This window comes from Trachurus japonicus, chromosome 11 (genome assembly GCF_045865225.1).
Source record: "Trachurus japonicus isolate A0001 chromosome 11, Traja_1.0".
Classification (NCBI taxonomy): domain Eukaryota; kingdom Metazoa; phylum Chordata; class Actinopteri; order Carangiformes; family Carangidae; genus Trachurus; species Trachurus japonicus.
The window spans coordinates 32725411-32797499 of NC_140917.1; the positions used below are offsets into that span (position 1 = coordinate 32725411).

Sequence of the window (72089 nt, forward strand, 5' to 3'; positions counted from 1 at the left end):
TTTAAGAGTTCCTGCTGCCAAGAGTCTAACAACTTCATATCAGCGACAGGGTCTTTAAAAGGCCAGTAGGTGGCAGACTCATTTACTACAAGCCGACAGAAACATGTACTGCAGTTTATGGCGTGTAGTTCAGCAAATGGCCAGAAGAGATCACAGTCTTCAAACTTTTTCAGTGTGCCTGCAGCAGCAGACAAAAGATTCATGACTTGCATGTTGAGAAGAGAACAGAAGGCTGCCACTTCAAATATACCAATGCAGTGACCTGACAATGACCACAAGTCAGTCCATTTATCGTTACACATGTGAATTTGCATACAGACAGTCCGGAATGACTGCATTTATGAAAGAAAATTGTGTCTGCAAATTTGCATTGCCTGTCGAATACTTCCTCTTCTAAAAAAAAAAGAAAAAAAGGCACCTATCAAAAATAAGATTTTGCAGAAAAGATGACAAGTTGTTTCCTTTTGTATTGCAAAAAGTCAACAAAAACATAATCACAATCTTATATCAAATCCTTTATTTGAAACTGCAGTGTAAAATGTAAAAAAAAAAAAAAAAGAGAACATCTCTCACTATCATGAGTGCAGCATCTGTCACATTTCAGTCAAAATCTCCATAACCATAACTCCATAACCCAAATAAATTGGGTTAGTATAAACTGTATTTCATACTACACATTTGAGCATATTCCTTTGCTGCAGTCAAATGCAAATAAATTGGACTCAACAGAATTTCCAGAGCTGCATTTACACCCTGGGACAACTGACCAGTCAAATTACAGCAGTAGAGAGAGAGCGATATGGTAATGCAGCGTTTCTCAAACTTTTTTCAGTCAGGGCACCTTTCAAAAGTGAATAAAATCTCAGGGCACCCCTGTGTAAAATGTAATTCAAAATAACACTGCATAGCCTAAATGTAAATGTCCTGTTTATTTAGATGAGACAGTATTATTTAACAGAGCATAATACAAACTGTAAATGCAGGGTGCATAGGTGCCTCTGTAGCCTACATATGCACACACACGCACACGCACACAATAATCCGCAATGTGAGAGGAAGAGAGAAAGGTCTACATGCGCGCAGCGCGCAAGCACGCGCTCAAATGAATCCACCGGCGTCTCCGCTCCGTTCTGACTCTCTCAATCAGAGAGTTTCTACCGTGTCACTGCAGAGTGTTTTTATACATCAAACGCACCGGAGTCGGAACAGAGCGGACACAGATCCACTGGAGAGAGGAGGGGGTGTGACTCGTGATGTGTGCCTGTCTGTACGACGCATTTTTTTCATAGCGTCCTGTGTCCGGTGGACACGGCCCCTGCTGCTCTGAGCGCCCGTGACCAACGACTGTGTCCACGGAGCGGTCTCTCTCTCTCTCTCCCTCCCTTTCCCTCTCTCTCTCTGAACGCTGCTGAAACGAGCCGCCTCACGTCCGAGCCGCTTGATAAGTGCGGCGCTGTTCCAAAAGTTGATTATTTCAACTCTGAGCGCTCTGAGCGCCGCGACAAAAAAAGAGAAGCCCCGACCCGAGAGCTTTTTTTCCGCCGAGGGCGGGTTAAAAGGGCGTCCGGTGGACACGGCCCCTTTGCATAGGCCTATATGTAAAAAGAATGTATTCTATGAAATGTCAGAAGTTTTTTTCACGGCACCCCTGACGCAGTCAGACGGCACCCCAGGGTGCCGCGGCACCCACTTTGAGAAAGGCTGTGGTAATGTATACCATCTAACTGAATACAGATTGATGGAAATATACTCTTTTTTTAGGACATATTTTCTAAATGGTTCTTTCTGTATTGTAACGTGTAGGCCTATGTGCAAGGGTTTTATTTGTCACAGGTAAGCATTTGTGTGAACTGAGAAAAAAAGAAATCTGCCAAAAAAGATCACTGAAATAGTCATACTGTATATCATCCTATTACTATATCATAATATTTTTCAGTATATCATCATAATATAAAATAGAATAACATGAGAAGATGATAGAACCACAACAAGACTATTATCTCATATACTTCTTCAAATATATCACAAATTAAATCATTGAAGATCACTTGAACAGGTCATTTCAATAAAGCCTGATTGCACTGCTTGCCCTGCCTGTTAATCATACAGTATAACCACTCTTTCCTCTTTTCTACTTGTGACACAAGAGACCACACCACAATCTGTGCCCAACCTTAACCAACAAATGGTTTTGCTTCATGCATGTCATTGAGCGAGCTCACGTGGTCACGTGGTACCTGCGGTTTGTGTGTGTTCAGATTTTTTTCTGGTGGGGGAGCAAACCACTCTGATAGGGAACTGCGCATGCGTCAGAGTATTTAATCTTCCCACCGAGTTAATGTGCAACACCTTTTGACAGAAAAGTGCTGAGAAAAAGTTTAAAATTGAGTATTTAACCGGGCTTTGGGCGTTTTGTGTACAATTGGGGCTCTGCTTGTTTGCGTTGTCCTTTCCGCCTGCGTCAGAAAGTAACTTTTTATGACTTTATTCGGGTCAGAAGGTGGATACTGAAGCTAGTTCCGCCTTGGTCTCTCCCGGTGATGGACAGCAGCGACAAGTGTCAAAAGTAATCAGGGGTCAACGAGACACGGTGGAAACACGTCTCCTTCCTTTTGGATACACTCACTCACAAGTTCAGCGGTTAAAATCAAAGGTAAGTGGCCTGTGTTCGCCTCACTACGTCGGCTTGTTTGACCAGGAGACGACCAGAGTGAGCTAACGTTAATTAACCGTAGCTAACGAAGCTAATGCTACAGTACGGGGACAGTTAGCCACCTGTTGCTGACTCTACTTTAGCTAGCAACAGCCAAGGATTAGCCTTATGCCAGCACTGTTTATAATGCGTGTCTATGTTTAGCTCACGAACCTGCTTTTGGTTGGGCAAATTAGACAGGAAGAGAGAAAACACAGTGTAACATACGGCACTGTTGATAGTATGTTACAGTATAACGTTACCTGACTTCACACTGTCACCTCAGTTGTCTTTATGTAGGCTACCTACCTGTTGTTGGCTGCTCAGAGTCCATTTAACGTATTGTTAGTAAAAGGACGATGCCAGAGAATAGAAAATGCCCTTTATCAAAATCATTTTTGTTACCTCACTGTTTATTTTTAATATACAAAAGTTTGGGACCCTCTGGTCAAAAAGTCTGTTGATTTGAACAGTTCAGCAAGTGGAAAATTAAATTATCTCCAAAATGCATACAGTTACAGATGGCAAAGTCCCTTTACATTTTAAACAATATATATTTTTTATATTTTAATTTTCATCTTTTACATTTTCAAACTGACAGAAAAGGAAAAGGGTTTAGCCACCCTGCATAGTTAGTACCTAGTAGCACCCTCCCCCTTTGGAAACTATCACAGCGTGTAAATAGTAAATAGATTGTCTGATACCTTGGCCAAAGTTATCTGAGAGCTCAAGTCTCTTGGGATTCCCATTCTTTTGCAGGCGTCTGCTTTGTTTCCCTTTTTCACTCTGAAACTGTAAAAAACAATAATAATACACTGATATTGCTTCCTCTTCAACTTTAACCTTAACCAGAGTTTCCCAAACCTTTGCATGCCAGATGCCACTGTTGTATATTGATATATAAAATAAAATATATCGTTTAATTCCTCAACTCATTACTACATTTGCCTATGAGGCATTACTGAGCCCTGAGACCTTTACATGGCAACTGTAGCGTTACATTACAGTGACTCAAGGGAGTCTTCAGGTGGAAATTATTTGAAGCAACTTTACTCTCCGTGAAACATTCCTCTGCATTCCATGAACAGGCCCGTCTACTTGTTCTAACAGGCATCCTGAGCTTTTAGTGCGGCCTGAAAAGCAGTTAATACGCCCTATAGGGCAGCACAGACTGTTGGAAGAGCCAGGAAAACAAAAGGAGCTGCAGCTTATTGTATTTGTTCTAGATAGGCATTGTAAACCAGGTCATTCAAGTTATTGTGCTCTGTCTACAGATAATTGTGGATTGTTGCATCTTCACAAGGATTTCCCCTCTTGTACCCAGCTGAAGGGATGGTGGCGGATTTTGGCCCGATCTGAATAACTTCAAAGGTGTGTAGCAACGTGGAATGAGCTTGAGGGAGTGACGATGCTGGGGCATGTTGCAGGGGACTGGCATTGATTTGTCTTGCAGCATTAAAATAGTATATAATTATCTTGTTTGGAATTTAATTAACTCTTTATCAGACAGGTAATTTGTAGCAGAAGAGGTCAATTTCATTTGTCAGTTTTGAATATGTTTGAATAGACTTAAGCCGTTCCATTTCTTGATACTAATCTTCAACAATTTTCATGCAACACTGGCTCTTACATGTTTTGGTTTTACTCTTCAGATATTGTTTCATCTCTTCAAGATTGCTTCAGCAGTTTCTTCACTTAATTCAGCATTGTTTCAACAAATTATTCAGCTCATTCAGCTTCCAGCTTTCAGCATTCACCCGTATTTCCTCCAGGAAATGCATTCTCTAGTTATCTAATCTTGTTTGGAATTTAATTAACTCTTTATCAGACAGGTAATTTGTAGCAGAAGAGGTCAATTTGCGTGACAGTTATGAGTATAGCGCAAGAGCTTTAGTCTTTGGTGAAACAGGTATGTGAATCTGGATGCAAGTTGAATAGTTATAAAACTGCTTTTTGTAGCCTCTGTAGTTCAATCTTTAAAGTCAATATTCATTTTGGGAAAAAAAATAGTTTGAAGTAATGAACTTCTGTGATTGTTAGAATAGGAAAGGAAAACAGACACATGTTCAGTTGAAGTTGTCTGGGTGTTGTGTGTCTTAATCAGATGTGTGTGTGTGTGTAGCGTTTACAGCAAACTGTTGACAGTGGCTCATTGAGATCTGTGTAGCTCACTCCCAAACAAACTCCAGCCTGCCTCTTTATTTAGGGATTGCTAAGTCTGCAGAATGAAACTTGGCACAATGGCTGATTGTACTCCTCTCAGCTTGGCCGAGCTTTGGTCTCTTTATCCGATGAACTGGGAGTTCTTAATGAGCTAATTGGGACCTTACACTGAACACACAGGAATTGTGTATGGACCATCATGCAGTGCATAGTACGCAGCTGATTTGGTTTTGAAACACCGACTTTAAAAAAGAGTGAGAATCTGGAGCAGCTTTGCCATTATTATTTATAATGCCGCAACTTAGAAGTTGTTTTTGCTTTGCTGTGGCAGCATAGAAACTTTTTGGATAAAACTGAGTTGATCTGTTAATCCATAAAAATGAGCATTAACAAGTTTGGTTCACAGTTTGTTTTGCAAAAATAACTACAAACGGTCTTGGGTTGATTTTATATTTCTGTGAAAGAATACTTAATTTGCAGCCTGTGGTTGCACTCGGTTGCTGTTTTCTATGAGATTCATTTTCTATGTGTTTTTTTATTTCGATGACAAGCAACATGTCTGGCAGTAAGCTTATCCAATTAGCAAGACACAAGCCGACAGTGCTGCAATCTTTTCTGTGGCTTCCCAGAGTGAGCTTTGATTTATGACAGTCAATTGCAGCTCAGTTGCCAAGGCTCACTAACAAGGAATTTGATGTTCAAGAATTGGTTAAAATAACATGCGCTCAGTCATCTTCTAAAGTCTTGATCAAAATTTTATGGTGGAAAGTGTGAAGAGAGTTTGTTAAAGTGAATTAAAACCATTTAATAAATTAAGGTTTGTTTTAAAACGGTTACTAATGTTTTGGAACCACAGAATTATAGCTGAAACATGGAGGTTGAAGCCATTCAGTGAAATATTAATGCAAAACTGTCTGATCTGATTTTGATTGGCTCAGTTGTTAAGTGGTAAAGTAATGTTCCAATGTAATTGTATTAGTATCTTTGTACATCTTTGTACTCCTTTTCAGGCATGTATTATGATTTATTTTCAGTATTATGATTATTATAAGTATTTAGGTATCTTTTTTTTAAAGTAAATTTTTGTTTTGTTTTGTTCACTCTTCAATGTATTGATGTTTTCTTTGGACTTGTACGTTTCCTTGTCCTGTTTGATAATGTTTTCCTCCCCATATCATCTTTTTCTTTACATGTATGAAAAACAACAACTAATAACTAGCATTTAACATATCACAATGACATGACATTTTAAGAATGTATTCACACTGAAATGTCATTGTGGTAGGTTAAATGTACAAGCTCACAGCAGCATGAATACAAAGACACTGTCCCACATAGTTCACACATTAGTCAAGGTATTGCAGCCTTATTGTGTAGACGGGGCTGAAGCCTCACCTACATAGGAAACAGAAAGGTGTACGCTCGCTGTCTTGTGAAAGTGACGAGCTACAGCTGCTGGATCCTGTTACTAAACCTGAAAATCCAGCTGCCATTTTGCTGACTGCTCCCAAAGTTGTCGTCTCTCTAATGCCTAGAAACCCAAAAACTGGACATAAAGTAAACTCCAGGCTGTTGACCTCTCTAACCTTTGGTTACTCTGTAAGATAACTGCAGGAGCGGTTTGTACACGTTTATGTGGAGACGGCCGGACTCAGCTGCTCTGTCTTGTGTGTGTGTACTGTACTCACGAAGCGCTGCACATCGACTCACCTCTGTGTTTGCTCTGCTGCCAACCTGCACCACATAATTGTGGCCCTTCAGAGCTGCAGCCTGGTGCACTGGGAGGTTATTTGAGAGTAGAATTGGGTTGCAGCAGTGCTGAACTTTATCTAGTGAATTATTTGTGAGTTTAAGTGTGTATCAACTTCTCTCTGTCATGGGCAGGTTGGACACAGTGAATAATGGATGGATAAAGCTTTTTCTTCAAGTTAAGGGACAAAATCAGTTGGAGCTTTTACAGATTGAACAAATGTTTAGTGAGTATTTAAGTAAGTTTTTATTATTGTTATTTATTTATTTTGCATAAACATATCATTTAAAATAATGTAAACAATTATTATGATTGGGGTGTGCAAGAAGAAGATAAATCAAAAACCAGATTTGTTACAAATAAAGGGGGAAAAAGGAACAATTAAATGATAGTGAGTGATTATACAGTGGATATAAGAAGGAAAAATACACAAGTTGGTGGAAAGATTTAAATACATTTTGTCACTGTTTAATTTTCCAAAACTTAGTAGGCACTCGTCTGAATGAGTGCTGTTTCTTGTTGATGTTACATTGATGAACTGAAGCTGTAGTAAATGCAGCAGTAACATGCACAGCGGAGAGGTGGACATTAGTGTGTCAGTAGATCATTTGAAGTTGTGAACAGTCCAGACATGTTATCCTGCCTGCAGCTGTTTCCCCTGTGCTCTGTGTACATTATATACCAAGACTTGTCAAACCAGTTGGGACTAAAACTAAGCTGACCAGGCAGAGGGTTGGCCACTGTCCAAACAAAATAGAAATGAGTAAATTTTTTTTAAATGTATTTTATTTATTTATTTTGCACAAACAGTATCATTTAAAATAGTATGAACAATTATTATGATTGGGATGTGTGAAGGGGGGGTCTGAAACCCATACCCACCCCTGAAGAACATAATCAAAAACCAAATTTGTTACAAATAAAGACAAGAAAATAAGGAACAATTAAATGATAACGGAAAATAAGTATAAAAAACAATCAACTGAGTGTGACTATAAGAAGGAAAGGAAAAATACATACATGAATGAATAAGGCAAAAACGATGATGACACAGCATGCAATAATGAAAATAACAAGGCAATAAATGAACAACATGACTATAGATGTCTTATTGTGCTTGATGATATGGTTTGACTGACGAGGTACTTTTTGAGATCCTTTTTAAATAATTTCTTTTCAGATCAGGTAGCTGATTCCAGAGAGTAAATACAAGGCTAACAAATGATTTGCATATGAGGGGTTCAAGGCACAGGTGGTTTTCATGTGAGCTAATGGACTAGTTTGAGTCGGATAACAACTTTTCATTAGTGGCGATTACTGACAAAGTCCTAAGTCGTCCCATTGGCACTAGGACTGAGGCAGTTTGCGAGGACGGTGTTTGGATGTTCCAACACCATTGAAGCTCAGTAAGTTGAGCTCAGGGAGTAAGCCTGTAGGCCTTTTATTCAGTATTGATGAGGTCACAGAGAACCTGTCGGCCTTTATAAAAGCAGCATGAGAGGATGGTCAGCTCCGTCTGATCCCAAGGTCACATATTTGCCTCGCTCCTCCTGTTTACTCTGCAGCGTACACACTTTGTGCTGTTTAGTCACACAGGTTGGGTTTGACCGGTGTTGCCAAGGTGCTTTTGACATTCCAAAGTGCAGCCTGATATCACCGTGTGGTCCCTCCCCCCTGTCAGCGTCAGGACATAACCGCGCCTACCCACTCTGACCAATCACAGACAGGGTTATCATTTGAATAGCTATGAAGCTGTGTGTGCATGGAGAGACGACACAGATTGTGCGAGCGCCGTCTTGAAACATTGTGGCCAGTTAAAAGTTGACAGCTTCCTCTCTGATCTTTCTTTCCCTCTTTCAGGTATCTTGACTTGTATTCACTAGTACTCTCTGTTGTTTGAAATTAAAAGCCCCTTACAGACAACTGGCAGCAGAAACACTTGCAGTCATGACCTTTAACTATGGTGACTGACTGTGATTTACTGTGATATGCAGAGTGCCTTCAGTCAGGCTTCATAAACTAGTTTATATCTCAGTTGTTGGTACATTGTGTAGCTCCATACTCGGGGGGCTGTTTCATAAATGTAGCTCAGACAGGTAGAGCTTACTGTGCAAAGCCTGTCTTGAATTAAACTAACAAAATGAACCAAGGTTTAACTGCTTAAAAGAGTAAATGAGGTCAGACAGTCGAGCCTGGTTTAAGAAGTGCATGTCCATGACTTTAAAACATGGACCTGAGACATCAAGCACACAGTTAAATTGCCACAATAACTTAATTGACTGTTATCTTAGAGCTCCTTTTTGTAAACGGACAACAAGACTATCTTGAAGTGTATCGCCCAGGTGAGCTTTGTGTAGTCACTGATAATCAATGAAGCTTTGGGCAGAAATTGTCATGATGGACTTAAAGATTTCAGATGGATTAGACAAGAGACACTAAAGCAATTTGCACCAAAACATTGTGGAGGGATGGAGCCACAGTTTGTGGCAGATCTCCACCATTTACCCCCCCCCCCCCGCGCCATGCAATTGCAACATTATTGGGGTATGTCGTGTTAAACTTATGGGCTACAATAATAATCATCAATGTTTTTTATTAATAAGCCCAGCGCCAGTGGACTGACACACTAACTCGAGCGCGATGTCCGACACGGGAATCAAACCCGCTAATTTAAAAAACACACCAGCAACAGCGACCACTGATCTGTACTGAGACTGTTGTTTTTCTGTTACGTTACGATCGCGCACCCCCCGGCCGTCGAAGCTTCGATTTTGATCGATTTTATGTCCGTGAAGCTTCGATTATCAAATTATGATAATCGGGACAGCCCTAAAAAACACACTGCTTGAATGTCTCACTGTATCACAGCTAGTCAACTGCATGTTTCATTGTTTTATAGCTCATGTAATGCTTTTGTCTCATCTTGGAGCATCACATCAGTTCAAACTGCACGTAGCACCTCCATATTTCCTTCTTGTCCATTGACTCTGTGATTTAAACCAAGGTGCTGAATTCTTGTGTCGAGTGTGCATTTCATTTTTTTTTTTTTTTTACTGTTGTGTAAAATCATCTGTTTTTATTTCCACTTCCTCTTTGTCTGAATAACACAAGTCTCTTTGCCTTTTAGTGCAGCAGGATTCAGAGTGTTTTTAGTCTGTGTGAGCTAATGCACTGTTTAGTCTTAGTTAACACAACAGAGCCTTTGTTCAGTTTCTGCCTGTCCACCATTAGCTGCAGAGAACATCCAATCTGCTAAAGTGCCTGGGAGTCATTCATTGATTTACTCAGTAATAATGGTAAACCAGACTCTGAAGCCAGTGGAATAACTTCCTGGCTGGTTCCTGTAAAGTTAAAGTGCAAAATCAGCTTCTTTGGGATTCTCCAATAATTCAATGAAGTCAAATATTTTTGAAAAGTCTTTTAATTAAACAGACTCATTTTGTAATGACGTGATCTGTTGTGTTGTGCTGTATTGTTGATATTCTACTACAGTAAATGTATAACTTTCATAATAATTCATTTATGTTCTGGTCTTTTTCAGGAGCTGCCGACTACTGAGTTTTGGACATTGTGATGGAAAATCCTGGTAATAACTCTCTCTTCTATCAATCCTGCAATTTAATATGTATTCAAAACAATTCAAATCATGACTTATGCTGACTATAGTGAGACTGTTGCTATCTCAACTGTAGTATCATGATGACAGAAAGCGGTGAGTCAATAGGCAAAGTGCTGTGTTATGAAGCTGTCCATTGAGGGGTTGGCCCTGTGACGCACTGTGCTGCTGCTGCTGCTTCTGCTTCTGCTGCTGCCATCTGATTGGCTCTCACCCAGAGGACACACCTGTAGGTGAGCGGAGCTGCCGGTTTCGCTCACTGTGCCACACATGGCCTCGTCCGTTTCACCGCTGACCTCGATCACTTGACAGCCTCAGCGTATCACCTACACGCTCACGTTGCTCAGAGGATCTTTGTTCCCAGGGCTTAGCTATAGTTGTAGCTGCTGCTGTTGTTGTGCGTTTGTCATATCTGTGGGGGAAATACCAGCGATGGCTGTGCAGGCTGAATGCATTTGTGAGTAAACCTGTTTTCTCCCGTGTTAACAAGAAGATTTATATTTGATTTGAATTTACATTTTGAGCTTCGTCTTTCAAATGTAGTCCGCTTTGTTGATTGATAATATGTGGAAATGCGAGACACGATTGAAACCAAATCATCAGTTATTGCTGTAGTGGATGAGAAGCTGGAGCAGGACACGGCCCCATGAGAACTTTATGGCAGGAACAGATTAAGGAAGCCTGATCTCCTCATCCCTGCCTGGCCCAGTGTCCAAGCTGTAAAAATAAACCCTACTTCCTCTTCAGCTCGCGTTTAAAAAGATGAATGAAAGTCTGCCTGAAATGTTTCACATGTCCTTTTATTATGTATATCCATATTCATATCTATCCATATCCATGACTCATTAGTTAACATTGTCTTTTTAACAATATTAAAAAGACAAATAAATCTTGACAAGAGCTGTGACATTGTTTACGTAGAGAAGGTGGTAAACTTTTCAAGTAAAAGGTGTATATGTTGAATTGAAAGGACCAAGCCAAGCAACATGTTGGCTCATGTTGTGTTGTTATTGTATGTTTTCATGATGACATTATACTGTATAGTGGTATCTTTCTGAGTCATCGACTTCATGATCTCAGGTTTTTTTGGCCTTTGTCTCCATCTGGTGCTTCTCTGTGGAAAGAGTGACACAGGTTTCAGTGCAACAGTGACTCATTAGTTAAACGTTGTTATCAGTTGTTGCTTCTTTATTTAGCAGTGATTTGAAGGACTGTTGGACTAGCAGGCAGGCTCGTGGTCCTGTGTTCCTCACATTCCTGTGTCAGGGCTGTGGATGGACTGTGCTGTAGCGGTAATTGGACTGTAGAGGGAGTTATGTGGTTAGTTTGGTCTGGTCTCTTTACGCCCTTCTTATTTCCACCCTTTTTAACAACTTCTTTCTTTGACCCTTTTGACTAATTGACTAACGTTTTGAGTTTCAGCCTCATAAAACTTCATACAGTATATTGTGGCTATACATGCTATTTTTGACTACATTTTAATGGAAAATCATTAATTTTATCTCCTCCTGTTCCCTCATCCATCATGAACATGCCACTACAATGTCCCGTCCTGTCCTTTAACTTTCTATAAATTAAATTGTCTGACAAACCATGGAAACATCCTCTCTCTCCGGCTTTCCAATTTATCTCTAACATGGAAGTAGGAGCTTATCTGACTCCCACATACTGATTACATGTAATCAAATCACACGCTGCTCTGATAGAACTGTCCAGACACAGACTGGCTGCCTCCGTTCTGTTCAGCATGGACATGGATGTTTCTGAGATTAAGAGTTGTGATCATGTGCCTGCTGGGCTGTGTCTGACTCTTCAACATCAGATATAGTCTTGTGTCTTTTCAGTGTGGTATTAAAGGATTTAAAAAGGTACAGTAAAACTAAATATAGAGGCAAATTAGGTTGTATTAAAAGCATATTTGCTTGTTGCATTAGTTTTTATATTTATTTAGTTTTTCAGATTGCTTTTTTCAGTTTAGTTTAGTGAGTTGTTCAACAAGTGATGAAGCAGTTTTAGATTAGTTTTTATTTTTGAGGAATAGACTAGTTTTATTTAGTTTTTTATTTCGTCTTAGTTTTTCAGGTTTTAGGAGCACTCGTGTCTGTTCCTGCTGTAAAACAGAGCAGCTCATATCTGACACAAGTGTGATGAGTTTGCAGGTGAATTTGACAGTTTAAAAGGACAAGCCCTGAGTCACAGGACACCTCACCGTGTCACTTCCTCTTCTCTGGCGCTCAGCTCCACCTTGGCCCAGCTCACCTTGCACTTCTCCAGTTACCTCACCCAGCAGGGCCCGCCCCCTCACCCTTCAGGGAGTGCTGTTTTGTCGGTCTGTGACCCCCCCCCCCTGCATCACAAATCCCTCAAGGCCTGATGGCTGGACCGGCCAAACCTCAAAGCTCTCCTACTGTGAACTTTGCCCCTGAAAAATCTGCCCTCAGGAATGCAAGGCATCTAAGACTGCAGGATTACCTTATTGGCGTACCTTATTTATGAAGTCAGTGCTCCAAGAAGGGAGGGACCTAAGGAGTGAGCGAGCGCTCGTGTTTTAAAGTGAGCAAAGAAGGGAGGAAGGAAGGGAGGGAGGGAGAGAGAGCAAGCAACACGGGCTGGAGGGAAGGGGGGAGGGCAAAACTATCGACACGAGAGAGACTAAGCGACGCAAGTGAGCAGTCAAGACGGTCTTGGGTTACAGGAGCTCCATGTCTGGGTGGAGGACAGCGAAGTGGCTTTAGTTTTTGCTCTCCCGCCGCGGGCCTCGGGAGAGGCAGGGCCCGGCAGGCCAGCGGGGACAGGAGCCGTAGCATGGGACACAACGCCAGCAGTGAGACAGTGACCCGGCAACCAGCTCAACACAACACGGGTGAGTCTGGAGGGGCCACAGGCTCAGCTCTGAAACGCTCCCCCACAACTCAGGAGTTGGGACTGAGTTTTAAGTCGTGAGAAACAACACGTTTTTGTGAGCGTGTCTGGCTTTGTGTGCAGCGGCAAGGTGTTTTTAAAGCAGGGAGAAACTGGAGTGCGGCAGGCACAGGCAGGTGGAGAAGAATGCGTGCAGATGGAATGCGGTGATTGTGAAATATACAAAACCACACAGGCTCCTCTGTCTGCACACGGCCATCCATCTCCCTGAGGAAGCCTCTCTGAGCGGCTCAATGGGAGGAAACATCTGACGGTACGAGGCACCGACTGGCACCACCGGCCCTCCATAATGTGGATCAGTGTTTCAGCTGAAGTGACTTGGCCTCTCGACTCGAGTCTTGTTGTGTTCAACAGATGCACAGTGAAGCATGAAGCCCCTGACTTTGAGCTAATAACAGTTCAAACAGTGAAAACCTGTTCTCGCTGGACCCTGTTTCAAGATGTATTTGCACAACGTCTATTCTTGTTAATAATACAGCTGTCAGCTGCTGGAATCCAGCATCGGTGCAAAGCAGGCCACTGACTTTAAAGGACAGTTCCGGGCAAATTCAACCTGGTTATAGTTTCCTAATATTTTAGGTCTAAAAGAAGGATTCTGAACGTTGTCTTTTTAATGTCTCCTGTTTTACAGTAGTTCTGTCTGTCCCCGCATCGCCACGGCAGCGAATGTGAGCAGACCGATCTTACGCTAAGCTGTTTGATCCCTCAAAACCGCATTTTTTTCCACAGACAACATCAGATGGCTTCAACACACACCAAGGGATTTGTTTACCTCAAAAAAGCAGAGAATGGAGCTGTAATACAAAGTCTTGCATGAACTCGCGCAAGTGTCATGTTGACGAGTGACGAGTATGTTTACAGGTCGTCTGAAGCTCCCGTTTGTTTCATTATCTCAGAGCCACAACGTCTTCATATCAGTAAGACTAACTCTGGATATTGTTCATTCCAAAAAGAAAAAAGTGGTTTTGTGGGATCTAAACAGCATAAGATCGCTCCGCTCCCATTCTTCGCTGCTGTGGTGATCCGGGGACAGACTAAACTACTGCAAAACAGGAGACATTAAAAAGAAAATCTTCAGAATCCTAAAATATTAGGAAACTACAGCTCCAGGTTGAATTTGCTTGGAATTGTCCTTTAACATGGTCACGTCCTGCTGTTTGTTCAACACAGACAATGACCTGCTCGCTCCCTCATTTGTTGGACCAATATTTGCTTTGTGTTTTACTGGAGGGTCGTAATGTGGGGACATCCTCTCTGAGAGCATCATGTATTTTTGCCCCTCCATGAGCTATTTTGCGTGGCGGGTGTCGGCGTGTCATGTGATTGGCATGAGTCATATGGACGGCTATAACCAGAGGGGTGCAGCACCAGCTGGTCAGCGCAGCTCCCGTGCTTTATTAGCTCTTTGAATTTGAGCAGCTGAACATTTATAGAAGTCAGTTTATAAAAGCAGGTCTATAGCCGGTGTCAGTATTAAGTCTGAGTCTTTCAGCTCATCAGTGAGGGAGCGACGTCTTCTCCATTCTCCATTCTCCTTCTTCTCAGATCGTCGTGTTTCACAAAGTCACCACATCACACACAGCCAGGCCACATCAGTGTTTGCTCACTCCTCTGCCACCCCCTCCCCTCCCAATTTGACACTCCACTGGTGCCTGGGTTATGTGTTGGGAATAGCTGCGAGGGCCAGAGTTAACTGACCTGTGAGCTCCCACATGTCAGCATAGGAGTTCACACAGTCATCCAGCAGTCTGTTTTACTTCACACAGTGGACAGAGAAACGTTTTAATGAACACAGTTTGAAGGTCATTCTAGGTTGAATACCTCTTAGATGTGTTTGGCAGTGGTTAAGCTACTATTAACTATTAATGCCAGTAATGATCTTAATGTATTTTTTCTTAAAAGACTAAATGTTAAAGAAGTCATCTAAATAGTTACAGATTAAAATGGATAAATTATTATGCCTCAACTCATTTTAACAGATATGACAAACGTAGACAGCAGTGGTCAACATGAGTAAAGGAAAACGAAGCTCAATGGCTCAGAGGCTGTTTGTTATGATTTCTCTGTTGAGAGTATTTTTGTCTGCTCCCAGATAAATGAAACAAAGTGTGAAGACAAAGTGCCACTTTTAAAGGTCAAAGCTGAAGAGAACACATCTTTCTATCATGTCATACATAACGCAACTGTGTGACCTCACAATAGTTTGTAAAAGTTGTAATTAATCCACTGGCTGGTCCATTCGTTGTGCTCTAGTCTAGTTGATCACAGTGGTTGTGAGGTTGCACAGGGTTGAGATGATCACAGTCAGCAGTTGCTCTCTGACAGATGAAATATTTTCAGTATGAATGTGGAGGTTAGTCATTCCCAAAGAAAATTTTCAGCAGCTGTTTTGACAGTTTGATTTCTTCAGTTACCTTTCAAGTAAAAAAAAAATAATAATAATAGTGCCAAATATTACGTGGTTTCACTTTCTTAATTGTGATAATTTCTTGTTTTTTTCCTCTCCCTCTCAAAAACAGACCAGTCTGTGAGTAGCCCCGCCCCTCTGCACGCTGGGAACCAAAACATGGTCATGCACAGGGGAGGGGATTGTTGTCTGCTCTTCCCCTCAGAGAAAGCAGTCAGCGTAGCCACAAGTCACTGTAAACCACTCCTGTGAGTTAATGTTCGCCCTTTCAGTCCACCTGGATATTGAAAAATGTCTCAAAGTCTCATCCGGAGGAGGCACACAGACAGTCTGGACCAGAGCTGTTGGCAAACCAGAGAAACTAGAAACCTGTGTGATTAGCTGTCCAACTAATCTGGCATTCTCTTCTTAACACTGGCCTTTAGCTTAGGGATTGAACATGGGGAACACTAAAGAAGAAACATGGATCACTGACTCCCTAATTATTATTTTCCCAAATTCGAGCTTAAATCAAAGTAGGATGTGAATTGAAACTTGAAGAAAAAGGCGAAAGAAGCAGTGGTGACAGTGGACTGGTTGGATGAGTGAACTCAGCCTGTATTCCATGTGACGTATGGAAAACTGCTGGTATTGTCTCTGCTGCATGTGGTCCAAGTGATGTTGTCCACATGCTACATTTGTCTCAGCCGTATGGAAATTGCGTGGCAGCCATAGAGCGGTTCACATGGACACAACCAACGGAGCTCTGCACTGTCAGCTTCTATCGTCGTGACTGATCACATTCTAGCAGATGATTAATAGTCATGTATTCATCTTTAGCACATCCATTCATTACACACATTTCTTTCTTCCTTTTTTTGCGTTGACAGTATGGATTATGGGAATGGGCGAATTTGCAAAAATATTGAAATATCCTATTAATGTTGGCTACATTTATCTGTGACCTTGAAAAACTCATCCTTAGGCCTGAGGTTTTATAGCGATTAGAAAAGGTAACAATCCACACTCGGTCTCTCAGGGGAACACGTGCGACAAACCTGCAGAATCCAAAAGCAAACCCTGCTCTGTCACCTGGGATCAGTGTGTTGTGGTGTTAAGGAAACCAGGGATCTGGTGTTCTCACCTCCTCCTGCACCTTTCCTCATGTCTCATCTCCTAAGGCATTTTGTATTAACTGTTTACCTTGATTTTTTCTCATTCCTACATTTTATATCAGCCTGTTTTACAACCCATCTACCACAATGCCGACTTGGTCTGACCATGAGCAGTGTAGAAATGTAACACTGGTTTCAGGCTGCAATTATGCGATGTAGACTGTGGTATGAAATGTGATATAATATACAGTATATTTTAAAGGAGGAAATGTAGTTCTACCTCAGTAGAGACAGCTTATGTTTCCACTAAAACCAACTCAGTCAATAATGACGACTCGGGACCAGTCACTCCTGATTAAAGCTTGTCTTTCAACCCTCAGACTCAGTAGAAGTTCAAATATAATTGGATCGCTGCCGATCAACTGTATGCATGTGGGAGCATGTTTCTGCTTTAATATAATCCTAAAATTGACAGAGTTGTTTTTCAATATAGTGCCAAATCATAGCACACATTGAGTCTGAGTCAGTTTACAGAGATGGAGAAATCCAATACATCCCATAAGCAGAATTTGGCAACAGTGGAGAGAAGAGACTTGAACCAGACTGAAGGCTGGGAAGCTGTCTGCCTTAACCGGATGGGCTGAGACATGAGAAAAGGGGGGACGGGGAGGAAGTGGCTTATCTGAGGCCTTCCTTGTTATGAGTTTTATTAAAGAGGAACGTTTCAAACCAAATCTTCAACATGACTGCCTCTGGAAGTCAAACTGGGAGCTGGTTCTACAGAGGAGGAGCCTGATAGCTGAAGACTCCACCTCCTGCTATACACTTGGAAACACAAGAACCACAGGTAGATGCATAGAGAAGGTATAATATGAGGTCTTTAAGATAGGATGGAGTTTGAGTTGTTATTCTGGACTTTACATGGAGCCAAAGCAGAGAAGCCAAGACTGGGGAGATGTGAGCTCAGGTCTTGTCAGTACTTGTGTGACAGAGGTTTGAATCGGCTGGAGGCTTTCCACTGAGCCAACTGATAAAGTGGAATTTCAGCAGACGTGCCCAGAGATAACAGATGTCTGGACTAGTTCTTGCTGCATCTTTTTGATATGGGATGCTTCCTATTCACATAATATTGCACGGGTTCAAAGACGAGAGTTTCACAGACTTGTATTACTGTATGTGTAAAGTAATGGACGTGACCTGATCAAAACTGGGTGCTTTCACACAGACACAGTTCTGGTTCAATGGCTCTGGCTGTGGTTCTGGTTCTGGTTCTGGAGGCTCAGAACTTTGTTGCTTTCTGATGAAAGTTTAAGTGGAACCAAAGTGGGAGTATGTTACTCTGCCTTACTCAACATTTTTGCTTTTTTGCTGTCTCTGTAATCATTCTTCAGTTTTTTGGTCTGGTATTGGAGTGAACCCAGCCTCGGCCATCTCTTCCCAGAGTTCAAAGATAAGAATGACTTTGCTTCATTAAGGCCCAAAGGGAAATTCATACAACTTGTTCTTTCTTGTTCTGCTTTCTAGCTTTTCTTGAAATTCTGTCGATGCCCGAATCTCCACCAAACACTTTCCTCAGCAGACCAAGACAAATTATTTTTCTCCAGGTTGTCAGTCTGGCGGCCTTCTCCTTCTTCCTGCTAATCCTCAAAGGCCAGGATATGACACGCCCACTGATTATGTCATGGTTCCCAGGAAAGAACCAACTACTTTTTGGTCCTTGAGAACCAACTTTTCAGGTTCCTAACCTGTTGTTTTTTTCGGTCTGAACCTGCCGGCCGGTTCAAAATTGCCTTGGGGAACCAGAACCAGCACAGAGCCCTGCCGGTGTGAAACCCCTAACTGAGCTCAAGTTACCTTAGATTAGAGCTCAAGGCCAAGTATGAACATTATGACGCAGTGGATTTCAATCATGGAAGTTCACACTACCACTTCTGGTTCTAATTGCTCCTATGAGCTGACCTGTGTTGTGATTGTGAAACGGTATTTAAGCCCACCTCCCGTCTCCCTGCACTTCGATCACGTTTGCTGCCATGTTGCACAATGTTGTGTAACTGCTGGCGCGTAACTCATTTCCCAAGATGTTTTCACATATAGTCATTGCTGTCTTTGACTCACAGTTTCTATTATAGCTGTTGCTTATGTTTTTTTGTCAGCTCAATCTCTTTCTGATACATCACTTGAATAATGTGAATAGATGGGAAATGTAACAAATGGAGAAGTAGTTATGAGCCTATACCTATCACTACCACGCCAAAGATCACATTTAATTCACACCCCCTTGTAAATTACACCAGAAGAGACTGTGCCCATATTTTATTGTCTGGCTCTCATGTGACAGTTGAGACAGCTGAGCAGATAGTAAGGCAGGAATTTGGACCAGCCTTGTGTAGAGGTTAGGGCTGTCACTTTTTATTCGACATTCGAATATTCGACATATTTCATATATACATATATTTCATACATATATTCGTTCGAATATTCGTTCGAATGTGGGGGGAAAGTCCGTATTCGAGCAGTAATGACCTGCTCGATATGCAGGCTGCAGCAAAGATACTCTATTTGCCGTCTTTGGCTGCAGTGCCCGGTGCCTGCATAGCGCCGCGGAACGTCCACCGGACGCGGAAGGGCCGCGAACAGCCGAGAAGCGGAGCCAGTTTACTTTCTGTGCCCATATTAACCACTGGTGTGGTGTCGCGGCGTGCACCTCCGCGGCCGGCTCGCGCCGTGCAGCGTCTGGTCTATTTTGTGTGAGAGCCGCGAGCAATCGTGTCAAGCTGGGCAGGAAGTCAAACATGAAACAACGAGAGTATCCGGTCAATTTTCAAAATAAAACACCGCGACTGTGTGTGCTGCGGCTGCGGGGGTAATATTCGAATATATCCGAACGAATTACGGGTCATTCAATAGTCGTTCGAACCTCATTTTTCTAAAAACTGACAGCCCTAGTAGAGGTTGGTCCTTTAATTACAGCAGATGAATAAAGCAGAAGCCTAGACATAAGCAGCCTGATGAGGAATCAGATGTTCTGACTTTTGGAAACAAAAAAGTTGGATTATTTGACGTTTCAGTGTAGTAATGGTGTCAAAGTGTAAAAACAGGTTCATAGACTTTAGTGTTGGATTAGTCAGAGAGGCTGGCTAAGAACTGTGATAAGCTGAGGGGATATGTGGGGTTGTCAATACAATGTAGCAGAGACTTATCAGTAACTTTCACATGAACACAATGAGCTGTACTGTACAGTTAAAACAAGATGTCTGCCCCCTTAGTGTTCAGCCACAGCTTTGTAAACATGTTTGTGCTTGACAAAACAAAGTCTCAAATGTGTAAAGGTAATATTTAGCCAAAGCAAGAATGTCTCGGTGTTGCTTTTATACTGAGTTGGGTTTCGGTGTCCAAACGACACAGCTCTGTTGGTGGTATCAAACTCTGAAAACACAATCTGTAATATTCAGAAATCAGAAATCATGGTCATGGCTGATGTTGTTTCTTCCACGTAACTTTCCTGCAGATGATGAGGTCGACAGCACGACAGGCGGCGGTGAAGACGGGAACTCTGGTGGCGGAACGCCTCCAACCAAACGCAAGGGCAAGTTCGCCAAGATGGGAAGAATCTTCAAGCCCTGGAAATGGAGAAAGAAGAAGCCAAGCGAGAAGTTCACTGAAACATCAATAGGTATGCAGCGTACAAAGTCCTTATATTTCCTACTTATGTGTGAATTTACTCTGTGCTTCATTTACTCATACATTTTTCCTCTTCTTTTAGCTTTGGAAAGAAAAATCTCTGTAAGAAAAAGTCGCCAAGAGCTGATTGCCAGAGGCGTTCTGAGGGACATCCCAGAGAACGGTGAGCTCCATTTTTAAACAATATTGTATGGATGAATTGGCTTCTTTTTGAGAAAACAACCAAAATAAAATTGTGCTTGTGTCTGCTTGTGTCTTCATGGACAGAGAGCAACGATGTGAACCACTCTAAAGCCCCACCGATAAAAAATGGGCACCCCGTGCCAATGGATGTGGACAGGGTGTCAGAAGCTGGGATGCGAGTGTCCCGGGGGGAGTCGGACATGAAGGTGAATCCCCTCAGGCTGCCCCCGGGCGACGAGCGCCGGAACAGAGCGCCATCCGACGCCTCCAGGAGTAACCGGGCACCTCTGGATGTGGACTCTCACGCACGGCTTCCCGTGGATGTGGACAAGCGAGGCCGTCTGCCCTCAGATATGGATAAGAGAGGCTCTCTGCCCCGAGGGCCCGCTCAAGACGATAGATACCGCAGAGAGGAGAGGAGAGAAGGAAAAGAGGACAGGGAAGACAGAGGAAGGAAAGACAGGGAGGAAGTGGAGAGAAGGGACCGGCGAGACGACAGGGAGGGAGGAGGTGAGCGAAGGGAGGACAGAGAAAACAGAGATAGACGGGACTGGAGAGATGACCGAGAGAAGAGAGATGACCGAGAGAAGAGAGATGACCGAGAGCGGAGAGATGAGAGGACAGACAGGAGAGATCGAGACGAGAGGGAACGGAGGGATCGGGATGAGAGGGAGCGGAGGGATCGGGACGAGAGGGAGCGGAGGGATCGAGACGAGAGGGAAAGGAGGGATCGGGACGAGAGGGAGCGGAGGGATCGAGACGAGAGGGAAAGGAGGGATCGGGACGAGAGGGAGCGTAAAGATCGTGAGGAGACAGAAAGGAGGGATCGAGACGACAGAGAAAGGAGGGACCCCAGAGACAGGAGAGACGATAGGGATCGGCGCCCCGAGAGGGACAGGAGAGACGACCGAGACGAAAGGGATGACAGAGACAGGCGGGATGACAGGGAGAGGAGAGAGGACAGGGACAGATGGGATGACCGGGCCAAGAGAAACGAACGGGAGAAGAGGGAGGACAAAGACAGGAGGGAGAAGCCTGATGACCCACGGTATGCCGTGCCGCCGGCCGGCGAGGTGAACCTACGTCCTACTCTACAGAAGAGCTCCTCCGAGGAGTCCAAGAAGACCCGGCCCGCCTCCGAGGCCGGGAGGAGCACCCTGCCCAGATACAGCCCAGCTGCTGACTTCAGGGAGCGCTCAGGTAAGCCTTCATTTTACTGCTAGTGGTTTCACTGGACGAGAGAAACAAATCAGACTATGGCACATCGTTGTCCAGCTCCTGTAGAAGTAGAAACCAATAGAATTCCTCCGGCTCTGGTATTTGTTTGTCACGCAAAAAAGTCTGTGTTGCTTTTGAAATTCAAGTTTATGAACCGTTTAAAAGCCTATACATGAGAAATCTGAAGTTATGTTCAACAAAAACACTTGAACATAGAGGCCTCATCAGTCTGTGAGATCAAACTGTTAAGAGGAGAGCAGAACTATAAGTTCAAATTTCCCACCAGCTCTGGCCCCAACCTTTAAATTCACCTTTTTGATCTCTTTTTTTCCGACCAGCTGAAAGTAATTTTTCTATCATACTCTTGAACTGGTGTATTATTTTGAGAAGGGACTTTTGACAACAGTGTATTGCCTGTGTTTCGGTGAAGCGTGATGCGCCAGTGTTTCTCAGTGAGGATCTAGTCTACTTAATGGGTATTTGTAGCTCATACAACCCCACTTCAGAAAAGATGAACTATCCCTTTAAGCAAGGTGTGTTATGTGGAGTGTTTAATTTTAAACATTCCCTCTGTGACAGTGACATAAAAAGATCTGGCAACATATCTTGGGTCATGTCAGGCTCCTCTAACTCAGTAACCCCTCCATCACAGCTCAGTAAGATAATGTAAAGCCCATTATTTAAGGTGAAATTATTCTTTATTTGTGCAGCTATCACTCCCCCTCCAGCAGGGTTTGATCTGATCCGTTATCTGTAGGTAGCGAAGCCGTTCCCAGACTTCCTATTGTCTCCATGTATCACACAGTGACTGTTACTCTAGTTTTTTTTTTTTTTTTATTAAACCCATGTCCTGGTGTTGTCATGTTTGGCTCAACCATCTCAGTGTAATGATGCTGTGACAATCTGACAGTCAATCAAATGTGCAGTCACGTAGCTGAACTACACGCTAAGCCTGTCTGACTGTGGCAGCAGCTTTGATGTTTGAAGTGATAGTAAAGTGTGGTAATGTTGAGATGATGAGCAGTGATTGGACCAAGTTGGAGTCGGTCAGTAAAATGTACCCAACACAGGAGATGAGACATTGTTACTAACTTTAAATCAAACTCTGACATATGATTTTTTTTTTTTGTCTGTTTTGTTGAGTGCTCCTTCCTGGGCCACTTTCCCCTTACATACTTATTCATATGAAAGATATCAACCAAACATCAACTGCTGTCCTTTACCTTCAGTTATCTCTCTTCATGCATTGGATTAGTCACCACAAGATCAAACATTCAAGTCCTGCTTTTTGGCAGAGTTTACATTAGCAGGTTGGCATGAGCCAACACACATCAGATGTCATGCCTCGTAGATTCTGCGCTTTTTTTTTTTAAGCCAGTGATGAAACACCAACACGTGAGGAGACCCAGATCTCTTAACAGTGCTGTGAAGGCACGTCGGGTAAATGATTGAACTCTTGTCTCGGGTGATGAAGCTGAAACGGTAAACATCAGGCTTTGACACGCGGGTTCAGGTGAACATGAAGAAATAAAAATCACCGAGTTCTTTTGATTTTGATCTTCCTTCATGTCTGCCGTGTGTGATCCTGGTCTGATTCATGTTACCCATCATCCTCCAGCTGTAGAGTCTTGCTGAGAGTTGCTTTGGGTGAGCTGTTGAAGCTCTGCCTGCTTTCCAAACACCGCAGCCTTGTCTTCAGTGTTGTACAGTGTGTCGAGCCTCTTGTGTTTAAGTAGAACCTTTGTTGTTGTGACCTGTCCTTTAATGTCTGTGTTTGTGTGTGTTTGTGTGTGTGTGCTCCCCTCTGTAGTGTCTGCTGTTGTCCGCCCCATCCCTGACCCTCAACCAGCTCCAGACTCCCAGCAGGATCCTCCACCGCTCAGACAGGCTCTGCTTCCCCCCAAATTCCTCACCGAGTCCACCAGGAGCCCGACCCCCTCCCCTTCCTCCTCCTCTTCCTCCTCGTCCTCATCCTCGTCCTCCGCTCCCATGGCCATCGCCAAACCGCCAAGGACCGTCTCCCTGCTAATCGAGGACCCGCCTCGACCCTCTTCCTCAGTAGACTCTGACCTGCCCCCCCCTGTCCCTCCCCACGCCAAGCAGCCTCCCGTCCCTCCGCCCAAACCCAGCAACCGCAACAGCAACCCCGCACTGCTCGGTGAGTCTGTCAGCGTCTGCTTCTGCACTTTTTTTTATTGCACACATAAAATTAGCCTCTCTCTATAAACAGCTGCTTTGGTCTTTGTGTGTCTGTCTTTGTGCTGTGAATCAAACAAGCTGTAGAATTTTAACAGGGACGGGGAAACTGGACTGAAGCTGTGAGAAACAATGGTCTCAAATTGCAAGTTAAACACTTGGCGAAAACAAATTCAGGACTAAAACAAAAATGCTGTTGTGTTTTTTCACAAGCTGTGAAATATATTGGATCTTCAGATTTATACACAGTTTTATGCAAGGCTGCTAGCTTTAAAGGGATAGTTCAACATTTTGGCAAATTTGCCTATTGCCATAATCCCTATAGTCCTAGAAGTAGGTGCATTACCTTTATAGTCAGTGCAAGTTGTTTTTAGATTGGCGGGGCAGAGACGCGAGCTGCTCAGCTAACGCAACAGAGGTGCATGGTACTTCTGCTCATCAAACTCATCATATACACAATCCAACACCTCCAAAAACGCTCTCATGAACAAGTTGTGACCTGCACATTCACCACGCTATGAGATAATAATGTAACATTGTGAAATGGAGTTCGAGGAATGCATAGCCGGAACCACATTTCAGACATGGCTGCTGGGCGGAGCGATTTTGAAATTTTGAAAAGTGAAATTTGTAATTCTGAGTATTTTCTTCATATATACGTTATTATTTCATAGTGTGGCGAATGTGCATGTCATAACTTCTTCACAAGCACATTTTGGCGTTGTTGGATTGTGCATTTGATGAGTTTTGAGGGAAAGGCGAAAGTACCGATCCGCGAGCAGCTCACGTCTCTGACCCGTCGATCTCAAAACAGCTTGCACTGACAATTAAAGGTAAATGAACCTACCCCTATAGGGATTATGGCAATAGGCAAATTTGCCAAAATGTTGAACTATCCCTTTAACTTTCAAACAGTGTATAGGTTCAGTGTTTCGTGACACAGAGGACACCGATGTGAATGCTCAGTATTTGCTGCACAGTTCTGATTATTTGCAGAGGGCAGAGTGTGATTTTTCTGCTGCGTTCAGTTAAGATGTTAAAATGGGAAAATCTGCCAGCACCTCTTGTTTGTAAGAGATCATTTTGAACACATGAACTGGTGTTTTGACTGAACGTAGCAGTGGATGATCACTCTGTTACTGTTTGAAAACAGTTTGTTAGCTGATTGTCCAGCTGAACTCAGTGGTTGATACTGTGTGAAACTAAAGATTTACAGCTCAACAAAGAGTGTTTACTTTGCCATTGGGAGTAACACATCAACAGACTTGGGTTGAGCTGGTGCATAACATTCGTTCCATTTAAGGTCTTATTTCTGATCATGGATTTTATTTTATTTTATCCAGCCTGGAATATTCTTTGTAGATCAAAGGCTCTTTTCATTCAAGCAAAACTACTGACGCGAGGCGTCGGTTCAGGTTGGGATTTACATGGTATGTTGGGTGTGCGACATCACACCTCTTCTTTTTTTTTTTTTTTTTTTTTTTAACAGACCTGTTGTGTGTGTCTGTGGATAAAAACGTGAGGAAGTGGAGCAGGATATTCTTTGAAAGTACTTCAATGTGCCAAAGCAGAGAAGTGTTACCCCATCTGTGTTTTGGTGAAAAAAAGACATTGATTTGTAGCTTTCATTCATGTTATTTGATGGTCACCCTCTCCCTGCAAAGATTTTCTTTCAGATGTTCCATTGCACTACTTTTTCACAGAGTAGGAGTTTAAAGACTGATCATGAAAAATGAAACATTCATATAAAAGTACTATCTGTAAATACGGTTCTGCTGGAGTTTATTTTCTAGTGGTCTAAAACTTGTCAGTGTGCTGTTGAAGTTATATTTGTATTTCGAATATTAAAAAAAATCACATCCACAGCACATTTTCAGGGCTATTAGGTGTTTACCTTGAGCTTTTTCCTCCCTAATCTAAGCGTGAGGTGAGTGAGTGGGTGAGTCTGCAGCTCGTTGCTGTGTAGGTGTTTTCCAACATGTTGCTGATCCGTACAGCCACCAGTCTCTGGGGGAGGGGGACGTGCACCAGCTTGTCTTAACAGCATTTATGCAATACCAGCACTTCTCTGGAGGGCGGATAGAAACCCAGTTGACTTTTAGTATTCCATATCCTTTGTCCCAGCACGCCACAGCTGCTCTTGTTTACAGCCCATCCCATTTCTGTCTGAGGCAGTGACACATTCCACTACCATTTGTTTGGTGAAGTTTCTACACACGTTTTCTTTTTCTTTCTTTTCTTTAGTATTTTTGGGGGGCTTTTTTGCCTTTTAATATATAGGAGAGTCGAGAGAGAGACAGGAAATGGGAGGCAGAGAGGAGGGGAATGACACGCAGGATAGGACCACTCGGTGCGGGATTCGAACCGGGGTCGTCTGCAGTGAGGACTATAGCCGCAACACATGGGGCGGCTGCTCTACCAACTGAGCTAAACAAAAAAAGATGAGAGTGAATGTAACTTGGTGAGGACTGATGGGAAGATTATGGGATACAACTAAAAGGGAAGAATCACATAAGTTCATCTTCAGAGGTATAACAGGGGCTTTCTCCTTAAACCTGAAAAACTAAGACTAAATTAAACTGTTTGTTGAGCTCACTGTATTTACTACCTGAGTTTATATCAACAATGTACTGTGTACTAAGTGGAGAGCGTGATACTTTTGACTACCGATGTTAGTCAGCTGAGGATATATTGACACAGTAATTGTTTATAAATTTGAATACAATCTCATTTGTGTGTACTTAAGCAGATGTCAGTCATTTGAATGTGTCAAAATGAACTTGTCAGTGCTCTCTGGTGGGGAAACTCTGTAAAAGTTTCCAGCATACAAGTTCCAGCCTTGCTGCAACAGGCTAATAGAATTCATCCAAATAGTTGAAGTGGTTTTGCTATGACACTTTTATCATCTTGAATGAGGAGTACTGTAAGAAAACCACTGTATCATACCACATTTGTAACTCTGTGTTATCAGAAGAATTCACTTTATTTTTCTTTTTTTTATTTTATCTTACGCTGAGTTATTTCTCAGTCATCCTCGGACTCAGCCAAGACAAATATTATCCACAACCTTTTTCTGTATTCACCCTCAGCTTGGAATGTAAACCCAGCCCCGTCCCTGACATCTCCACTCATTTTTGCCAGCTTCCTCGTTGAACAGGGGCTCTAAAGCCAGGCAGCCTTGTTACTGGAGCAGCTGGAGACGGCAGAGCGAGCTGGGCCTCTACCTCTCTCTGCCCGTGTACCTCCAGCACCGGGCTGGAGGGACCTACCCAGGTACCCACTGGGCCACTACATGTCAATCTATAAGAGCCTGCAGCCCGGTGGTTTATAGATCCACCAGCTTCAAAGCATCCGGATGAAAATCTCACCTTCATTTTTTAACACAAGTACTTCATCGCATGTGTATCACAGCCGTTGGAAATGTGTTTACCTCAACTAACTTGCTTTAAAAACTGCAAGGAACAGTGCATGGAGACTGGATATGTCTGCATTGAATGTGTTTGTTGATCCCAGTGGCTGTTCATTTCAGACTGTTGACATGTGTGTGTCGCCCCGTGCTGACTCAACTGTAACAAGACCATCCATTTCTCCTCCCAACTAAAACAGTTATTGTTTTTGTGCTTGTTTTTGTTAATGAAACTAACTCCACCCGTCCACAGAGGGAATGTACAGTAGGGCTGTCAATCTGATATGAATGTCTAATGCTTCTTATGTAAATAATCCAAATATATTCAAATTGTTGATGTTTTTTTGTTTGTTTTGTTTTAGCTCATTATATACACCTATACCAGCTTATTATTACATCCCACGTCCACTAAAGTAGTGGTTCTCTAACCTTTTTACATCAAGGACCCCAAGGACACAAATTAGACCACAGACCCCCCATTGGACAAAATTTTGGAAAAAAAAACAGAAATACGCAAATTTGTTCTGAGACTGAATGGCATTACTTCTTTTAGTCAATGTACGTTCAAATTACTGCCCGTGGCATGAATTTTTGGAAAGATTTCTGGAAAAAGAGAACCACTGCACTAAAGCGCATCCCATCCTTATCTGTTATGTAACATTTGCAACACACTTGAGTTTTACCAATTCAATATAAAACTTCAAGAAGGGAAATTTGCAACGATCAGTGCTGATCGCTCTCCATGGATCGGCATGCAAGTGGTCTGTGGATCGATCGATAAAAATTTAGAAACGAATGTGCGCGTAGTGTGGGAACACATAGGCCACCGCCCCAGCCGAATAAAGGGGCAATTAAAAGATTCCACTTGTAAATGTGAAGCTGCAGCTCTACGTCGCGCACAACAACAAAGTTCTTTGTTTTACTACCCCGAATGTCCCGATGCACAAATTGTCATTGCAGAAGGCACACGTTGGAACATCAGTGTTCGATGTTCTAATTTTTTAAATAATTAGAGTTCTGTTTGAATAGTGAAGTTGGTTCTGACAGCCCTACTGTACAGCTTCACCTTGTTACTGCAGGTTCTCTATGACCAAGTGTTGATTCTTGTTGTTGGCTGCTCTATGCACAGCGGAGCTTTCGCAGTCCGGCAGTGGTGTCATCGTGGTCCCGGCGCCGGCTAAGCGCTCTCCACCGACCCCACCGAAGAGGATGACCCCCGTCACCAAGCGCTTCTCTGTGGATCCCTCCCCTCCCACTCAGATCCCAGAGCCTGATCCCGCCGAGCCGGCCGCCGCTGCCGGTGACAGCAGCGAGGACAGAACCAACGCAGCGCCTCCTCAGACCTTCAGCGACCCTTTGCCTCCGCCGCCGTCCCACATACCTCCGTCCCCTCCCAGGGTTCATTCACTCCAGCCGCCCAGCAACGCCACCTCTGGTCCCGTGCCCGCCGCGCAGGCGGATCCCCCCAGCCCGACCACCGAGCCTCCCAGCCAGCCTCCGGCCATCCCCCTGCACATCCTCATCCAGAGAGCGCTGGCCAGCCCCGGTCCGGCTCAGCCCAACCCAGACGGCTCCCAGAGAGCCCACTCTCTGCTCTTCGAGTCTCCCCCAGATTTCCTGGTGGAGGCCGGGGGCAACTCACGCAATTCTCTCCCCATCCACATCGAACCTCTGAGGCTGTAAGTGTTCATACACTGTACATTATAGTTTAACTTTGTCTTTTATGGTCCAACTCTAGAGATTCTTATGTAATTTGGTTAACTCTCAGTAGTTATACGCGGTTTTTCATTTTTGGCAGACTCACAGGATATATACATAAAAATGCTAACTATAGTACTTTAATTTATGTAGCTCCTTTTTAAAAGACACACAAAGACATAAACTCATCAGGGCACAGTGTGGCCCCTAACAAAATAGAAAAAGAAAAAAAGAAAATGTACCGGTTGCACATGAATAAGTAGATGAAAAATGACTTGCACCATCTGAAATTTTAGGGGCAAAATGCCCCCATGTAGGAACAGTCTGGAGCCCTGCCCATAAAATCACAGGCAGCACAGGCCAATACAAAGAGCTGTTGACAGGACACACCCAGTTTTAGTAGACTGACACACATATAGGGTAAAGTTTCTGCAGGAAGTGAGATCGATCATAAATCTATAAAACTTCCTATCTAAATGATAATGAATGTCATTAGTTCTTTCTCAATCAAGGACTCACTGCTTCCATTCTCTCAGACTCACTGTCTGTGATGGTGAACTGAATATTAGGAAGTTTTGAGCTGTTTTTCTGAAAAAGGTTTACATGTTAATCAAGAGATTTAATTACAGATTCATCATTAACTCATTGAGTGCCGCGCTCCTTTCCAAAGTTTTAGTCAAGTGTACCGGCAAATTAGACCATATTTGACTTTTTATTTTAGAGCCATAGTGTATTCTATATTATTGCCACCAACACATACTGTAGCTCATTTGAAAGGTTTAACTTTATCCTTCAAATGGCCACAAACCGTTTGTTTCTACGTGCCTCCGTTCCTGAGAAAAGTCAAGCTAAACATGGCTGGGTTTCACCAAAATCCCTCCTTTTTTTCTAGAAAAGGAGATAGAGCGTCTTTTATGAAAGCTGCGCTGTTTGTGTCTGTCGCTCTTCAGACACTCGCATTTCTGGATCAAAGGGCTCGTATAAGATAAATATACACAACAATTGTTGTTCTATTCACAAAACCACCATCGGGGGCGGGGGGGGCGCCACTAAACAGCAATAACACAGACGCACCGTGCCGTGTCACAGCCTCTCGCCGCGGAACGTGAGGCTCTGCCGGCCACAGCGGCTCGCGAACACCGGTCCCGCCGGTGGTCGCGGTCCGTCTGTGGTACGGGTCGGTGGTGCCGGTCTGCTTTGACCCAGAGACCATCAGATTTTACCGCGGGAGGACTTTGGGGAGGACACGGTGTTGCTCCAGATGAAGACCGGGCGGGACAGTGGGCTGAGAGCTTCCTGGTTCAGCTCCCAGCTGCTGCAGCCTCGCGGGTGAGAGCGGAGCAGCAGCGGAGCAGCTGCTGCATCCACATGCAGAACTCCGTTTGCAGAAGCTGAGTTATGATAAAAACTTCCAGATCATGAGCTGTCATGTGACTTTGATCGTCATCTATTTCAGTTCTCCTCGTCGTAGAGTCCCCAAATTTACATATAATGTGTATTAAAGTGTCTATTTTCATAATTTAAAAAAAAAGCAAAAAACGAAAAATTTCGTTTTTGGCACTCAACGCATGGGAACGAAAAACGAGAAATTACGTGGTTGGCACTCAATGAGTTAATAAAAGTTTTCATAATAGAAACATCTTCCAAAGATGGAGCCCTTCACTTAAAAGTATTGATGCCGTGTTATTGTAGAAAAAACATGGTGTTCTTTCAGAAAACTGTAAGCACCTGAGGGTCAGGCCAGAGACACAAGTTTGTTTTCCCTCTCGGTGTACAGGCACACAGCGGTCCGTGTTGTGTAAAGCAGCAGTGGGATTGAAGCACAGAGGTGGAATGTGAATCCATAGTAAACAGAAGATCATTTTCTACTTAAGCTGCTGTGGTTTCAGCGGAGGGACTGTCCCTGACAGCAGATTGAAAAGGTTCAAAGGATTACTGTTCGATATGTGGGCTGAAAGCTGCTGAGATGCGGCTCCATGGGCGATAATTTATAAGAGACTGTGGATCAACATGTGATTTTCTTCAGTGAAGGTTTTCACCAGAGCAGCTTTAAAGCCAGAGGGGACGGGGACCAGTTGTACGCTCAGCTGATTCTGCAGAAGAGGCTTGAGACGAGCAACCGATCCTCTGTCTGATCTCATGGACTTTATAAGAGATGGAGTCTGTTGGAAGACTAATCAGAAAAGCAGAAGCTACATTAGTACATAAACCACAGTAGAACTATTCTCCCTCACCAGACCTCTCTCTGGCTGGGCACACTCTCATTCTGAGATTAGAGGAAAGAAACGCCACGGCTGTTTGGATTTCTTTCAACCAATCACAATCGTTGTGGGTGGCGCCACAGCAACGGTGCGCTCGCAAAATATTGCCAGGGGGAAACAGGTTTGGTGTAACACTTCCACCAAAAAATCGCCCAAAGGCAGAAAAATGGCTACATCACAGCAAAACATTGGTAAAGGAAGTTTGTTGAGTCTACAATACGACTTGTACAAACATGGGTTGGTTATTTTTTCAACTCGGAGATTGAAATATCCCCGGCAACAGGAAGGCGGGACTTCCATCGGGTGGCTGGGTCCAGCTCAGACTACACTATAACAGACTAGAATAGTCTGCACTCCAACTACTCTAACACATACAGTGCAGTGTGCTGGAAACATGAAATAGAACTGTGAGGTGTTTTACTTGAATCACAATACTAGATGGCTGGAGTACCAATGTGAAAAAACAAACAAAACCTCAGTGCTTTCAGCAGCAGAGCAGTCAGACTCAGACTCTGTGAAGAGATCACTAAGATAACAGTTCACAAACAATTCTGCTTTATTTCCCCAGAAGCAATAGGGCTCAAATGGCCAAATCCTTGGCTGTGTTCCAGGTTACAGGAGCAGGGAGTGGTTACAAGAAACAAATTAGTTTGTTCTTAACCCGCGATGCGACAGAAAGACAGAATCTGAGCTCACAGCCGCTGTGTTTTGTTTTCAGGCCGGAGGACGACGACTTTGACATGGAGGAGGAGATGAGGAAGCTGCAGCCTCTGAGGCCTTCCCGTCAGCCTCAGTTTGAGCCCCGCAGCAGGAGGGGGCTGGTGGAAGACCCCCGGGTCAGCGTCATCCCTGAGGCCGGGGGCCCCGGGGACAGCGAGGAGGAGTCTGACTCGGACGGCCCCATCCTGTACAGAGACGATGACGATGACGACGACGATGAGGAAGGCCCTCCGAGTAAGTTTTAGCTATAGCTGAGTTAAACTCTCATAAGAACAAGGTTTTTTTTAATACTTCATTGCAGGACTGCACAAATCATTGATTCACATTTCCATTACACATATTTCTTTTTAGAAATTCGAGCAATCCCACAAAATGTGTGTATTTTATAGTGAAATACAACAGAAAAAGAAAAAATGTTCATAATAACATAGGGGGAAAAAGATAAATAAATAGATAAAAACAGCAAAATAGAGAAATAAATGCAAAATAGACAGAAATATATTATACATATTAATATATAATTATTCTAACCGCTTCAAAAGTCTACAAAAAGAAAAAAACTCTTGAGAACTGCAGTCGTCAGTATTATTTAATTGTTCTCCAAATATATGGAGAATACCAGAATGTCTCAAAAGATGGAACAGGTGGATTGTATATTCAATCCACCTGTTCCATCTTTTGAGACATTCTGGTTCTTGATTTGTGATTCTGTATGTTGTTCTTTCCATTTCTAGAATATTATTTACAGTTAGTTTCCAGTTTCCAGTCCAAGAACAAGGTTCAAGAAAGTTGTAGTAAAAATGTGCATTCAGTCTGATTTCTCCTGCGTGGTCATGGTGGTTTCTGGTTTCCTTTTAAGCTTAACAAAAGTTTGAACTAGGGAGTTTCAGCTCTTTTGAAAACTGAATAAGTGAGTTAAAAATGCCAAACATGTCCCTGCCCCCAAAGAACCACTGCTGCTCTTTGTGGTCATGAAAGCCAGTGAAGTAAGTTTGGGTTTTGGGACTTTTGGGACTGAGGATTTGGGCTCTGGGAGTTTGTGATGGCCACATTTTGATGTATTTTCAGAGACAGATACTAAAAAGTTGCTTCCCTTCAGATAGTTCAGAGCTGCAGTTCTTAAAGAGCATCAAAAGGCCAAGATGAAAACGTTCAAACCCTCTACATCTGTAAGCATTTAAACTGACAACACAGACACACATGGTGATGTGATGTGATTAGAAAGCACCTCCTCCCCCCTCTGAGTATAGAACTGGTCAAGTTGCTCCAATTCTACTTTTCTCTTAAACACTGAAAACTTTAAATGACATTCTCTAATTGAAACATTCACATCCTTCATTTTAAATCAGATAAGACAATAAAACTAAACTAACACACTCAATTTAGTGATAAGTTGTGGTTAATGCCCCAGTCTAAATATGATTCTAAGTTGTTTTAGTGTTGTGGTTCCTAATGTTCCTGGTTCCATACTGTAATGTGGAGTTGTGAGTGGAGGACTCGTCCTTGAAAAGTAAATTACTTGTGTAAAAGTTATCCACAATGGACGACGGCTGTATTTGTGGAACCAGTCCTCTCATAATAAACTTAAAACCCAGCACTGACTGTTCCGAATGGTAACATCTGCTGGAGCAGCTGAATGGATAAAAGTTAACTTTTCAAAGTGTGGGCGGCCAGGTGGAGGCTGTACACTGCACATTAAGCTTTGTTTTCATAATGACTCCCAGTATAAAACACTGCTGTGTGGTGTTTACCACACTTCTTGATCTATGTGTGTTTAATATACAGCACAGCTTGCTGGTCATTACAGTAACTTCTTCAGCACCACGGACAGCTAAAGTTATCAGCTGCTGTGGGAAGAGACGCACTCGGAGGAAACTTGTGAGCCCTGATCATCTGCGGTCAGTATGCATAAACATATCTGCTCTGTGTGTGTGGAGCAGGTGGGCTGGCCAGCCGCGTGAAGCGCAAGGACACGTTGGCCCTGAAGCTGGAGAGACAGGAGAGGGAGGCTCAGGACAACCACGACAGCGTGAGCTGGCAAAACAGAGAGCAGTGGGAAGCACTGAGGAACAAGATCGGCACCACACTGACACGGTAACACACTCATCATATCCACAATCATGATCCATAGACCGACGTGGCCAGTTGCCGCTCAGTTTGACAGATCACGTCCGTTACTTAAGTTTAAATTGACAGAGTTTTGAGAGGCTCTCCCTCTTGCTGCTGCGATCTGTGATACTTAACGGCCGTTAAAATGGTTAATGAGCGCTGTGGTCCATCCCCAGGCGGCTGAGTCAGAGGCCGTCAGCAGAGGAGCTGGAGCAGAGGAACATTCTTCAAGGTGAGTGAGACTCTCCCTCCATCTCCCTCACTGCTGCTCTCAGGTGTTTATCTGACTCTGCATCCAATCCCTCAGCAGCAGAGCACAACATTTCATCTTTCTCATCCTTTAAGGAGTCTGCATCTGTGTGTGTGTGTGTGTGTTTCCCATCTTGCCTGAGGCAAACTGAACTAAACGGAAGCAGTTTGTATATTATAAGTGTTAGGGTGTAAGGGTTAGGTTATTTAGATATAGGGTCAGATTTGAAGAATGGTTATTTAAACTGTGTATGCACCAAACCCCCCTAGAAAGAAGTGGTACCTCTGCAGGCAGTACACTACCAGTGTTTCAGAATCAAACCCGCTAATTTTAAGAACACACCGGTAACAGCGCCCACTGATCTGTACTGAGACTGTTGTTATTCTTTCACGTGAGTTAAATGTCAGCTGTGTGGAAAACCACGCTGAAAAAAACCACGTTGAAAAAAGAGAGCAAGACGACGCGGCCGTAGCCGCCGTGATATGACGACCCCGCTGATGCTGGGGAGGAACTACGAAGGACTCGGTTGTGATGGAAAAGCACCTTAACTGAGTGCAGTAGAGTCAAGTCGAGCCGAGTGTAGTTGCAAAGTAATAGTATCTGGTATATTATTATTGTGCGTCTGCCCCAAACTGAAGCAGTGGCGGCAATAATTTAGCAGCAGAAACTCTGACTACTCATCACACCTGACATTCATACAGAGGAAGGTCATGTGGTATAATGGATGTAAAGTGTAAAGCAAGAGACTGAATCAAATATCCATCTGATATTTTCAGTCTACTGCCCTGACTGTTTAAATAACGGTCAAATACACATTGCAATCTCATTTTAATGACTCTAATGTGCCCAGATTTATTATTCTTTTTTATTTATTATGTATTTGATGTGTCTTCTTGTTGCATCACTTCCTTCAAGAGGCACAAGACGAAGAGAAAAGAAGCATTGTACCAGACTGAGCTGCAGCTTCTCTCCATCTGTGTCCAGTTGGACACAAACACTAGCGCTGCTACAGTAGATATCAGTGCTGACCCACACCGTCACTCCCTGACATTGGTGACACATACATTCACCAGTCACTGGCACAACGAGCGCTGTGTGTTAACAGACCAGTGCCAGGACGGCCGCATGCAACCATGCCACTAATGTCAGCCTGTGAACTTCAGCAAATCATTTGGTAACCATGGTAACAGTTAACAGCACACCACACGAGCGCCGCGTTTCTCTAATCAGCCAGAACTGCAGCGTGTTGTGTTTGTTCCATCACCACAGCTTAGCAGAGCAGTGCATAAATAACTGGATCAGACATTAATAATGGATAGAAATATGTTTACATCTGGTCTCATGTCTGGACAACACGCTGCTGCTGCTGCTGCTGCTGGAGCTGTGGGATGGTTGTGTCTGAACTGATGGTGGCCAGCTTCAGTCTGTCCCACACTCCACACCTGAATGTCAGGGTTGTGTAGCTCTGAGCCAACACAGTCATCCTTGCGGAAACGAAAAAAAAAACACGAAAAAAGGAGCCTGGAGCACACGAGTCACTGGTGATGCGAGTAGTTCACTTAGTGCAAAGCAACAAGACCAACGTTTCGACGTACAACGTCTTCATCAGGGTCAAATGGTTCTGGTGCGGTACACGAGGCATTTAAATATCCTCCCGACTGTGATTGGTTGAGGAGGGTGGGAGTGCCAGCACCTATCAAGTCATCCTTGCCTCACACTGTTGTTGTGATTAGTGCACACAAGCCCCAATCACAGATATCATCAGACTAACATGTTTACATGCACTTCAGTTGTCCAGTTATAGTTGGATTGAGGCCATAATTAGTTTTTTTTCAACTATTATTGTAACGTACTGACAGACTCATTTAAGATTCCTTGTTACGTTCCTGAGAACGGCTCCTCTAAACAATGTTACTGTCTGCACTGCACTTATCACACAAACAGGAATCGAACCCATCAAGTCTGAGCGCTTCTCGAGAAAATCAAGACAGATGTTTGTAGTTGTGAAAGTGAATTTGACCCTATTGTGACTAAAAGGCAACGGTATCCACACAACACATGAGCATCTGGAGCGTGCTCCCTGCAGACAGAGTGTAGTGGGTCCCAGGACCGGGTCTGAACATATAATAGCCCTCAGAATCTGTCAGCACGTTTTGATCCAGGATTCATTCCTCCACCCCGTGTCTGGCCTGTCCTCAAATGACCGGTCCCAGACGACGCTGTGCGCTCGCGCCACAACAATGCGCCGCCTTGTGCGCAGCGAGGCGGCGACTACAGATTCCCGTTACGGCGGCGTGCCGACAGCAGCTCCGATGAAACCCAAGTGACTGGCCTCAGTGTTTCCCTCTCGCTCATGGAATGTGTTTCCCTCCCGCAGCCAAGAACGAAGCGGACCGCCGATTAGAGCGATGCGAGATCAAACGGAGGCTCACCAGAAAGGTCAGGACGCAACACAGAAACCGTATCGTACATTTTATAAGTAATGTCTGGGTTGTCACAGTCGCTTTTATGAGCACCTGGCTTTAACCCCCCCCCCCCTTGTCCACTGTGTCTCCAGCTGTCCCAGAGACCCACGGTGGCCGAGCTCCAGGCCAGGAAGATCCTGCGCTTCCACGAATACGTGGAGTGTACGCACGCCCACGACTACGACCGCCGAGCAGATAAACCCTGGACCAAGCTCACTCCTGCTGACAAGGTGAGACTCCACACATCCTCACACACACACACACACACACACAGAGTCAACACCTCTCCTTATACTAACAGGGCTCCAGTAGCTCAGAGCTTCTTAGCGAGAGCCGACCTAAGCCCTGTGCGTTTTTTAAACAGCAGCGTCTTTCACCTGGTTCAACTCTGAGGATTTGCATTCCAAGCAGATTCAGTATCAAGGTAGAACCCAGGAATGTGAGAGGGAGGCTGCTCAACGGCTGGCTTGTTGTTTTACCACAAAGATTCAACCTGGTCCAGTGAAAATATGTCACAACAGAGATGATGGTTGTTCAACTTAAAGGTCCAGTGTGTAAAAATTGGTGAGGTTTATAGGCAAAATCTGAATATACTACCCATGAATATATTTGTATAAGATACAATTTTGTTGGTTTTCATAGCCTTATAATTATTATTCTTTTATATCTACATATAACAAGGGTCTTGCTTTAGAGAGTGTCGCCATCTTGCGCCGCCATGTTTGTACGGCAAGCCGAATGGAAAATCCAGCCAACCAGAGAGCATGTTTAGTGAGTTTCACGTTCATAAATAAACCAACGAAGAGCGCTGGATGTCACAGTTTTACCCCCATTTTACACACTGGACCTTTAAAAGTGACATGACAATCTGCTGTAAAAAAAAAACAAAAAAAAAACAGTCTCTGTGAGTTGGTCTGTTATACCACCAGGGAAAAATCATCTAAATATACACAGCTTTGATCACACACTTCCTTTGTGACTTGCTATAAACGGATAAAGCCCCCCCCCACCTCACTGAAGAGCTGTGTCTTTCATGTCTCCTCTCAGGCTGCCATCCGCAAGGAGCTCAATGAATTCAAGAGTTCGGAGATGGAGGTCCACGAGGAGAGCAGGATCTACACCCGGTCAGTCCTAAACAGCACCGCATCAATAATTCCCCCCAGCTGTTTTTCTAAGTGTAGTCAGCAGACTCGTCCATATCTCATCACTTGTGTTTTTCCCTTTTCAAGATTTTTGCTGTTATGTTTGTTGTCGTAATAGCAGCAGCAGCACTGAATAACCTCTCCTCCTCCTCCTCCTCCTTCTGTCCTCCAGGTTCCATCGGCCTTAGCTGGCTGCGCTGCACCGTGAAGCACTTAACATCAGGAGTATCCCCACTACAAACTGAACGCGTGGCCCACATGGTTATATACTGTATATTTTTTTCCCCCCTCCCCCTCTTACTGCCTGTTAACGTGCTTCAGCTGGAGACAGCCCTCCGTCGCTGAGAAACTGGAACCAAAGCCACAATCAGTGGAAGCACGGCTGGCTCTCAAAACACGCTCCACTTCTTAGACTGTGGAATTCAGGACGAGGGGGAGTTTTGTTTGGCACTGCCTGCCATCACTAAAGAGCGAGGAATCCCTCCTCCCTCCATCCCTCCCTCCCTCCTACTGCTGGAGACTCAGAATGAGTTTGATTGAACTCAAAGGGGTGACTGGGTGTCCCTCAGAGGAAACCGCTCCACTACGCCTTTACCTGCCTTCGCGCAGCTCCCGGCTTCCTGGCAGGAGCAGGAAGTCCCTGCACATTAAGAGATAATTGTAGCACTGATGTTGTTACCACTGAGCGAATCCGGAGTCTGTTTAAACACTGTTTATACTGTACGTGCATGCTTGGTACTTACACCCGTCTACCACCAGCCTTACTCCTCACTCGGTCGAACACTTTGTGATTTGAAAAGTAGGCAAAATGTGAAAGAGGTTGGCGCGGAAGCCAACGTGTATTTAAACCTCAGCCGAATCAACAGTGGAGCTCTGTGTGTAGACACTCAGAGCACTGATTCCAACCTAATATTCTAATACCTGTGCATTTTTACTGTATTTTTTTTTTTTTTTTTTTTTGATCTTTTGAAATGATTCTCATGGAGCACATATCACTAAATTATCTACTAATAAGGCACCTTATGTTCCTTAATCGGGTGTATAGAAAACTCAAAGGTTTTGAGCCTCAAATTCTTTGTTTATAAATGAATTATTGAGGCAGGAAAATGTACATATTTTTATTTTCCTGGCTATTTTATGGTACTTTATATATGCAGGTCAGTAGATGGCTGCAACTGTATAGATCATATGTAGATTTGATTAACTTTATATTGTATATCTACAGTAATGCTGACATGTTTTAATTGTAAAGTATTTCTCAGATAGTAATGGTACAAAATATCTTTTTTTTTTTTTGATACAGAGATCTTTTTGCAACCACACTGTATAAATGAACAATCCACTCAGAAATTACAATAATCTGTGATTTTCATTTCAACCTTGTGTGATTATTCCAGTGTCTGTCTCTTTAATTATCTTAACTCTTACATCTATAGGTTGACAGTGGTTATGGATGAGTGATACTACTATATGGACCCTGACAATGACCACATGAGGGCAGTGTAATATAGATTTCACAAAGCAGCCACCACCACCAGCAGCAGCAGCAGCAGCTTGGTGCTCAAAAGCCAGAAATGTGGTTTTAAAAAGTCCTGATTACAATCTGGTCCCTCCTCACACAGTCCTGGACCTGTGTGGTTTACTGTCCTTAATTGAAGAGTAATTTGCTTCAGATAAGTGCGACTGACATCTCTCTGAACAAACCCAGTGTCTGTCCCCTCAGCCTCCCCTGTGATGCTAATTAGCAACATATCGACACGGAGCCGTCCAATGGGGGACACAGCTGTCCTCCGCTTATCCTTCAGATGGCGACTGAATGTCAAATGATTATTAAAGCAGAGTGATGAGAGGGGGTTTTCATTAGGCATCATCTCATCCTGCTGGACAACACAGCAACTTCTCAGCTACAAGAATGATCAATTACTAGTGAATGGTGTGGTACACATGAGAGGAATATTAAAGCTGTAACACTAACACACCAACTCTGAGGACGGCACACAACAAGGATCCTCAGTGGCAGGAACATCAAGGAGTCCTGCAGCAGATGGTCTGGCACCCACCGGGTCCTGATGTCCACATCATGGAGTCAGACTGGGACCACATGAAGACACGGAGGACGCTGAGACGCACCGCATGCTGACTTGTTTTCTCTTCTTTTGTTTTACTTGGTATTAACAGAAGAATACAGTCATGTAGATGGATTTATTAGTGGCTTATCCGGCTGTCAGGCTCATGCTGTTTCTAAAATATCTTCCATTTTGCACGTACTGTTCCAGTGACATGAGAAACTGACATCAAACATCTTCATCCTTTTGTCTGTCTATCTCTTTGTTAACTCAACACATCAGTGACAAAAAGTGAATCACACACAGGCAAAAACATCACTTGAGATAAGGCTGAGACAGAGAAGTTGATATCTCACCAATGATCTTGAGCTTTTAGTAGAGAGCTGTCTGTTTTTGTTAGGATCTCACCGCAGATGAACATGGGATTTAAAGTTTCTGTCAACACTCCCTCTTTGTAGTTTCAACAAAAGGAATGATAAACTACAGAGACTAGTTTTGGAAGAACAGCCTTGGTTTGACACTTAGTTGTAACTTGAGATAAAGGAATGAAGGTCTGCGAATTGTGTGTGTTTTAAAGCCCCCCTCCGATGAAGATCATGTGTTTCATGTTGTTCACATGTTCCTGTGGGATCTTTCTGATGTTAGAGGACATACTGTATGAGCAGAAAGGTAAGTGTGAAATTGCATTTCTGCCTTCAAACTTACACTACTCACAAAAAGTTAGGGATGTTTAGCTTTTGGATTAAATTCCAGAATGCACCTAAAATGCACTATAACCTTTACAGGTGAACTTAATTTAACCTTCTCTAAACTTTTGAATGCACATGTCCAATTGTTCAATGTTTCACTCCTTATTGAATAACATGCTGTTCTCTAACAAGGTGATTAACCACAAACATCATAAGCACAGTCTGATTTATTGAGACATTGAGATGTTTGTTGTGCTGTAGCCACCACTGTTGTTTGAGATAAAGAAATGACCATTGCATCCTTCTACTTACAGTAAAAGGCTTTCATGATAGAACATCACTGTAGCATGAACTTTTTATAGGGATAGTCTTGTCAAATATCCCTAACTTTTTGTGAGTAGTGTATTTGAACCAACGGCAGACGCTAACTGGCAGTTTCAGGCAGACTTGGGTTGACGCGTCACAACCCAGCGCTCTGCACCTGGATCAAAACTAAAAGGCTGGATAGCTCGGTGTATGGCCCGCCACATGCTTCTTTTATTTTTTAACAGTCTAGCGGCCCACCACAGTCTCATTTGGTTCCGCTTCACTGACAGACAAAATCAGAGCAGCTTTGTCTCTGCCCACCACTCAGAGTCGCATTTCTGATGAGCTGGAGCTGGTAATGGTGCTGTGCAGACTGTAGCCTCGTAAACCAGCCTCTCGCGGAAATGCATTTCATTTCATTCCGAGGGAGAGTCTGGCCTCATCCCCATTCTAAGCGTTTGGACTGAAACCCTCAGAAGGCCGAGCCAATCAGCGTCGCCCGCTGTGATTGACACAACACGTTGGCCAATCAGGGACCGACTGGTGCAAAGCCCCGTCACTACACCAACTTGCTGATTGGCTGAATGGGGTTGTCTGTCAACGCTACTACCAAAGATATTAAACCGTCTTTACTACTCCCGCCCAGCTCCCGCCCACCCCAAACGCTTAGAGGGGGGATAAGGCCAGACTCTCCCTCGGAATGAAATGAAATGCACTTCCGCGAGAGGCTGGTTTACGAGGCTAGTGCAGAAGGAGAGTCCTGGGAAATGGCACAGGTTTTGTGATTTTGGATAAAAACTTCATAATCACAATTTAAAGACCACAGAGAATGTTTTAAAATAACAAAAAAGAATGGTTGGAGGGGGACTTTAAAATGTGTCACAAGCTGTCCCCATGTGCTACAGGTCAACCTGCAGATGTCAGAGGGGGGTTGGTGGCTCTTCATCGGCTGCTTTAATAACATTAACTGTGGACATGTGGGTCCTCATCAACGGATTGTCAGAAGACTTCTCATCTCTAAATTGGTTAGCTAGTTATCACACTGTCAAGCTGTTTCTGCAGCGGAACATGTGTGGAACTAATTGGAGCTGCTGACGGCCTGGCCTGTCGCCCAAAAGTAGCCGGGGGTGGGGTGGGGGTATGGTAACGGTTATTGTATATTATCCATGCTAGCAACGTCATGAATTGTCAACAGAGGAACCAAGGACTTCAATAAACTTATTTTACCTCAAGCCTTTCATTGTTCTTTGTACCAAATGTTCTATGCTGCTGTTCACATTATCTTTTAGGTCAGTATCAGAGTCAAGTGTGAAATGGTCATGGCCCTTATGTTACCGGCACGTGCAGAATAATAACACGATGTCACACACAGCATTCTGTGTATGGAGGTAAACTAAGGAGATGTTGGGAATAACAAATGTGCAGCTACAGATGTTATTCAGTTGGATTTTGGAATCACTGTGTGGTGGAAACAGGTGAATGTGTATGGAGGTTATTTTCTATCATAAATCAAGAGCATATTATGTTGATTTGAGAGCATTACTTTTTGATTTGACGTTCAGAAAACTCTGCTCTCATATTCAAATTTACTCTGCTCGCGCTCAAACTATGTGCTCGATGTTTAAACCTGTGCTCTCGGATTCAAAGTTGCCCTGCTCGTGCTCAAACTTTGCTTTCGCATTCAAGTTTGCCCTGCTCGTGCTCAAACTGTGTGCTCGCACTTGGTCACAGCTGCCTGCGCAGAGTGTTTCCTCTTGCGCGGAGGAAAGTCCTGCTCTCGGATCTCTGCTCTGCTCACGGAGTTTCTGTCAACTGTCAACCAATAGAAGACCGGCTACTGTTGACCAATCAGATCATCCCTACTTCTATGCTTCTTTGTGGGTGCGTTCACTGTAATTCAAGGAGCGTCACATACGGGCGGGCACTCTTTCTACCGGGTTTATCTATTTCCGCCCCACAGGCTGTTAAATGTGGCGGCTCCCTTTATGTTTTGACAACTTTTGGAATAAAATATCAGTTAATTAATACACAAGCGCCCGTGCTTTTCATTACAATAGGTAGCTATATAAACATAAACTAGCAGTAGTAGCGGATGGGTGCCTTATGTATGTTTTTTTTTTTTATCCACGTTCATCGGTATATATGTTTTATAGTCTAAATGCCAAGAGTCACTTGTAAGTGCTGTGATGGAACAGTGGTTAAGGCAGATGACAGTAGCTCTTTTTGTTGATCATGGGACCGCTGGTTCGAATCCCAGCCCTGCCGGCACCCTCATGTTATGCTATTTGATTTTTATGATTTTTTTTTTTTCATTGAAACGCTTAACAAGAGATGGTGGGTTACCATGCGTGATTAAAAACATGATGAAATGAAAATTAAAAAAATATGCCATGATGATAATGATTTTGGTGCGTGACACCCGGGGGTCAAAGCCAGGGGGCGCACTACTTTGGATCAGTGCAACGCAAGTGTGTGTTTTGAAAGCGAGGCTGATTTATGCATGGCCACATTAGGCTTAGCATTAGCTTCCCTGACACTACAAATTGTAGCCTATATTGAAACGATATGGAAGCATAGACTGTAAAAAGATGAAAGAGGTACAATATAGTAGGTATCTGGCAACATGAAACAATAAACTTACTTGAGTACTTCGGTCGGCCATGGTGACTGTCTCCCCGCTCACTCAGTCTCTTTCTTCTTGGGAAAGCACTGATTATTACTATTATCATCATGGCATATTTGGCATACCCACCATCTCTTGTTAAGCGTTTCAATGAAAAAAAAAAATCATAAAAATCAAATAGCATAACATGAGGGTGCCGGCAGGGCCGGGATTCGAACCAGCGGTCCCATGATCAACAAAAAGAGCTACTGTCATCTGCCTTAACCACTGTTCCATCACAGCACTTACAAGTGACTCTTGGCATTTAGACTATAAAACATATATACCGATGAACGTGGATAAAAAAAAAAAAACATACATAAGGCACCCATCCGCTACTACTGCTAGTTTATGTTTATATAGCTACCTATTGTAATGAAAAGCACGGGCGCTTGTGTATTAATTAACTGATATTTTATTCCAAAAGTTGTCAAAACATAAAGGGAGCCGCCACATTTAACAGCCTGTGGGGCGGAAATAGATAAACCCGGTAGAAAGAGTGCCCGCCCGTATGTGACGCTCCTTGAATTACAGTGAACGCACCCACAAAGAAGCATAGAAGTAGGGATGATCTGATTGGTCAACAGTAGCCGGTCTTCTATTGGTTGACAGTTGACAGAAACTCCGTGAGCAGAGCAGAGATCCGAGAGCAGGACTTTCCTCCGCGCAAGAGGAAACACTCTGCGCAGGCAGCTGTGACCAAGTGCGAGCACACAGTTTGAGCACGAGCAGGGCAAACTTGAATGCGAAAGCAAAGTTTGAGCACGAGCAGGGCAACTTTGAATCCGAGAGCACAGGTTTAAACATCGAGCACATAGTTTGAGCGCGAGCAGAGTAAATTTGAATATGAGAGCAGAGTTTTCTGAACGTCAAATCAAAAAGTAATGCTCTCAAATCAACATAATATGCTCTTGATTTATGATAGAAAATAACCTCCATAAATGTGGAAGCAGACGAGTAGGAGAGGAATGAAAACAGGGACTTTCAGTAATTATGGCTTGTGAAGCTGCTGCTGCTTCTTCAGTACAGAGGTGTGTGTGTGTGTGTGTGTGTGTGTGTGTGTGTGTGTGTGGATGCTGAGTCAGCAGGATTGTTAAGTTTGTTTTGGACTCCCACCTGCACACTGTTGTGATGAATAACAATAATATAAAAAGAGACTGCATTTCAAAACATCAGATCTGTTTTTGATTTGGAACCACAAATGATAGTGACTCAAATCTGATTTGAGAGGATCAGATTCCACATCATTTAGTGATGTCCATGTTAAAGGGATAGTTCACCCAAAATTCAAATTTGACTTATTATCTACTCACCCTCATGTTGACTAAGGGCTGGGAGAATTTTCAGAGTCCTCCGTGCCTTCTCTGAGTTACGGGGGGGTCCGCGCAGCAGTATTTGTCCATATAATGGTTGTGAATGGTGCTCAGTTTTCTTCATCCAAAAAGACACATACATCCAAGTACCATAGTGCTCGTCTGTAATGTCCCTCTTGTATTGAAGCCTCGACATGAGAAATTGTTCCGCCAGTCAGGAAGAGCAGTGAACTGAGACACTGGGAGCTTCCACTACAAACAAGCTTAAAATATAGACTTGTTTAATTTTTTGAACAATTTCTCATGTCGGGGCTTCAATACAAGAGGGACATTACAGAGGAGCACTATGGAGGTATTTGGATGTTTTTTGGTGTGTCTTTTTGGACGAAGAAAAGTGAGCACCATTCACAACCATTATATGGACAAATACTGCTGCGCGAACCCCCCCCGTAACTCTGAGAAGGCACGGAGGACTCTGAAAATTCTCCCAGCTCTTAGTCGACATGAGGATGAGTAGAAAATGAGTCAAATTTGAATTTTGGGTGAACTATCCCTTTAAATTATCAAATCTGAGTCACAGAAGGAAAACATCAGATTCAGGATTCCAAGCTAACAGGTATTGTGAGCTGACTTTTTAACATTAGCATGAAGCTTTGACCTCTAATGGAGCATGATTTCCTATTAGCAGTGGCAGTGCTGGTTGGTCAGTAAGTGTGGAAAACTCATCCTGGTCAGTAGGCCTGCGCTGCTGGTCAGTTGTCTGATCCTTGTAGCCAGACAGCAGATAGAATCAGTCCAGATGTGGTCCAGAAGTAGCATCTGGAATTTAATTTGAACATTGACTTTGTATTTGGCACCATCAGTAGATATTAATAAGTAGCCTAAAACATGAGCATGCTAACACACACAACAAAGAAAGTCTCATCTAGATCCGTTGTTGGTGCCAACAGAGCCGTAAAAGTCAACCAACCTAGGCCTACTTAAAAATCCACAAAAATTACAAGTGTGATCACTGAGTAGTTAATGTTGCTCTTGACAGGAATATTGACTTTCATTCCTACATCATTTTACATCAGGAGAATAATTTAACCATCTCAATCTCAATCACTTCTCATATCCAGTGGGGCAATTGGCTGAGCAGCAATGGGGAGCTATAAAAGAACATAGTACAGACGTAGCCTAGAACAACACAGCACAAAAACCCAATAGCCTACTACGCAACAGCCAATAGCATATAAGTACACAATTTATGAAGGGATTGAAGGGTTGAACCTTAGAATGAGGGTCATTCTTTCCACAAAATATCTCAATAATGTGCCACAGAATTAAATCAGAATTTACATTTACATCTGTCTGCACCAGTAAAACGGGGAAATTACACAACAAGAAAAACAAAAATCAGCTTATTCTGTTCCCGAAACCAAACTGCACTGCATGAATGTAAGATTAGCAATAAATCCTGAACGTAGAAAATGACTGTTTACTTGTGCAACGTTATGTTCTTGAAGGAAAAAGAGGAAGAAAAAGAAATGAGCTGAACACGACTTCATCTTGGATATGAGCATTTAATATTTATGACTGCGCTCGAGCAATGAAAATTTTATGTCCAATTTGTCTTCCTTGAGACTAATCAATGCATTGAGTTTTTGTGGCAGGCAGCCAGAATTAGATAACAAACCTCTATTAGGGACAATTCATAACCTAATAACACTTCACTATCATCTTGTCATGATTACATTGCTATGTAAGATTTGGGATTTCGATCGCAGGACAAGTAGCTTGGATGTGATATCAGCGTCCCAGTAGAAGGATGACAATAATAATCAAATCCCAGGTTATTGCGGCAAAACAGAAGGCCCCACCCTGACCACCTCCCCCTGCTGATGAAGCACAAATGAAGACTTTGCTGTAAAGACAGTAGCCTAGAGGGAAGCTGTATTTGAAGCAGCGTGAGATGGATTGTGAGAGAAGGGAGGGAGGGAGGTAGGGGGGGATTGGAGTTGGAGGTGGAGGTGGAGGGGGTGGGGGCATCACTGAATCATTAGAGAACCCCGGGGTCGTTGATGCGAGACTGTAATTACATTTCGTGAATATAACAAAGCTCGGTGCCGCTGCGGCGGGACGTGGGATGTGGGCTGCTGCGAGGCCTTGGATCAGGAGAATGTGTTCTGCCAGATGATGAGGCGCTTTGAGGTGGAGGCAGAAGGAGAATGGGGCGAACTTCAAACATCAATTTAAAACACGTCCTCTCCAGCACGGGTTTTCCAGGTATACAGTATAGTAGGCTGTGTGTCCTGCCTGGAATGTAATCTGCAGGAAGCACCGTGGGTGGATGAGAGAACTTCACTGAATCCTTCATGGCGCCATCACGACTTCCTCTCTGATCTAACTACACTCATTTTGCTTCAATTATTAAGTTTTCAAAGCCCAAATCACCCATGCTGTGATGTGTGGAGCCTGACAGGTGCTGGTCCAGTCTTCAGTTTAATTCAGACTGGTTTTTTTCAGTCTTTTTTAATTTTTTACAAATTGTATTATAATAATGGACTGTGACCACATTGAGTACTGTTTTTTTTGTGACAAATTGTATTATAATTGTGGACCGTGATCATATTGTTGAATACAACAATTTGTCCTTCCTATAGTTCCTATAGTCATAGCAGTAGGTTTGTTACCTTTACTAATTGTTGGTGCAAGCTGTTTTTCGATTGGCGGGGCAGAGATACAAGCTGCTCAGCTATTGCTACGGAGGCATATGGAAGCACACAATTATACGTTTATATCTCATAGCGTTGTGACTGTGCAGGTCACAACTTGTCGACGAGAGCGTTTTGGAGTTGTTGGATTGTGTATTTGATGAGTTTAGGAAACCAAGAACATTATGGTATGCCTCCGTAGCAATAGCTGAGCAGCTCGTATCTCTGCCCCGCCAATCGAAAAACAGCTTGCAACGACAATTAAAGGTAGCGAACCCACTGCTATGACTAATAGGGATTATGGCAGAGGGCGAATTTGCCAAAATGTTGAAATATCCCTTTAATTTACAGAATTCATTGCACCACAACAGCCAAGAACTAAACTTCTTTGTGCCCTGATGAACCCAGGCGTCTCTGTGGAGTCTGACTGTTTGTTGTGTCTGTGGGACCAGGCCCCCGGATGTCTTGTCTTACCAATAACACTGAACTCAATTAGGTTCTGAGATCTCTGCCTTTAAAAGCGACCAGGAGACGAGAGGGTCGGCTGCGGCGAAAACTGATGTTATTGTTATCTGTTTTTCAAAAGGTCAAATGAATTAATTACCCAGAAATCAGGAAACACAATATCAGTAAAGTGCACGCTGCTCAGACTTAATTGCCCTCCTCAGAGTGATGTGTGGGGGTGGTGTAAAGATAATGTGCAGCCATTGAGTCTCTGGACTTAATGTATAGATAGAGAACATCCTGACCTGTCTCTGGTGTGTACATGATCATTGTCCCACACAGCTCCCACTCGCCACAGCTACTGGTGTGAAGAGCTAATATTAAGCTTTAAAAGCCCATTATACAAGACTCACTCCTACGGTGTGCTAAGGACGCCTCTGAGTGGGAGCTATACTATACATACTGTACCACACAGGTGCTGTGAGGAAACATAGATTTTTCTAAATGCTCCGTTCAGTGCTGTAGCTTACATAATAAATGTGTGTATAGCATACACTTGTATTTCTTTATATTGTCTGAATGGTAATTTACACTCATTTTAATATACTGCAGCGCCCCCTGTTGGAGTTGCAGCAACACTCCAAAATATATTTAGGAAAAAATAAATAGATAAAGTAACATTGTTAGCAGGAAACACTAAGTAGTAGTGTAATTTTTGCCTATAGTGGTGTCAGGGAGGGCTATGGACATAAATCCTGCTCATCAGCATCAGTTCAGCTCAACTGCAGGGTTTATTCTGCCATAACAAATAACAGACAATTAAATGTGACTCTCAGAGGTTAGAAACAAATGCACATTATAGCTCCAGCATTTACAATATCAGGTGAATCAGATATCTCACCATCTTGCACAGCATACGTATGAGATGCTCTTAAAAACTGAGGCGCCATGAAATAAACATCATTTCTTACCAATGGAACAACAACTCTGAAATTAGCATTTGAATCACTCTTTTAGACACGATAAAAATATTTTTTATTGTGTTTCTTTGTGTGTGTTTAATAATCTGTAATATTGTCCCAATGTCAGCAAAATTCCTGGATATTTTACTCTCTATAATATTATGTCTTTTTAAACATCTTTCTAACCTGTACCGGTAAGAAAAAGTTTTAGTTTGTTAGTTTGTTTCCAATTCAGTGCGAGCTACTGCAACAAATGGAGATGGCTGCATTATACAGTTGAGGATGGTGAGTGCACGGTCAGACTGTGTTGCACAGCAACCTGCCAACACTCATCATTCCTGGGTGTGAAATCTTGCTGCAAAGTGTAACTGCAGCTTTACGCTAGCAGAGTGCAAAGTAAATTGTTATAAGTGTAAGATAAGAACCTAGTATAGCAATTTATACTGTTCACAACTAGTGCCTATACTGTATGTACATGCTGTACTTAGTTTGAGCTAAATGCTAAAGTCAGTCATATGCCACTGGCCACAGACACAAGTGTTGAAATGTTTGTCATGTTCTTAAACTGTCATCAGGATCCTGGGGGGAATTCCACAAAGGCCTCATCCAGTCAGTGCAGTGTATCTGATATGAGTGTGTGTGACTATGTGAAGCCAGGTGTGAGTGACCTGACCACTTCCTTCAACAGGTCAGGAGGTCAATCGCTGATTTGCTGATGCAGAAATAGTGAAGATGAACGCTGCATGCTTTTTCACCCAATCACAAACAGCCAAAACACGGTGCTCGTACAATAACTGCTCTGAACCAGAATAATTATACAGTTCAAGAGGATCATTCTAATTTTGGAAGTTATCTTGCTCCTATTGCTAACATAAACTCACACACTGAGGAAATTAGAGCTACAGTACAAAATGTTCAATGCTTGACTGTTACACGATGTATCAGTCTTTGCTTGTCTTTCTTTTCCAGGCGGGTGAGTGAGTAATGAGGTCAAAACACTGACATACTCTCCCTGTTGTTTCATGAATGTTCTGTACCATATAATTATTGTTCCAGTGAGCCGCGACTCTGAAATAATGAAACCTACAGTATAATGACATATCGAACCAATGCCGAATGAAATAACGATCCACTCAGAATGACACACCGTATCGGTAAAGAACAGGCTACATCAGGACAACTGAAGTAATAAGTCCAGGTTAAAGTTAATTTTAAAACCTTTTTAAGACTTTTTCAAGACCTTCTCAATATTTTTCAGTACCTCACCGCCACTTCAAGCTGTAACCATTTACATCAGTGACACTTTTATCTTAACAGTTTTAATTTGTGATAAAGACTATAGACCACTATGATACAACAGAATTCAAAATAGGCTAGGATAATACATCGAAGACAAAGTTTATCAAAAAAACAAAAACAAAACATTGCTCCATTCTCAAAAAACAAAAACAGCAATCTTCTTTTCTTTTTTATGCACCGGTTCATCTTTGTTTTTTAATAAAATGAATAAGTTCACACACTTTTACAATGTATTTTAAGCTAATTCAGAAAAAATACCTTCAAAATTTTAGACTTTAAGTCGTGAAAAGACTTTTTAATACTTTTTAAGGGTCTTAATTTCCTCAAAATTGATTTATCACCTTTTAGTACTTTTCAAGGCCCCGCGGATACCCTGAAGTCATGTAAGATAATGGACAGCACATTGGTCTGATGCCTACTCTCCCTGAGACAGGTGGTGAAGACACTGGGAATGGGATTTGAGAAATCTGAAAGCTACTCTATTTAGGCTCTTGTTCTTTCATGAGCAAGATTGTTTGTGTGCCGTGCTGCTGTCTGCAGGTCTGTGCAAACAACACCCCAACCCAGTCTCCAAGCAACACGCCTCACAATTCACCCAAGGACACCAGGATGGAGTCAAACCTTTGACATGATAATGATCTCAAATGAAATTAGCATGGCCTGATCATTAATGCACAGAATTTGTGAGTGCATGAAAACTGTGACACTGCAATCTGTGACAAAGCAGCAGAGTTTTCTGTGACCATGGAGGGTAATGAAGATGTTGGAGTGCATTCTCAAACCTGTATAATACAGAGCAGTGAACAGCATCTCCTCCTGCATATTACAACAGATTTATCACAAACCGTGATAGCCTAATAATAATAATGATAATCATCATTATCATTTTGTAATTATTCAGATTTTTGTTGTTGGTCTTCTTTTTCTTTTATTATCATCATCATTATTGTTGTTATTATTATGTTACAAAGCGCTTGACAAAGCAGCAAATGAAAATAGATGTGACGTTATGATGGGCTGTAGAGAGAAGAAAAGCAGATGCACACTGTGAAACCAATATTGTGGAATAAACCAGTATTTTTTTAAGAGAAACAAAAACACTTAAAGGGAAATTAAATCAAAAAAATATCAACTCTGTGATAGAGCTCAAAACAATACATCCATTGTACTATTCCAAAAACAGATTACACAGGATTTTCCCCGAGGTGTCCGCCCTTTGTAGCAGGTGTAAAGAGACAGAGGGGTCGCTGACACACTCTCGTTGGACATGTCTGAAATTGTTTACCTTTTGGGAAAATATATTCTATTGTTTCTCTAAAGCCTTTAATAAAAACTGGGAACCAAACCCAGTAGTTGCTGTTTTACGGCGCCATGAGTAGGTTACCTTTGATAAATAAATTAAAGTCAGGCTATTGGTAGGTTGTAGCGAGAAAACGTATTCTACTTATGTGTAAGTAAGATAACGTGCCCCAGTTATGTGGAAAAGAGAGCTGATTCATGTGTTGCACTTAGAAAGGAAATTTGAAATAAATGTTAATATAATATCAGAGTTAAGATTTATCTCTGTGTGTAGTCGGTGCATTGACTTCTACTGCTCCTTCACTGTCGTCTCTAACTCATGTTCACCTCTTGTCCCATCTCCATCCAGCTGTTCTATTGTAACTGCCGGTGGAGTCACTGACTGAACAGATAAGGATTAATCGAGCCTGGCTGTTTGTCTGTCTGTAAATCTCCATGGCAACATATTGTATCTACCAACTTTTTCATGAAACCAACTCTTGGCCAAATTCTGCCAGGAGAGCTGGAACATCGTGACTTCATTCAGTATCTATAGAAAAAAAGAAACAGAACATTTTAGAAAAGAACAGTGTCCCTTTTTCGGCAGATTTTTGTGCTATTGCAGATAATTTTGTCAACTTGTAATACACACATTTTTTGAGTATATTAAAATGTGCTTTCTCAACTTCTAAAATTTGGATTTGAGGGGGCAAGACATTTATTTGAGGGGGTGCTGCCCCCTCTTGCCCCTGCGTAGAGCCGGCCCTGGTGTAACCTATGACAGGAGGGCGACGCCCACACGATGAAAGCTGACGGACAGAAGTCAGAGCTCAGGTGTATCATGTCTCCATTGTGATGTGACGTGTAGATCTGTCACATAAATGCTTCTACACCCTCCACACACACTTGCTGTATGCCCATGCTCGTGTGTGTGTGATGTTTGTTTCTTGAAACTCACATTCGGTCGTCGAGGCTCAGTGAAATCCATATGAGCTGACTGACTTGATACAGGATGTAATTGTCATTGGTGCTGCATGTTGATGCCAGTTGTTGTGGTTACAACACTATTGTTGTTGTTATTATGGGGAAATGACACGTGCTCTTGTGTCTGTGAGAGTGGACTAGGACTAAGCCTCTGCTCTCTGAAACACACACATACACACACACTAAACCAGCCAGGCCTGTGAAACAAAACACTGTCTCTCTCATTGTTTGTCACGTTTTGTATTTGAGTCCTCGCAGGATATTGTTGTGTGTATTTCAGCGTAATTAAACCTCCAGTCAAACCTCTTTTCTGCATTGATACAGCGTGTGGTTTATATTTCATATAATATTTCAACCTCCAAACTAAGTGTAACTAACTGTAGAGCACAGGTGGTGTGTCTGTAGTGTGGTCAGTCTGTGCACTCACACATTTTGATCTGCATGCGCACATTCACTCAGGTGTTCATATGGAGTCTCGCAGACTAAGGCCATGCACACATATTTATAAAAACTAATATTTCCCCCCCTCCATTTTCAATAATAACATTGCACACACCAGATAGTTTTCATTAAGATCTGTATCTACATCAATGCATTCTCTGTCACAGAGTGAAGTCTGGGATCCTGTACACTCTGTTTCCCCCTGTAGACATGAAAGCATTTTCCAAAATCTCCACTCAGAATAGTTTTTTCGTTCTTTTTTTTTTCAATTTTATTTTCCATTTTACAACAACAACAAGACAGTCGATATGAGATATCAAAATACAGATGTTCGTGTGCTGTTCATATTCATACCCCTAACCCTAACAGTAACCCTGCCAAAATGTTGACCAATGTATCCCAATATGCACTGCACACTCTTAATTAAGATACTGTAGCAGCAAAAAAGACTGACAGAAAGCCAGGGAATGACACAAAAGTATGGAGGCTCATCTCAACAGCTAATAATGGACCTTAATGCGAGACAGCAATCCCAAAAATGCCATTTTCCTTTTTTTTGGGTTGATTTTGTGATATTTAGCTTCCTAAACATTTCTTCTTTCAAACTAGTGGCAATAAAACATCAATAATAACACACAATTAGTTGTTTATTTCACTTCATTTTGCCTGTTTGCGTCCATAAATTCGCCAGTTAGTAGTTTATGCACAGCTGTACTACACTGTATGTGTGTCGTTCTGTTCATTTCATATGAATAACTCCATGCTGTGTTGTTCAGTTATCAGTCATGTGTTTAGGATGTCTATTATTAATGCTTTGATTAGGTGTTATGTTTGTAAATAATAGTTTCAAATAAAAATGCATGGTATTTTTCTTTTTTTTTAATACAGAACTTTCAGGCTGTTTTCTCAAAAATGAGGTTTTCTTACACACCAAGATATGAAATTTCCCTAGAACCTACACTCACCAAACTTTCCACATGTCTTCCTATCCTGCTGCTTCTTACAGAAGGGTTCGTTGATATACTGTATCATTCTTAGCCGGGACATTTTATACCATTTTTTTATGACTGTAGACTATATTTCCTGATGTATGGGCTGATAAGAGGACATAGCCACAATCCCTTCTGTAAAACGTTTCTTGTGGAATGTATCAACAAAATGAAACCAAGCTTTTGAATCTGGCATCATCTAATGTATACTGTTATGCAAATTAGTGTATGTTTAATGACATATAGCCTCATTGTATAAACATAAAATTTAAAAGAAAACTTGCAATACATTTTTTCTTAGTTTTTATGTACATAACAAACTGGGAAAGTTTCATAGTGATATTAATTTTTTTTTTTTTTTTTTTTTGCCTAGTCACCTGGCTGTCTCGCCTTGAAGGTCTTGAAGGTCCCACTTGATATCTTCTCCAGATTTCACATCCATACGAAGGTATTTGTAGTGGTTTTTAACTCCAGTTCTCACCAGTTCTTTCTGGCAGGAAGGTTTAAGATAAATATCACCTGCCTCTCAGGGAGCGCATGGACCAAAATGATAAAATTTCAAATCCAAAAGGTCAAAAGGTCACCTTCACTTTCACATGTTTTGCAAAAGCACTTTTCAGAAGCAGCCGTAGAAAGTGGGACCATATTTGCGATCACTCCAATAGATGACAGAGTCAAACAACGGAGAGGCAGTAATTCCTGGCTGTGCACTCAGTCTGACACCACACCTTCTATCAGCCATTGTGGAGCTTCCATCAGCCTCAGCTTTCATCAGGCTGCGGGAAACTTCCTGCATCAGGTTGAATCAGATCCGTCTGCACTGAGAGCCCTTGTGAAAAATGACTGTTTCACTGAAAAGAAATGGAAGCCGCACGGTGAAAGGAAAAGCAATGGGGGTCAGAGGGAGGGGATCCAGTGTGGAGTATAGTGAAATGTGGGCTGAAGCAGTAAAAGCTTATGTGTTTACATACACTGTAGACTCCCTCTTCATTAGGACTGCGCTACATCCAAACAAAATGGATCTCTGGTGACAACTGGAGTTTGGCACCGAGCACTTTGTTGCCTTGCAGGGTAAACTGAACACATTTAACACAAGTGCAAAGAGGGATACATTTCATCTGCTTCTTTCCGCTCCTCACAATGCACCTCCAATTCTATGTTCATCTTTTTCTTTTTCTTTTTTGATTACCTTTCTTCTTCAAAGATCTTTACCCATGAACCCCCTGTACCACCTACAGCTGAGTAGACGACCCTCGCTTTAAAATACCCAGGGGCTGATGTAAGTATCTGAGCTCTGCTCCAGCAGGCATGATGGTAACTGTAGTATAATTAGAAGAATGACACCGCATGCCTCGCAATCTAGACTAATTAGCAAAGCTTTGCTGCATCCATGAGAGTCCCACATGAAACAAACAAACAAAAAAAAAGTTAATCTCACTTAGGGGCAAACAGATGTGTAAATATTGTTGATTCACTCCCTGTCTTGTGACAGATTTGAGGTTTCCTCTGGAGAGCTGTGGGCTGAAATAACTCAGCTCTGTGCACCAGAGGAGATGTTCAGCTTAGTGTCTGCAGATACATGCTGCAGCATTATGTCCCATAACTCAACATGAGCACTCACAGTAATACATCATGGAAGATATAATGAAGCGAAGTGACAGATCCCCATCAGTTAGAACCGAGGCAATGTTTTTATGTCTGTATTCTATTTTCTATAATAATATTAACAATTAACAACAAAGTAAAATATAATAACTAACTGTTAATGTGAAACATCACTAAGTTTGTATAGCCCAGTCTGTGTATACAGTATGTAAATGTAACCATGTGATGTGACTTTTCAATAATGTCTGCAAACAACTAGACCTATAAATATACTGTAGTATGTGACATTAATAATGTTTCCATCAATCCTCAAACCAGTGGAATCTGTGATTTTAATCATGGTAGGCTACAGTAGAGACACATGTCATTAATCACCTGTGCATGTGTCAGCTGCCGGCCACAAGTTCAGATTTAACTTTTTAGACTGTTTGAAGTCACATTTTTGAGATCCACATCTTCAATCACTTATTTGAAACAGATGAAAGGTTGTTGTCACTGGACATCTGGATGAAAGCTTGGTGTTCAAGAACCCAGCTGCTGCAGTAGACGTCCTCTGTTTGTTGTCTTTTAATGTGATACTGATTTATTCTGTGTTTTTACTGGTTTTAATCCCCTGGTCTGGGTCTGTTGGTTAGAGAGAGGAAGACACATCTGTGGATAATTCATCCGTCAAAAAACTCCTCCTTAATGTCTGGATCAGTTAGTTAATAGAAAAGTTATTAAAACATGATCCATACAAACATTAGCAGCAAACACAGTTCCAAACTCTTCTCTTACATCCTGTGTCCTCTTACGAACACCTTAGATACACTGACTTTACTGTGACACTCCTGTTATAGAGAGGAGGCCTCTGTGCATCATTCAGCTCCAATAGAAACCTGCCAAGCCTTGTAATTTGGCACTCTCTGTGTGTGTTTTCCACAGATTTCTCCAGAGCTCCATCCATCTGCACCAGCCGCCACCTGCATCACTTCATTTTGCTCTGAAGTCACAGTTGTGAAACATTTGAAGCTCCATATAAGTGGATTTAACATTTAAAAGCCAAGTTTGACTATCCGGAATTAACATTGTAGATATCAACAACATCTTTCTGACTAGTCATGATTACATTTTGAATAGATGGATTTTTCATTCAAGATATCTGTAATTCAGTTTTGTCCAGTCAAAAAGAACATTTCAGATAACTAGCAGATAACTACAATCTTCCTATCCACATTGTCATTTCACATATCCACAACTACATTCTTCCTAGGACAAATTACGTCGCTTTTACCATTCATGTGTGTGGGGTTTGTCATTACAGATATCTTAAATTAAGACAAAATGATGTTGTAGATATCTCAAACTGGAATTAGGAATAGTCATCATAATTCAGTTACAGATATCCGTAATTCACATATCTGCAACTGAATTGTAGATATCTGTTATGACAAACCCCTACACATGAATGGCAAAAGTGATGTCATTTGTCCTATAGGAAGAATGTAGTTGCGCATATCTGAAATGTTTTTTTGTTTTTTTTGACGAGGCAAAACTGAGTTACAGATATCTGCAACACATATCCAGTCTGGCTTTTAAATGTTAAAATGGCTTGCCATAGAATTTCTGCATTGTGTGCCCGTGTCTCAGCTACACTGAGAAGCAAACTCCTACCGTGCTTCATGATGAGTTTGATTTGCTATAGGCCGTTCCTCACATATGTTAACAAACAGAGGAAGTAAGCATAGTAGGCTGTCAACAACCTCATTGTAACACATCCAATTTGTAACATATTGACATCTTCTAATCTACTACATTATCGGCACCAGTTATTACATTTTTAAAGGGGTTTGTAATACTTGGCAAATAATGCAATAACCAGCCAATGATGTGGTTATTTAAAAAGTGATTACGTTTTTGGATAAGACATTTTATTACATTACTGGCAAGTTATTACATTGTTGGATTTATTTCATTTAAAATGGCCAAAGGTATTACATCATTGGCTGTTATTACGTTTTGGCTTCAATGCTACAAGTGTTTTCTTGGGAGTTTTTCCTCAGTGGATGTGAGGGTCTAAGGGCAGAGGATGTTGTTATGATGTTGTGTAAAGTCCTTTGAGACAAACTGTTTTTAAAAATGGGCTCTACAAATAACCTTGCCTTGCCTTGAACCACTGACACTGAAGAAATCCAAACAGAAGAAGCTGGTGGTAATACTGGAGACTGAGAAGCCCCATGTGACGGTGCATTTAGGCCTCCTGGGTTTGGCGGATTTTCCTGGTAAATGAACTTGGTGTATGAATTAAAACGATAGCTACAGCTATTAATTACCATTTGATATTTGACAGGGCTAAACTGAACTAAACCCTGCTGCGAGTCTGATCCCCCGGTGATCAGAGCTCACTCTGCTGTAATCACAGATCTGCTGCAGCGTATCTGAGCTACACAGTCTGTCTGCTTTCTACAAGTTTCCCAACTGTGATATTGCAAGAAAGTAGTGGGTTGATATAAACAATGATAAAAAAAAAGCACGACAAGGTGGTGTCATCGTATATTTTTGAAGATGACAACGGGACAATTTCCTGTGGCAAGAGGATGTCAGCTCCGCTATCTCACACACTGATGTATGGCCGGTTTAGAACAAGGCGCTGTTTTTGCTCCCACATCTTGATCCCTGACGGTCACGCTCTGATGGTGTGTATTATGACTCCTACACTCCATGACCACGTCCTCTGGAGGATTTGTGACTCTTTGAGCAGATTTTTGGAGCAGCCAAAAATAAAACTGCATTGTCATTTTAAGGACTGTGGCATATTTCACATATTGCAGAGACACACAACGCCCTTATCAGTAAGTAATAAAGTAACTCATGTGTCTTTTCATAGAAAAAAGAAGACACATACGTTGATGTTGCATGAAAACACTGCCTCTGTCTGTTGGATGGGATGTTCAAACAGCTGGTCTGAAATACAACTGGCTGCACTGAAATTTAGATATTCAGGGTATCCAGAGCATAAATCCCAGTGATGTTAGTACTATGCTCCCTTTTACCTTAATTTAATAGTTTTGGAGTAATTGTGATGGTTTAATAAATGGCTTAACTTGTTAGGAGGCTCTCTGCCTTCCACCTATAGCGTCTCTTGGCTGAAAACCAACTTTGCAAGATCAGGGCCGCCACCCCGGTGTCCCAGCTCTCGTCTCTATGGCACCATGACACAAACGCGCCCTTTAATCCACAATCTCTTGTTTACAGATTAAACTACACAAATATATACGTCCTAATATAACGTTATCGACTACTCTATTGATTGATTTCTTGCCGGCTTTGTTGTAACAAATGCATATGGCCCAGAGGAGGGTTAGCAAAACAGTGGAAAAGCGACCGGACTGACATAGTTCCTCTCTCTCTCTCTCTCTCTCCTCTGGGCCATGTGCATTTGTTACAACGAAGCCGGCGAGAAATCAATATACCGTATATATAAGACAGACAAAAAACCGCTGATGAGAGCAGAGGATGCTACTGTAGGAGCAGGCTTACTGCAGCACACCAGCTGAGGGGGAGGGACTCTGATGTTACACAACACACTCCGTCCAAACCACACATTTCAATGTGCTGTAACAAAGTAACAAATCTTTGAAGAGGTACAACCGCTGGGGGGAACCAGCCACCATTCGCCCCACAGCCCCTGGCCTCAGTGAGGGGGTAAGAACCGCAACTCCATCTCTAAACTGAGACACCTGCCTGTCATGAACTGAGAAGCATTGTCATATAGACAGACACTGTGGACACACAAACCAGTCCAGACAGTGTTTCCAGAAGCAGAGAGGAGGTAGCACACATCAGAGCAGAGGACACTTGCCTGGACACTGTGCCCAGTTGTTAGGACAATGATGGATCACTGAACTCAGCCCAGTGATGAATTAGTGGGCCAGAGGAAAATAAAGGAAGGATGCGTAATCTGCCAGTGCCACAAACAGCATTCTGTCTTTAGCATTTAGCTTAAAGCTTTTAGTTACAATCACAGTCTGAACCTTGTTTCCTTGTCATTCTAAAACCAATAAATGAATTCTGCTTCACAACTTTCTGTCAGGCCTGGCTGTTGTCCACTGAACTCAAAGAGCAGACAGAATTAAAGCCTCTAGTTTTTAGTTTATAAGTTTATTTGAAAACAGGGACAGTGCACATTAATAACATCACTGTAAATGCGCCAGAATTAGCCAAGAGGCTATTTTTCATCTGTAGTCCCCAGACGGATGTTAAAAAGTCACCCTAAAAACAGAATATCTGTGAATATGTCCATGAAACTTTTAGCCGGTTACCTCCTGCTGCAGTCCAGTCTATGCAGATAAAATGCCTGGAGCACAACCTTCCCCTCATATCCCATCTCATATCTCATTTTAGACTGTTTCATTTAAAACAGCATACCAAATTATGGGTGAAGTGATCTTCAAAGTGCATGTTAACTTCCAGTAGCCTCTCAGACTTCACCTGGAGTCTTTAAAGTCTGAGAGCGTACAGTATGTGAAACTTACTGATTAACCCAGGGTAAAGTGGGAATGGATTTTAACTGGATGCTAACACTGTTTATAAGTGAGAGAAGTGATGGAGAAATGCATCTTAGAAGCATTTTTTTCTTCGTTACCCAATTTCACCCTGCATTTCATGGTCAACCGGTAACTGCAGAAATACGTGATTGCACCATTCTACAAATGAAATGAGAAATAAATAATACATTTAACATCATTTTCTACTGAAGGAGGTTTGTATATTTGGATATGAAAAAAATCATTTATTCAATGTTTTAAGTTTAACTTTATCTCAAAATTTAACTCATTATGTCATAGTAGCATGACTTCTTTCCTAGGAAAATGCCATAATAATCTACTGTGTTTTGCATATTGTGTCATATTCATTCTCACTTTCATTTGTACTGTTGTAAATCATAAGACTGTCTTGTTAACACTAGATGCAGCAATCTGTTTATCATTGAGAGTGGTCTTCTAACTATTGACATTGATGCGCTGTGATTGACAGTTTATACGTCATAATCCCATTGAGTATTTTATAACATTGATTTAGTATCTCACATCTCATATGTGCTTCAACAGTTTATCCTTAATTTACTTTGATAATTATTTTTGTACTGTATGAGTACTACCCTATTAAAATGAATACCTAATGATGTGTAATGTAATTTAGGGGGATCCTTTAGTAACCAAGGTAAAACAGAAGTTCTGCCACTGACAGCTCCAAATGCATACAATCTCACTTCAGCAGAATGTATAATATAATGAACTGGAGTCTGCTGAAAAGAATATACAGAAAAATTCAACTCAATCATACAATCAAAACAGGTCTAATGTGACTTTGTCTGGATTTCAGTGAGATCGAACTGTGATGAGTCTGAGCTGTGCACCGTCTGTCCTCTCCATTAGTTCTTAGCTGAATGTGAGTGAAAATGAGTGTTTTATGTAAAACAGTAGGAAGTTATGGGGAAAGGAGAAATCACTAAGGCATTAAGAGAAAGAGGCTTGTAGATTTACCAATTACCTTTTTGAAAAGCTCCCTAGAAAAATGCCCAGGCTTGCTATTCACTGATTAATGTGTTTTACTCAGCTCCCTAAATATGAAAGCCCTCACAGTGCTGCATTCAGGGTCTGTTTTATAACTCTGCAGAGAGGCATAGAAGCTGCTGCTTTAATGCTTTTGCTTCCAGTCTAGGTTCTTTCATTTTAGTCAGTGGTGAATTAGATAAACTCACAGTTGGAGTCTTTGCATACTCAAATATGTGAAGATGGTTTACAGTAGTGGTGTTTTACGTAAAGGGTTGGGTCTCTCTTATGTACAGTTAACTGGACTTCAAATTAAGTTTAAATTGAACAAACAGTAAATCTTAAAATACACAAAATATGCTCAAATGAAGTGGTGAATGGGTTTTTACATTAAAGCATTCAATAATTTGCCAGTTTCGATTTTTAAAAGTGACAACTCTGCGGTCAAAACTATGTGAATCTACTGTTGGTCTGTGCCTGTTTGTGTTGGTTGATTTGTTCTGCAGTATGATGATTCCCCATAAACAAAAACAGTTTTCCTATTTGGTGTGGAAGAACTTGGCCGACCTTAAAGCTTCAGTTGGTAACAATCATATTTGCTGGAACTGTCACTATATTCTGATGGTCAGACATTAAATTAGTAATTTAGGACAAAATCCAACTCCTCTGGCTCCACCTACAGCCTGTAATCGTATTTGCCAAAATCCACCGCGACCGACGATTCTCCACCAGTCAGGTAGAGGGAGCAGGAGGAGCAGCCAATCGCCGCTCCTACAATCGCCGCTCCTGCTATGGATACGGTACATCTTCTGTGGGTGCGTTTATGGCTACTTTGTGTGTGTCTGTGTGTGTGTGGGGCGCTTGGCAGAGGCAAAGACGGTTTATAAACTCTTTGGCAGAGGTTCATAAAGGGACCTGACGGAGTATTGTCTTGAAATTTCCGACCAAGTCGCGGAGTTTACTTTCACTTTCGCCAACTTACCAACTGGAGCTTTAACAGAGGACTGGCCTCAACATGGTAAACTCCATTAGGCTGGGATGAAATGAACCACTGACTGGGAGCCAGGTCTTATCAGCTGGTGTCAGTGTTTGACCTCACTGTCCTTGATGACAGACAATAACACAAAGGCAAGGCAAGTTTATTTGTATAGCCCATTTTTACAAACAGTTTGTCTCAAAGGGCTTTACATGGCATCATGACAACATCCTCTACCCTTACAGCTGTAAGACCTCAAACTCATCAAACTCATCAAATACACAATCCAACAACTCCAAAACGCTCTGGTGGACAAGTTGTGACCTAAGCCAGCGTTTTGATGAGGGAAACCAAGAAATCCCATTAGCCTACGTAGCGTAGCTCTGAGCAGCTCACGGCTCTGCCCCGCCGTTCTAAAAATAGCTTGCACCGACAATTAAAGGTAACAAACCTACTCCTAAGGGAATATGGCAATGGGACAATTTGCCAAAATGTTGAACTATCCCTTTAAGTCTGTTTCCTGTGTCTTGTGTTCCCAGTATTTGGATTTTCTGTTTTTTGCGTGTGTTTATGCTCCTGTTTATGTTTCTTAGCCTTTCAGTTTGAATTTTTGGATTCTGATTTTCTGTTTTGTTATTAAAAGAGCGTTTTCCCCACCAAACCATTTTGTGTCATTTGCACTTTGGTTAAATTTTTCCCATAAAACTTGACAGAGCATGCAATCACATCAGATCCAGTCTCAGAGGAATGTTGTTTATAACTTGCAAATCGTTCTTGAGGGCAGTATGATAAACAGGATCGTATATCAACATAATGAGGGAACTGCCACTTCACTGGGAATGATCTAATTAGTTTTCCTAAAATATTTGCTTCTGCAGCACAATATCTGAGAGTAGTGACTACAGCATCTAGAACATTTTTATGACCAGAGGTGCTCACAGAATGAAGGCAAAGTCTGGGGGAAGACGGAGGTGATTAAATATTGAACTAGAATAACCACTTTGTCGTTGCCTGCCTCCGCCACTCAAACTAGTCCTAAGTTTCATCCATTTTACCTAGAGTCTTATTAAATATGAACCAGTTGTGGGAAATTTTGTCTTATTTCCTGAGCAGGGGTGGACTGGGACAAAAATTTGGCCCTGGACTTTTTGGTCCAGACCGGCCCACTATCTGCACGCGGATATTTTGCCAACTAGCACTGTTGATGTACATACAAACACACAAGCTCTTAATAACACCACTACTAAACGATATACAATATACAACAAAGTAGAGGAATAGTGTGGAATAAGTTAAGTTTGGACAAAATTACATGCACATAATGAGTCTGCATGCAATCAGAACTTTGGCTAGTTGGCTAAAGTATGGAAAACAATAGTACAATGATCTGAAAAATGGACAAACACTAATTTTATCTTAGAAAGACAGTACAGCTCAACATAATGTATAGACAATGAAGCATGACAAGAAATACTTGTAATTTGTGTACTGCATCATGAGTAATATGTATGCAGAATGATGTTTTACTGTAACAGTAGTTAATAAGTGTTTTATTAATTTTAACTGTATAATGTTAAACTGTTGAAAGGACAATAAACCATAAACACTGACTGAAAAAAATATGGAAAGCATACATATTTGTTAAGTTGTTAGCTCAATGTCCTTCATGACCAAATTTGAGTGAGGGCACTTTAATAAAAGCAACTAATCAATTAATGAGGATAGTATATGAATATAGTTATTGTTTTCCAATACTTTAGATAACTAGATTTAGCTGTAACACACCACACCATCAGAGTTATTAGCTGTAGCTATTTATTATGTCAAGTAACGTTCATAGCAACCGTTCTGGACCATTTACAGTATTTTAATGAATGTTTATCCACACCATTCTGGAAAGCACATACCTGCTTAACACGGTATCACTACCTCCTTCACATGGTGGAGAGTCTTCCTCAACACTTATTTTTTCAGCCTCCTCCTGCACCATAAGGGCACTGGTAATGGGAGCCTCACTCTCTTCAGACTCACGTGAAGGACCTGCTGCTGAAGCTGCAGCATCGGTGCTTCTAGCCCTGGCCAGGCCAGGCGGCCCCTGCAGCAAACATCTGTGTAATTGTTGTACTTTTAGCTGTCTGTGCTGCTAGAGCTTTTCTTTTTCTGTTACTTTCCTCCATCTTTCCGCGCTGCCTTTGCGTTTTTTTTTACTTTTCTTTTCCGTTTTCGTGCGCTGGTGTTTTTTTTCTCTCTCTCTCTCTCGCTCTCTCTCTCTCATCATGACTCCTCATCATTAAAAGTGATTGGACGAGGGGGGGTCTAGAACATGCGTGGGTGGGACTCCTGGGCCTCTGTAGCCTCTCATAGGGCCATTGGGCCAGGTAGACAAGCCACTGGGCCAATCGTCACCTCTCTGCTGTGTCTGCAGCTGAGCACTGTGGGCCGAGCCATGCGTGTCTCTCTCCCTGGGCCGGGAGAGTTACAATAGGCAAGGCGAGGCATGGCGGAAAAAAGTTAAATAAATAAATAAATAAAAAACGGCCGCCTATCGGCCCATTAGTGACCGGCCCACCGGGAAAACTCCCGGTACTCCCTATGGCCAATCCACCCCTGTTCCTGAGTGATGCCTTGATTAACAAGTTTTAGGTCACCTCGACCTCTTGACCTCAAATCTAATCTGGTTATCCTTGAGTCTCTGTAAATGAATGTTCATGAAATCAAATTAGAGGACTTTCTGTCAAGACATTGGAGATGTCGTGTCCATGAGAATGGAGTGGACGGACGTATGTTGGACAGCATGGTGGCATGAAAAGGCAAAAGTGGCCTGAAGCATGAAGCAGGATGTTACTTTATTGATTCTTTCTCTCTAACCTAAGCAGGGGGAGGGGGGAGGGTCTCATGCTATTCACCCATCTGACAAACACCAGACACTTTACACACTCACACCTCCATTGACACTTGCACAGGCGGTTTAGAGCTGACTTGTGTGTGGATGGACTGTGTGAGGAGACAGCAGCAGACATGAGGACAGGAGGACTCAGTCTCAGAGAGGTCAGCTTGCAGCTGCTGCAGCTACAACTGATGGAGCAGCTGCTCTTCTTACTGCTCATCTCCACACAGCAGAGTGCCGTAATGTTTGATGATCAATCAGCTGTCAGACTCTCAGTCTTCTTATATCTGCTCGCATAATGTTTTCATCAACCCAACAGAATTAGATTTGTTACTCCTCTTTTCTTCCCCATCAGTCATCTAATGGCTCCCAAATGGGACCTGACCACCGGTTTAGAAACCACCTACACTAACTGTGTATGAAGCTCTTAAAACTAACCCATTCTTGTCAGGGTTTGCTATTTTTTTTCTGTATATGTTGTTGATATGTAGCTACCTAAACATAAATAATCCTATATTATCCTATTTATCCATATCAAGAATGATATTGCCTTGTGTCACACATAGGGATGTGTTATGATTATTACTATTGTGTCCTATAGATTCGTGAATATTTAAGTTTTAAGCATTTAAAAGCAACATTTGTGTGCTAAATATGAGAGTATGAAGTAACTTGTGTACATAAGTTTATTAAAACATGCTAATGAAAACCATTTAAAATCATACAGATTTCTACAATATAATCATAAATACATCAATATGCGTTTGTGTATTGGCTAGACACATTGTCTCAATTCATAAAACTTTCCCAGTTTTCAAAAGGTCCTATATAATTATTACCCATGGGTCTTCATTTAACTCTATAATTCATGTACTGTATGCTATTGAAATTCAACATGTGTACACTGACTGATGAGTAGGTGAGACTCACAGTTCACAGTGGTGTTTTGTAACATTTACTGTAAGTAATACAGTTTTTCCACCACTGACAGGAAGTATAAGGTTGCCAAGGAGTCCATAATTAGCCGACTCCATGGCAACCTGCAGGAGGACAAATTAAATTTTTCTAAAATGTCCTTGACCAGCTTGCTATAGTTCAAAACCGAGTTGTGAGTTTTACACTAGTGGTCATGTTTCAATCAGAGCAGACTAATTGGAAACAGGAGGGAGAGTTATGGATATAATGTATGTGACATATAGGCTGTATAATATCAGGAAAGCTGAACAGAAGAAGAGAACCTACAGTGATTAGACCTCATCATGAAACAGTCATTTTTGATGAGAGGAGTCATGCAATCAGCTGCATAGAAAATCTGAGGATCACGATGATGCTAAAGATCTGTATTGATGTGAACTAGACTCCTGATTGGACAAAGAGAGAAAGTCCCAGACCTTTGGAGAGCCTGAACGCCCCACACTCATCTGGTCAATGGGGATAATGAGTCTGTCTGTGTGTCTATCCCCACAATATCTCTGTGCAGTACAAGTCTCCAACTTTGGCACATACAGTATATTGATCTGGACTGACAGATGCAGTGATGATGGAGGTGTATACCGCCTCTGGTGGGTCTGTATGTGTGAATGTAAAGTCTGTGTACTGTGTGATTGAGCCCATGTATGAATGGAGCAGGTAATTGTCTGGAGAACTGAAGTGAATGAATGTTAATGACTCTGCTTAAACCAGAATGGGTGAACTTGCTCTCCTGAGTTTCCTGTTGTGTGCAGCGTGTGTGAAAGGCCGACTCAGGACATTGTCATGTGTGAAATTAAGTTCACTCAAATTGCCACAAACTCATTTGACACAGGGCGTAGTGTGTCTCAGTGTAGGAGAAGGAGTTGAGATGTGGAGCTCCAGGCACAATGCTGTATAATGAAGCTGCCATGTGCAGTCTGCTGCTCACTGTACATTATCGCCGTCGGAAAGTGAAGGCGTGTCTGTGTGTGGAACTAATTTTTCTCCTGGTGCTGGACTCAGAAGTTGATTAGCTCACAGACTGGGAGCAGAGGGAAACTGTTTGCCTGACTCTGTCCAGAGTCTAAAATAAAGTCTGTCTTATTTGTTTGCAGAGGAGCTGCTTGTCAAAGAAACAGAGCACAGCTCCGACACGTGTGCATGTGCACAGTTGTGGTTCATTTCGAAGGTTGTGCAGCTGCAGTTCAATCAACTATAACTGAACATGAAATCAAATGTAACACTGACTTTGTGTAGGCCTATATGACGCAGCTCTTCAACCAGTCCTCCATCCTATAGGTAGCTGGTTACCGCGATAAACACATGACTGTAGTGATGTACCAATTGTCACCATGGTTACTACACTGAAAAAAGTGACTTTTTGGTGTAGTAAACTCTATTAGAGTAACTGTCATAATTTCTACCTTGTATTTTTAAGATTCAGTGAGAACTAGAGTTTTTTAAGTAAATTTAAACATTTCATTAACGTAAAACATGAATTATGGGGGAAGAGTAAGTTTTACTTTTGTTTTCCTTATACTATTTAAATGTTTAATAGTTGTATGACATAAACCTAAAAATATTACATAAACTTTACTCTGAAAGTCCAGTGTTTTGAAACGGATGCACGACGCATGCGCACAGTAACACAACAGGACTGGCTCTGCTCGGACGTTACAGGATCACAGAGCAAGGTGCAGCACGCACGACAGTCATTTCGCAGGTAAGTTATACCGTTCTGTTATAAATTTGTGATAATAGGTCTGCATGTATTTTGATAGTTTGACGCAAGATATGTTACTGTTCATAATCATAAGTTAATTTAAAGTTAGCATAACGCTACATTGGTCCATGCTGGCCTGTAAGTGGTAGGGCTGCAGTTTTTCCCCGATAAAAATACCTAACTAAAGTTAGGATATTAAAAAAGCACTAACATAACGGTAGGACATTTATCAACTGACGTCAACATAGGACATTCTTTTCTTTTCTTTTTTTGACAATAAGCTAGTTAGCACAGCTAGTAGCATGGCTGTGCCATGCGTGTGAAGCCCACAGCAACTTCGTGATGTGCGGACCGATCTGTTGACTGTTAGGCTACATGTACTATAACAGCAAAGCAGATAATAGTAATAATTAAAATATGTTATCTCCCAATATATGAGTGGAATGTACTGTTCTTGCAACAGTATTTACAGAACAGAATTTATAATCTTTTTTTATAACTGCCATGTGATCTGCTGTCAACTGTACCTTTTTATAAAGGTTCAATCACATGCACACAGCACAGCTTACTGCAGGGATACTGTGTGTGTGTGTGTGTGTGTGTGTGTGTGTGTGTGTGTGTGGGGGGGGGTTATTATTTACATTTATATAAAAAATATTGATGTACTTGTGAATCTTTTGTCCATTCAGATCAAGGAGGAGTTCAGGAGAATACCATTCCCCTGGAGCAAACCTTCATGCACAAACTTGACGAAAATTAGGTGTCGTGGTGTCGTGGGGATCAAGATGAGGCCGCTCCTGGACAGACTGAGTCAGGTGTGCTTGTTTTGCTTGTTCATATGTTTTACAGGGTGATGGGCCTACTTTTTTTTTTCTCACACACACATATACACATACAGCACAAGCCTCACACTTGGTACTGTAGATTCCATGCCCTTGCACGCTCTGGGTCCATGCACTTAAAACACAAAAGCAAACATATGCACTTGTGTTTTCACTTGACAGTTCATTGTGTATGTACTAATGGTTTTGTTCATGTTCTTAATCTGTTCACAGAAACCGACCATTGAGATGAGACGTGAAACCGTTATCCGCAGCCTTATACTGTACCTTGGCGAGAAGGAAGAGGAACTTTTTGAAGACTGCTTGGTATAGCATGATTTTTATCATTTAAAAATAATGTTTAATGACACGGGTTAATTTAATGTTTAAGTTAAAAACAGACAAAGGAAAAAAAAATATTCTTGTGTTCATTCTTCCCTGATAATGAAGTCACTTTGAATGATTCATGCAATTCTATTATTTGTTTCTCAATAAGATTCTTCTTTTTTGTTGTACACTGTATGCAGGAGGACAGCTGGAGTGATGTCAGTAACCACATCGTCAAAATACTCGTCGTCCGTGGTGCTGATGAGGATCCAGCCGATACCAGGGTGCAACAGTACTGCGAAAGCTTGCTCACTGCTCATGGGACTAATTTATGCCCTGAACTTGGTATACCCTCCCACTTTGCGCTACACTTTTGAAGTCTTCCAAAAACTCTTGCTGGAGCTGGATGGATTTAAACTGTCCCCAAAAGTAAACACCTTGAAGTTGAAGTTGCTTTCCTAAAATGCATGTCATGACTTTGTCATCCTAGAGGAGGAAAATGCGGCATCATACATGGACCCTTGTAAAGAAATGCCAAGAACTAGCACCGAGTTCCAGTTCATCCTGGTTTACTAGTGAGAAGTTGCCTGTCATAAATGTTTTTCATTTTTTGTCAAATAAGGCTGTTGATTTTATTTCATTAATGTTTTAATTGCATTCTTAAAAGTGCACTAGTCTAGAGTTAAATGTATGGCTGCCCCATAAAAGATTGGGCAATTCAGTCCACAGTAGTAGTGGATTTACTTTGACGGTACTTTGTTGTTTGTTGAACTGTTTAAAATGAAAATAAACAGTTTAATTGCATTGTAATTTAGTTGTGTGATATGTGATGAATATTAGAGTGTTGGTTAAATTCAAGCACAAGAAAATAATTAAAATTTACTAAATGACTTCATAACAGCAAATACTACAGATATATAAAATTTACTTGAAATTTTGAGTAAAATGATGTTCCTACCTATGAAAAACAAGTACACTTTACTTAATTTGTTTAAATAAATATAACTTAAAACTTGGATGTAATTAAGTAAATGTTACTTAATATCTTCACAACTGTTATGTTTTATGGTAAGTAGAATTTACTTGATACTGGCAAGTGAATGTTACTTGATATTGCAGCATTAAATTTTACTTAAATCATTTGCGTGCAAATACTTACAATAATTTTTTTAAGTAAATCTTATGAGTTATTTTTTTCAGTGTATGTCAGTCATGGTTTGGCTATGTTAAAATAAACCGCTGGTTCAACCTGGGATTTAAACACTGTTCTCACGTGTCATATCCACCACAACCTCCTCCTGACATGGATGTTGTCTCTCTTCATACTACATCATATTGATATTGAATATTGAACAACATGTATAGCATAACGGTAACACTTTACAATAAGGGTCCCTCAATTAATGTTAGTTAGTACATTATTAAGCATTAATATATAAACAAAGTGTTAATTAATGCTGAGTAATGCATACATAATGATAACTAATTACATTATTCAACTTTTAATAATTTATTAACTAACTTTGAGAAGTAAACATTAATTAACTGCTTACTAATAGGCTACATTAATTAATGTGTTTCCTAATCCTAAGTAATTCATAATAATGATTGTTAATATATCTGTAAACAATTAATGGTTAATAACTCACGTTAATTAGGGGACCCTTATTGTAAAGTGTTACCCATATAACATATAGCATAAAACAGTTTCAATGTGTTTCAGTTTTCACATTATATCACCTTGCTCATGGAATATATGTAAATGTACATATATAAATTAATTTGACATTTGAACGTCGATCAATATTCAATATCCAATCAATATCCAAACCACTAAATGCCACCTCTATTGTCAACCAAGACATCTAGGTCATAATAAACTGCTGCACACACGACCTGTGGGCTCGTTTTTCACAGGACACTCTGGACAAACATCTGTATTATTATATAACAAGCTGAGGTGAAGGAACATGTGTTTCACTGACTTCATGTGAGGAACGGTTGCCGCGCTGCCAGAGGTCAGGCTCATCTAACAGGCTCCACTATCAGAACGTAGGAAACGTTATTTCCCTACAGGCTTTGTGGTGGCAGAATGTGTAAGAAGTTTAATAGTCTGACTTTGTAACGTCTCTGACTTTTTGCAAGTGCATCGATTTGTTTTGTTTTGTAGAGAAGCTGCAGGAGTATCAGTGTTTTTCTGTATTTATTGTGATAACACAAATCGATCTCATCTGACTATAGCTGCAAGAAAGCAAATAAACATTCCCCCAGAATACCAGGTTTCTTTTTTTTTCACCTTTATTGTGAGAAACACAGAGTAATCAGTGAGATCTGTCTGATGAATCTCTGTTTTTTGTTGTTGTCATTGACTGATTTTACTGGTACATAAGGAGAGTTAATTTTTTTTCCTGATGCACATAATAAATAAATAAATAAATAAAAGCTTATATTTTGCTGTGCAGCTGCTCTGTCAGCTTTGTGTTTCCTCCGTGAGCCCACATAAAGCTATAGGAGTGAAATCAACTTCATGTTAAATATAGAGCTGCTGATTGCTGAGGGAACAAAAACAGTAGACAAAATAACAACAAGAAAACAACAAACCTTTTTGCTAAATTAACACGATGCAAATTGTACCCCGCATTTTAATTAAGCATGGCCTTTAGCATGATTTGCTTTGAAGGGATCCATTAAGTTGTCTTTTTTTGGGGAGCAATGGCTGAGGCTGAATGGACGTGGGAGCTTTCAGGAGGAGGGCTTTGAAGTAAAGGAGCATCTATTAAGTCTTTGGTGTCCTCCGCGTATTATATCATGTGTTAATTGAATGTAAACAAGCAGGAGCCCGACAGAGAGACAAGAGTCACTGGACTGATTTTTCTGTGATCATCATCTTCACATATGCGCCGGGTTTGTGTCTCCTCGTCGGTGCTTCATTAAAAAGATGTTGCCGCTCAATACACAGCAGCTCACTTCACTCTTAAATGAACTGTATAATGATGTTGTCCCGTCTGCTCGTTGCAGCCGACAGTAAAGTGTCCACATTCATGGAGGATCACGGTGTTCCAGCATCTTTGGCTCAACAAAACAGGCTCTTTAACCTTTGACATATAAAATCTGTAATTTTTTCATCTTTTCTTTAATAATAGGGATTTTGTGTTATTTTCCA

The 72089-nt window shown here is 41.9% G+C and overlaps 1 protein-coding gene and 1 long non-coding RNA gene across 9 annotated transcripts; both read left to right on the plus strand.

Moving 5' to 3' along the window:
* The first annotated feature begins 2293 nt into the window (after positions 1 to 2293).
* phactr4a (phosphatase and actin regulator 4a) lies at positions 2294 to 39352 on the plus strand. Of its 8 annotated transcripts, none has more exons than XM_085792309.1 (16): positions 2294 to 2653; positions 3967 to 4063; positions 10147 to 10191; positions 20153 to 20317; positions 20408 to 20488; positions 20593 to 21708; positions 23537 to 23884; positions 27064 to 27195; positions 28458 to 29007; positions 32006 to 32241; positions 33948 to 34101; positions 34293 to 34348; positions 36744 to 36805; positions 36924 to 37061; positions 37879 to 37955; positions 38146 to 39352. In XM_085792309.1, the coding sequence occupies exons 3-16, from the start codon at positions 10179 to 10181 to the stop codon at positions 38159 to 38161; spliced, it is 3144 nt and encodes a 1047-aa protein (XP_085648435.1). In that variant the 5' UTR covers positions 2294 to 2653; positions 3967 to 4063; positions 10147 to 10178; the 3' UTR covers positions 38162 to 39352. The 8 variants fall into 8 exon arrangements, with proteins under 8 accessions (XP_085648435.1, XP_085648439.1, XP_085648436.1 ...); XM_085792310.1 differs by having other exon boundaries at positions 2371 to 2653; positions 3967 to 4065; positions 10150 to 10191; XM_085792313.1 differs by lacking the exon at positions 27064 to 27195.
* Positions 39353 to 67722: 28370 nt separating this feature from the next.
* On the plus strand, positions 67723 to 69665 carry LOC146979164 (uncharacterized). Its single transcript, XR_015036987.1, has 4 exons — positions 67723 to 67778; positions 68468 to 68593; positions 68834 to 68926; positions 69127 to 69665. It is a non-coding gene; the product is annotated as an uncharacterized LOC146979164 (long non-coding RNA).
* Positions 69666 to 72089: the final 2424 nt, after the last annotated feature.

Excerpts from the sequence above, each read along its gene's own strand:
- phactr4a (XM_085792307.1), top strand. The coding sequence starts at position 13,027 with ATGGGACACAACGCCAGCAGTGAGACAGTGACCCGGCAACCAGCTCAA. Across the intron at positions 23,885-27,063 it reads CAGCAACCCCGCACTGCTCG|CTTCCTCGTTGAACAGGGGC; the intron begins GTGAGTCTGTCA and ends CATTTTTGCCAG. Across the intron at positions 34,102-34,292 it reads ATCGGCACCACACTGACACG|GCGGCTGAGTCAGAGGCCGT; the intron begins GTAACACACTCA and ends GTCCATCCCCAG.